The 68,495-nt window shown below is 59.5% G+C and overlaps 1 protein-coding gene and 2 long non-coding RNA genes across 14 annotated transcripts; all 3 read right to left on the bottom strand.

The window, feature by feature from the left end:
* Nucleotides 1-22,284: 22,284 nt before the first annotated feature.
* On the bottom strand, nucleotides 22,285-28,568 carry LOC144366854 (uncharacterized). Its single transcript, XR_013425997.1, has 2 exons — nucleotides 28,077-28,568; nucleotides 22,285-25,076 (listed from the first exon to the last, which is right to left on the bottom strand). It is a non-coding gene; the product is annotated as an uncharacterized LOC144366854 (long non-coding RNA).
* A 13,311-nt stretch (nucleotides 28,569-41,879) lies between these two features.
* LOC144366853 (uncharacterized) lies at nucleotides 41,880-48,797 on the bottom strand. Its single transcript, XR_013425996.1, has 2 exons — nucleotides 45,865-48,797; nucleotides 41,880-43,144 (listed from the first exon to the last, which is right to left on the bottom strand). It is a non-coding gene; the product is annotated as an uncharacterized LOC144366853 (long non-coding RNA).
* A 2,299-nt stretch (nucleotides 48,798-51,096) lies between these two features.
* Nucleotides 51,097-62,287, bottom strand: LOC144366852 (uncharacterized). 12 transcript variants are annotated; one of them, XM_078021709.1, is made up of 8 exons: nucleotides 57,583-62,287; nucleotides 55,253-57,394; nucleotides 55,047-55,160; nucleotides 54,009-54,626; nucleotides 53,504-53,898; nucleotides 53,243-53,372; nucleotides 52,938-53,151; nucleotides 51,097-52,836 (listed from the first exon to the last, which is right to left on the bottom strand). In XM_078021709.1, exons 1-2 carry the CDS (start codon nucleotides 57,872-57,874, stop codon nucleotides 56,115-56,117), a joined length of 1,572 nt encoding a protein of 523 aa, XP_077877835.1. In that variant the 5' UTR covers nucleotides 57,875-62,287; the 3' UTR covers nucleotides 51,097-52,836; nucleotides 52,938-53,151; nucleotides 53,243-53,372; nucleotides 53,504-53,898; nucleotides 54,009-54,626; nucleotides 55,047-55,160; nucleotides 55,253-56,114. The 12 variants fall into 12 exon arrangements, with proteins under 12 accessions (XP_077877835.1, XP_077877836.1, XP_077877838.1 ...); XM_078021710.1 differs by having other exon boundaries at nucleotides 52,938-53,898; nucleotides 57,583-59,798; nucleotides 60,607-60,691; nucleotides 60,791-62,287; XM_078021712.1 differs by having other exon boundaries at nucleotides 52,938-53,898; nucleotides 57,583-59,798; nucleotides 60,607-60,691; nucleotides 61,002-62,287.
* Nucleotides 62,288-68,495: the final 6,208 nt, after the last annotated feature.

The raw sequence follows: 68,495 nt of genomic DNA, 5'->3' as shown, positions 1-68,495 counted from the left end.
TGGGCGGAGGCTGCTGGACATGTATGGGCAGCCCTGCGCAGGGTGGGCCCTGAGCTGGGGGGGGTCCCCTCGCTGCAGAGCCCCTGTGGCCCCTGTGTGAGTCACAGGCCACACACTTCAGCCCACCAAGAATGGCTGAGCATGAGGCGACTGTCCTCAGATCTCCCCTCTGGGGACAGAGCTCACCTGTCCTAGGTGTGGCCTGGGCTTCTTGGTGCAGTGTTGACTGATGTTCATGTTTCCCCCCGAAACAGGCCACTAAAATCCCGAACGTCAGTGGACTCTTACCCCTTGGACCAAGCCCCGCTGATGCCCGCCTAGGTCATGGGCGCACTCACTGGAAGGTGCTTTGTGTGTGTGAGATTGAGGCGGGCACGGCCGGGTGAGGGGTGGGCGCACTTCCACCCCAAGGGCCTCACTCTCTGTTTTCACACAGTCAAGTGGCTCCAGCAGCTCAAATGAGGACGACACCAAATCCTCGACGTTTGTTTAGAAACAGAAAGTGGCCTCAAGACCAAGCCGTTGGAGAAGCACTGTGCAGACACGCCACGTGGGGGTCACAGCCCGCAGCCCCCCGGCCCTGCTCAGCACTCCCCTGCGGGGGGTGGAGGGGCCCTGATGTTCTTGCCTGGGACTCTCCGGAGCACTCAGGAAACCTTTTCCACTCTGCAGAAATGACTGCCAGCGCTAAACCGCAGCATTCCAGCCTGCGCGGGGCACACACCAGGAGATGGACTCTGCTCTCGCCACCTTTCTTTGGCAAGGACTCAGACAGAGCTCTGCTCCTGAGTCCCGAACAGAGGGGGTTCTGGGGAGACCAGCACTTTTGGAGCAAAGGTCATGGTGACCTGAGAACTGAGGGGCCTCGTCAGTCCTGGTTGACCTTGAGGGAGGTCACAGCCCCTTGGTGACTCCTGTACCTGGGGAGGCTGTGAGGAATCTGTGGCTGTTCTACCCATGGCCTTTGAAGGTAGGACTCCATGCCCGACCAACCTCCTCAGTTTGCCTCTTGAAGCACCCAGCGTCAGAGCTGGACGGAGCCTTGGTTTGAGCTTTGTCCAAACCCTCATCTCGCTGGGCCATAATCAGGTCCCCACTGCCTACTGTTCACATGAACATGCAGGACCATGGGTTCCCAGCTGGCTTCGCGGGGCCCTGCAGGTGCAGGCCACCTGGCAGGAGGGTCTGGTGAGGTCCCTGAAAGGCCAGTTCTCTGCGCTCTCACACATACCCTGCGCCTAGTCACTGCCCCCCCAGCTGACCCTGAGTCCCCAGGTCTCTTCCTGGCCTGGGACTCCTCTGGTTTGGCTTCCCCACACCTGGTGTGATCTGCTGAGCACACTGTCACTCCTCGTTCCCTGAGTGACGGAGAGAAGGATTGTAGCAGCACTAACCGGGTGGAGGTGGGGGTGTTAGTGCGGCAGCACAGGATGGGGTCATCGAACCCTCTGGTCCTCTTAATGAGCTCCGAAATGACTTCTGGTCTGTCCTGAGACATGTCCCTCCATAGCAGACCACACGCCTTGGAGTCCATCCATTTTTGTTGGAACTGTGGACCGGAGTGGATTCCACCCGACTGAAGCACCCAGAGGCACCCGAAGGCTCTCCGAGTCATGAGTCCAGGACTCTGTGTCTTGAATCCACTTCATTCAGTCGTATTTACCGGTATCCCCAGCATGCCAGACCCCGTGCTAGATGCCACGTCCCCAACTCAGGGCTCAGTGTCCTGTTGGGACAGCTGGATGGCACCAGAGATTAAGGAGACCAAGGGCGGACCCAGCCCACCCAGCCTCGGGAAGCTGCTGCTACGGAGGGGCTGCCAGCAGGACCCGAGGCTGGGTCCCAGGGAGCAGGGACGGGCACAGGGCGGGCGGGGGAGCAGACTGCTCTGCAGCCAGGGCACTCGAGGAGAGCCACGACTCTCCACGTTCAAGGACGCTCTGTGTCCACTCTGGCAGGCGGCCACCTCTGTGTCGTCACCTCTCTGAATGGTGCAGCGTGACGGGGAAGGGTGGGCAGAGGAGAATTTAAACCCTCCCACCTCCACGTTTCCTGACCAACACCCCCAGGGCCAAGCGTCTTCCCACCCATCTCCTCCTGACCCCCCCCCGAAATTATAGAAAAGAGCTGAGCTGGACACACTGTGACCGCAGGCGTGGACCGAGGTGGACACCTAACTTCCCGGCCTGGCTGATTGGCAGCCTATCCCCGCTGCACTCACAGCCGGCCTGGCAGTTACAGCTCCGTGCAGGAGACCGGTTTATCAGGGACAGGACAGTCCTGATGGTTATAAGAATCTCTGAGGGTGCTGTCTGGATGATATTAAGTGGAGCAAAGTAGGTCAATATTGTGTGGAATAATGAACTCCAGTTTAATCAACACATCATAAGCAAAATTATGTGGAGAAGCCTCGCATGTTATTGTTGCTGTTTGGTTATTTGACTACTTAATCTTCTAATATATGCACATAATAATAAAATAATTTTACATGTAGATAGAAATCATTTTTCGACAATCATGCGGTGTACTTAACAATATGTTAATAATGCATCTTGCTGTATTTGTGGGGAAATGTCTTTGTACCGTTGGGAGACATTGGGGGCACACCCGTGGACAGCATGGTGTTCCACATGCACACAGTAGGAGCTTAATAACTTGGGCAGAGTGGAGTTCAGGTGTGTGGCTGTGCCCCGGGTCGCCAGCTGGACCTGCCCCAGGGAAGGACTTCCTGTTGTTCTGTGACACAGGGATCCTGGGAAGACTAGTTCTGTCCACTCAAGAGGCCAAATGTGACCCTTGTGCTTTAGAGGGGCCTCCTGGCTGGCGACTCCCGAGGCTGCTGCCCCCCTGAGCCCAGCCCCTCCCTGGGAAGTGAGCCGGCTGCAGTGAGCCCCGGAGTCAGGACAGGCCCGGTCAGCACCTGCCATGGATACTGCTCCTGCCAGCTAAAGGAGGTGTCCCCATGTCCAGGGGCATTTGACCCGCTGAAGCTACACCATGCCCTGGCTGACCCACCAGCACCCTGGCTGAGGGCGGCGCGGTGCGTTCTGGAGGGCGGCCTCCCTCTGAGCCTGCTCTCTCTCCCTGGCCTCTCCAGTGCCCGCCGTCTGTGAGACAGCAGAGGAGGGAGCACGCCCCTCTCCAGGGAGTCGGCATTGGCTCTGGCCCGGGGATGGATCCTGTGCACCTAGGAGGCCAGAGCCTGGCCGTGTGGTCAGCGGCCCTCATCATCCCACCCGGCTGCTCTGCTCCCCTCTGAAAGTGACCTTCAGAGCTGGTCCGCGGGCTGCAGGAAGCCAGATTGCTTTCTAGTAAAGCACAGTTTAGGCTCAGTTTCAGGGATTTTCTGGGTGTTTTTATCTTCGCAGAGAAGCCATAAAGACTCGGTGGCAGCTGGGCCAGCCGCGGAGCTGACGCTGGCTGTGCTCACCACGGGGTAATGGCCTTGCTGAGCCGCACTCAGCTCAGGCAGCGGCAGACGCAGGTGGGCAGCTTGATGGATGCGCTTCATCAGCGCCTGCACCAGGCGGGCGGCTCTGGGGTTTCGGGGGGCCGAGGTCCCGCTCCAGGGGAGGGGCGGGTGGTTTCCAGGGGTCAGGTGCAGAGGGCCAGGCCAAGGGCACCAGTGGGCCTGGGGGCAGTTGAGGGAGCCCAGGGCGCTGGTGGGGAGCGGGGTGAAGCCCTTTCTCCAGCTGAGCGGACGGTCAGTTCTGACGCTGCCCTGGCCGTTGGGTTGATGGGATTCGTTGGGGGAGGCCGTCTTGGAAGCCGGGCAAATCCCAGTTTCAGTCTCAACTTCCTCGTGATCTCCAGGCCTCAGCGAAGTCCACGTTTTGAGCCTCATTTTCTCTGTTCGTCCAACCAGGACCCACAGGCTTCTCGTCACCCTTTGCCCTGTCACGAGCCACCCCAGACTTAGAGGCTGACCAGGAATTTCATACTGTCCTGCAGGTGGGTGGACTGACCGCTCAGCAGAGGGGGGTGGTGTGGCTTCTCTCGTGGGTGTACTCAGGTGGTGGCTGTACCCAGCCTCTCCACTCAGCCTCTTCACTCACTGATGGCCAGGGCGGGGTCACCTCTCCCTCCCTGGCGCCTACCCTCCCGGCCTGGCTGTCCGTCTCCTGGTGGTCGGTTGCTTACATGGTGAGCGCTTTCCCCAAGACTGTGCAAAGAGGATGCAGACAGAGGCCACAAACAGACCCCAGGGCTCCTGCCACAGCCTCCTCCCCAGCTGGATGGACAGCCCACCTCCACCTGGCTGTGGGAGGAGTGGCTGAGCACGACTGTGGCCATCTTTCCCCATTCTCCAAGGACCCCTGAGCGCAGTAATGAGGGAAAGAGGCCAGGCGCCCTCCAGCCCTGACACCGGCTCCCAGGAACTGGCCGCTTCTGTCCCTTCTGCCCGTGTCCTTCCCTAGGCCTCTAGAAACAAGAGCTGTGTCAGCATCACCAGAGGCCCGTGTCCAGCCTGTCCTCCAGCTGGCCACGCAGTGGGGAACCTGGACACCGAGGCTTTGAGTGAAGATGGCTGGTCTCCACCCTGGCTGCACAGGGGGACCCCAGGGGGCCAGCACACAGGCCAGCTCCTGTCCCAGTGCCGTTCTCATTTGGTGGTTATGCACGGTTCCCAGATCTACTTCAACGCCAGCCGCGAAAAGGCAGCCCTTGGGCTCCCCAGGGAGTGCACTGCTGAGCTAGGACCCAGGGGGAGAATGCCGAGGGAGACCCCAGACGACGGGTCCCAGGTCGCAACATCCCATGGGCACCTGTCACCTGCGCTCTGGCTCTCAAGTTCGGCCGGAGGGCATAGACGGCCATGCCGCATCACCCCGCCTGCCCGTCTCCTCTGGTGAGTGCAGAAGGCGCTTTTCTTCTCTGGAGACTCAATGCCACAGTCATAAAAGCAGCGTGGTCACAGAGACCCCACTAGGGAGGACGCGGGCATGTTCGTTTCCGCCAGGCCCGCCACGGGTGATGGATATAAATAGCCGGCGTTTCAGAGGGGAGCGCTGAGCAGGTGCAAATATCACCACATCTGAAGGAAGGTGCTGCGAGCATATTTTTCCTGGGTAATTGGGGTTATGAGCAGCTGCCCCGAGAGCGGGCAGGGTCTGCTTCTGCAGCCAGCGCCTCCAGGCTGAGTTAGTGCCGCCCCTTGCTGCCGCCAATGTCCACCAGCCAGTTAACCCTTTCTAGCTGCTGGGCGAGTCTCCCCCACCTGCACCTGCCCAGCTTCCTTCGCCCACGAGAACTCCTTCCCTGCCCACGGTCACTGTCTGAGGGTGAGGACGCAGGAGGCTGCAGGAGTCAGGGTGGGAGGTGAGGTGACTCTGCCGCAGGAAGGAGAAGGCAGGCGAGCCTGATGGCCGTTTCTACACAGAGGCACAGGTGGCCCACTCCACCCTCCCGCCTGCCCACCCCTCAGGCTGGAACAGGCTCTGGAGGGACCCTCCACCTAAGCAGGCTGCCCAGTTTTCCGCTGGCATTGGGCGAGCTCAGGAGTGGCCTGCTGTTCCAGAGCAGGAGCGGGCAGCAGAGCCCAGCTGGGGCAGTGTCTCTGGGCTCCCGGTGTGTGCGTGACCCTCCGCTGCCTCTGCTCTGGACGCTGATGCAGTGGGGAGGCCTGGCTGGGTCCTGGAGCAGGGAGGCCACTTTCCAGCAATCTTTGAAGGTCCCAGCAGGTTTCACCAAGTCCTGGGTCACCGCAGGGCTTGCCAACGCCCGACCCTTTCCTGAAGAGTTGGTATTTGGAGAAACTAGGTTCTGTCCATTCTGATGCGGCGAGCAGCCGATTGGCAGCTCCCGGGTCACCTCCCAGGGACCTCGGCAGCCTGGACAGGGGATGTGGGTTTATGGGAAACCTCTCTAGCAGGGCTGGGGCCTGGACAGGACCCTCCACCCTGGGCTGAACAGGGTCAGGGTCAAGTCCAAGATCCAGGTGGGGCAGGGCGGTGACCCCTGAAGCCTCTCCTTGGTTTGCAGAGAGTGTCTTCTCCCTGTGTCCTTGATGGCTGTCCCTCTGTGTGCAGAGTGTCCCGTGGCCATCCCTCTGTCTGTCCTGATCCCTTCCTAGGAGTACTGCAGTGATGTTGGGTCAGGGCCACCCCAATGGCCTCCTTCTAGCTTCATCAGGTAAGGGATGCCGGCCCTCCTGACAGCGCAGTCCAATCTGAGATCCTGGCCTGGACTTCAGCCTGGGAGTTTAGGGGGACACTGTCAGCACCCAGTCTGTATGGTCACTCAGCCCGGCCACATGACGACGAGGGGCCAGGGCTGCCAGTGCAGGAAAGGGATGCACCTCCAGGTAGCGACCTTCCCTGGCTAGCCACAGCCAGTCCCCACGGCAGCGGTCCCTTCTACCCCTTCTACCTTCTATTTATCTGCAGCCTAACGAAGACGGATTGCTCCTCTCACGTCTAAAGGCTCTTGAACAGAGAGCAGAATCGATTTCATATATGGAGGCGGGAGCGTCCCCTGCCAGGCCAGCACGGGGTGCGCTTGATGACAGAGCGCCACCCTCAGCAGATGCTGCTATCCGGGAGGCCGGGTGTGCGCCTGCCCCCTAGCAGAGGGCAGCGCGCTGGCCTCGTGCCCCATCACCGCCCCAACGGGTCTGAGTCAAAATTTTTTTCCCTCATCATTTTCCACGGATCTGCTGCCCCTCAGTGAAACCGTTTGCAGGTCATGAAATAGGACCCATCAGCACTTTCAGAACTCATTGCCTCCACGGCGTCTCCGAGCTGGGAGTCTCAGCCTCGTCAAGCACTTTTCTTGCTCAAGAACCTTCGGAGGCTCCCCACTGCCTGCCCTCCTGCAGAAGCCGTGCTTCCTCCCCTGTCTGCAAATGGGACTTACATCTCTGAACAGCTCAGCTACTCCCCACCGCACCCCCACTTCCTGGGGGTGCAGTGTCTCACCTTCTGCCCCAGCTCCCTCCAGCTCCCTGCCTCTCTGGGTTCCTACTGCTCCTGCAGCCTGAGCCAGTCAGAAGGTGGCTACTCCGGGATTGGTCTCACAGGCCGGAGCTCCATGACGCCATTCTTCTCTGGAGCTGCAACAGGCAGGCAGTGAGGAAAGGGCTCCCACATTCTCCAGGAAGTCACTAGGGCTTGGGCTCTGGCTGGACAGGGGTCTTTTCAGGCCACAGGATTATTTTCTACAGTACCAATCATGGCTTTGAAATCAAGGCATTACTTATTTATCTAAAGCCCCAAATACTTTAATCTGTAGGCTTTCTGCCTCTGTGACTCAGCTGTTTCCTTAAACAAGGGTGCTCTAGGACAGTTGTGTCCTTTCTCTGCTGTGACCTTTGGGGCCGGGAGTCTTACGTTGGTGTAGAAAGGACAGATGCCTGCCACCCGATCCCGGAGCAATGCCCACACCGTCACCAATGGACTGCTGGCTTTGTGAACTTTCTCTGCAGAGTTCCTCAGCTTCGGTTTTTCAGGGACACTGTGTTTGGTTTTGCAAACTGCAGCGTAACATAGGGGTCAGCGTAGGAACCCTGGAGCCAGCATCCTGGTTCGAGTCTTGGCTCTGATGCTTGCTAGCTGTGCGGCTTAGGGCAAGTCACCTCACGTCTCTGTGCCCTGCTTTCTTCAGCCGTGAGGTGGAGGCTAATCAAAGCACCTGGCGGAGACAATTGCTGCAGGGGCTGAGAACAGGGTCCTGTGGCTCCCTGACACAGCCCTGGGAGCAGAACCCTGGATTCAACCCAACTTCCCAACTTGACTTTACCACTCGTCCCAAGAAATTCTGGCCCCAGAGAGAGGCTGTCAATGAGTGAATTACTGGTTGTCACCTTCAGCCACGTCCCCAACGTCCCACTCTCCTGCTGCCTGCTGCACCTAAACCCCATCCCTGAGCTCCCGATCAGATCCACGTGTGGAAAGTCCCCGCCCGAGACTCCCCTCGCCCACCTCAGGCTGCTCTGGGGGCTTGGGAAGGGGCCGTTGGAGCCTCTGTGTGGTTTGTGACGTCCAAGGGGCTCACACCCTGCTCAGCCACCACGGACCTTCCTGGGGCTCCTGTGTTGATGATTGTGCGTGTGTAAAAGTGGGTAGTTTGCATTTTACGTCCTGCTGATGTTGGACAGGGTGTCTCAGTGCCCCAGTGGGACCAAAGAGGTTGTCTCCCTGGTGGAGAGAAGAGAAGCCTCAGCAGAGCTGCAGGAGGCCAGCTGCAGGACAGAGCCTAGCAGCGGCCATGCCGCCACCTCGCTCCTCCCCCCTCCTGGAGCAGAAGGGTCCTGGCCACGAGGGACAGAGCGGGACCAGGCAGGGCTCAGACCCACGTGCCCCTCCCTCTGGCCCTCTTACATGACTTCCCCTTGCACCCCTGTGTCCTCCGGAAGCCTGGCCCTGCCCTCCTGGACAGGAGGTGAGCTCAGAGGAGACCACTGGGTAAGGCAGACAGGCAACATTTCCAGAATGTTCTCTCCCGCCACCCTTTCTAATATCTCATAATTGGATATCAATGCTTTCTGGTGAAGGGCATCTCAAGGACGCTTCCTGAGGAGTGACAGGTTTGGGGGGACACACCCCCACCCCGTGACTTCCTGCTCCGCGTGGTTTGGCCAACCACAGTGATTGGTGGGTGCTGCCGTGTGATGGTCTCGGGTCTGACCTGGGGCTGGAGAAGGCTGGGGGGCACAGGAGGGGGGCCCTGCGATGGAAGCAAGCCAGCTGCGAGGTGACAGGAGAGGCCCAGCCACACTTTGCCCCGGCTGCCCCAGAGACGGAGCTCAGGGGACTTGGGAGGCAGCCACCTCCTCCCAGGGGCAGCCCAGCTCCTCTTGGAGCAGGATTTCCACCCCCTCTGCTGGGCTGGGCTGAGCCCCTTCCTTCACTTTCTTCCTTCTTTGGTGTTTAGCATACAACAAAGCCACCCCTTTTGTCCCCGGAGCAGATCTCCTTACAGGATGTGATGACCTCTTGGCCCTGCGAGTTCTTCCATAGTGCATGCCCTTGGACTCCCGCTGAGGCTGTTCTGAAAGTGGGCACCCAGCCTCGAAGGCAAGCCGGAGCCAGAGCGGGCGCTGCAGGGGCGCGGGACGCTGCCTCCGGGCCACCTGAACCTCAGTCCTCACATCACAGAGGCAGGGTCCTCCTTTCCCGTTCTGGGGCCATGGCGGGGGCCAGGTGGCCCTGAGACTCAAAGCCCCCCAGACTCGCTGGGCCAGGAAGTGCTAAGACTCGTTTATATCCACGCCGTGAATCTGAAATTCAGGCAAGTTCAGAGAGGGCGGGCAGCCGGGAGAGGAGGGTTCAGGGAACAGATCCCTAATGCAAGTGGGCAGGCGGGAGGGCAGTGCTCCCGTGGGCAGCCTGCGCCTGGACAGAGGTGCCCCCCATTCACATCCCCATAATCGATTTGCCAGTTACCAGCCTGCCCTATCTGGGTCCACTGTACTGGGCAGCAGGGGCCTCACATGGCCAGGACAGCGAGGTGCTTACAGCTCAAGAGTTATTTGCTGATTGAAGAAATGAATGTTTCTTTTCTTTCTTTTTTTTTTTTTTATCTAAATAAGCCCTGAAGGGGAAACACTTGATTCTGGTGATCAACTCGCTGCTGACTGGCTCATCTCCATTTCTTTTAAAACCCGCACAGCCTTGGACTCTTTCCTAATCCACATTAGTGGTTCCCAGCGGGAGTTGTCTGGCCTCGGGAGACATGTGGCAGGTCTTGAGAGGCTTCTGCTTGTCATAGGTTGGGGGTCATTACTGGTGTCCAGAGGGGAGGACCAGGTGCTGCCAGCACTCCACAGCTGCTGGACGTCTGGCCCCACGGGGATGGCCCCCGCCCCCCGTGGAGTGGGGAGCCCTGAGGCTGTGGTCTGAGGTTTTCACTGTGGCTCTTGATGCCCCTGGACATTCCTGTCCATCTCCTCAGACTTAAGTGGGTCCAGGTCAGGAGCTCCAGAGGAAGCTGATTCTTCATGGTCACAGGTGGATGGATGACCAAGAGGGGCAGGGCAAGTGCAGCCTCCCCCAGGTGGATCCATGTCCAGGCAGCATCTCCTGCGTGCCTGGAGTGGGAAGTACCAGAGGACAGTAGGGGTTTCCAGAAACTGCAGCTCTAGACGGACCCTGGGGTGCAGCACAGGCTGGACAAGTGCTGGTGTGGTGCAGGGATTAAGGCCTGAGCAAGAGAAGGTTCTGGAATGGCTCCTGCTCAGTGGCAAGAAGTGGACTCCTGGGCCATCTCCTGGCTTAACAGATGGCCCCTGGGGTGGACGGCAGCTCACTGCAGTTTGCCGTGCTCCGTCTGCCTGGCCAGCCGTTCCATGAGAGGCAATTTGGTGGCTAAGAAACTGCTTGGAAGCGTGTCCCATGCCGTGACGTGGAGCACATGGCAGGACACAGAATTTCAGAAGGTCGAGGGTTGGCCTTCTCCAGAATGCTGGGCAGCCAGCCTCCTCCACAGTCCACGTCTGTCCCCCCTTCAGGGTCATGTGGGGTGACCTGGGGAGGGGGTATCCACGGTGTGGGCACTTCTCTGATCGTGGACCTGGAGTGAGGGGAGGTGGCCACAGGCCGCCCCTTCACAGCCGTCTCCACCTCGCGGACGCCGCCTGCACTGGTGAGCCTCGGCTCCCCCCGCTAACCTGGGCCCAGGGAGCCTGCCCTCCTGGCCCGCAGTGAGAGGGATGGCCCCGCAGAGCAGGGAAGAAGGGAACAGGCGAGGGACGCACCCTGCAGAGAACGCTGGCCCCCAGGACAAGGCAGGTCTCCAAGCAGACCTGGGCCAGGGCTCTGTGACGAGGAATCCCAGGCAGCAGGAACGCGGCCATCGCTGAGGATGTGTGTGACATCCTCAAGGGACAGACAGCGCGGGACACCATCCAGGCTGAGGGAGGATGTCTCCAGCTGCCCTGGGGCAGGCAGAACTGGGGCCACACCTGGTGGGAAGTGGCAGAGCTGGGGACAGGGACGGTGGAGGTGATAGCAGGTCCCTTTGTAGACGCAGGTCTCTGCTATTTGGAGCGAATGGTCTCACGCTGGTTCACATGGCACCGTCACCCACAAGGACACAGCTTGAGGACCTCCTGCGACTGAGCATATCCGTTTGCATCCCAGGGCCTCCAGCGCCCCAGCCCACCATCCTCCTGCCCAGGGCGGCCGCTGTCCTGAGTTCTGAAGCCGTGGGCAGGTGGCCTGCTTGTGCGTTCACAGGGAAAACGTGGGATGAGCTGCTCCTCACCCGCCCGTGCGCTGCCCCTAGGGAAGGGTCACCCTCTGCCCCCAGCAGCCGCCCACACGTGGCTGCATAGAGCCGCGTGGTCTGACCTCCTGTGTGCACGCGCTCTGCAGTCTTCTGGTGGTCACTGTGAGTCGCACTGCAGCTGTTTGCCGGCCCACGGTGGCCACAGGGCTTGTGCCTGTCCAAGGTCAGGGGCTGTCGTCACTGCTCCACGGTGGCTGTGGCCTCTCCCGCCACCAGGCATGGCTGTGGCTTCTCCCTGTTCAGCCCGAGGCCTGATCTTGCCCTCTCTGGTCAGTCTCCGCTGGTGATCCTCGTTTCCTTCCGTGGTGATCGATGAGGGTGAGCGTCTCATGGCCCATTGGAAGGTCCTTGTCTGCCAAGTGCTTGTTTGGAGCCCTTGGCCCTTTTCCACGGCGCTCCTGTCATTTTTAAGTGCTGAATTTGTGGGTGTTTATTTTTAAGTTCTAGAGTTTGTTTGATCAATTTCTACAGTTTCCAGTTCTCTGCCAAAACTCCGTTTCTTGCTCTTAAATCTCCTGAACGTATTAATCAGTTACTCACGAGGCGACGTCTGAACTCCCAGCACCTCAGGGTCACTGTGGGTGGCCTACTTCCTCTGCTTTTCTCTTATTTCTGGCATTTTTAAAAGGCAGCCCGCAGGACATGGACAGCACATGGACAGGACATGGACAGCACATGGACAGGACATGGACAGCCGTGTTTCCCAGGGCTCTCTGTGGTGGGGGTCCTGAGCTCTGGTCGCCTCCCCACGGTAGCCTCCTGCCTCAGTTTCTCCCTGGTCCTCTGATCCCTGGACTCCTGGTGGGGACCGAGTACCTGCCTGGACAACAGCCCTCACCGGTCCCCACCTGCTCCTGTCCTCTCTGGAGCCGAGCGGGTGGCCTGAGCCGTCTGCGCGGGCGCGGCTGGAAGCCGAGGTTCACATTGTCTTTCTTTCTGTTGCTCCTACTCCCCTCGGTTCCCCTTTCTGAGGCTCGGCAGGACGGCCACCTCCAGCTGCTCAGTCCTCGACCCCAGCCTTTCCCGGGTCCTCGGTGGCCTCCAGCCTGTTGGCTGTGACAGCTCAGTCCAGGGCCTCCTGAGCCCGCCTGCCCCGGGTCCTGCAGAAGCTCTGCGCAGCCGCACGGCCTGCCTGAGTCCCCTCTGTGTGTGGCCCCCGCCCCGCGTCCCTGCTGCCCTGCTTGGACTCATGTACCTTCAAACAGGGCTTGCTTCCCCCCAGAATTTTCTGTTCCATAGATTTTGTTTACGACCTTTTCTATCTGAAGGCTCTTCTGTCCAAAAGGGATCATTCACAACAAATTTGTCTCTGGTGCCGGGACGTGGACGTCTGGGGAGCCAGCCAGGCCCCGGAGAGGGCCTGTGGGACGTGGTGGACAGCAGTGGGGGACCTGAAGGCTTCTCTAACTGAGAGATGCAGTCTGACCTCTGCCGCTCTCACATCTAGGGTCAGCCTGTGGCTGGCCCGAGGGTCTGCCCTTGTCTGGTGTGTCCCTTCCAATTAGAGAAGCACTTGGGACCAGAGGGTGCGAGGTTCCCTGGGCACCCCTGAGCAGGAGCTGGTGTCACCTGCCCCGATCCCCAGGGTCCTCCTGTCCGTGAGTCGGAGGTGCTGGGGCAGGGCCCGTCCCGGCAGTGCAGAGCCAACACCCCCAGAGGCTGCTGGTTGCTTTTGGAGAAAACTAGGATGAAAGTTCAGAGTCTTTTCCTTGTGAGCTCATTCCCGATCCGTCCTCAAGTGGGTGTGCCCAGCTCCCAATTCAGAGACCCCTGGTCCGCGAGGCTCCCAGGTCTGGGATCTGGAGAGGGGCTGGGGGTCTCAGGGTTAAGGCGTGGGTCAGGCTCCCTTGCCCAGGGCCACACCAGTCCCGCAGGACCTTAAGAGCTGCTGACCGTTCTGCTTCTAGGTTTCCAACAACAGTGACCTCCCCTGCGCCTCACACAGAGCTCCCACATTGCCTCGTGGGACAGACCCTCATCCCGGGAGGCAGTGACCTCTGTCCCTGGGCCCCAGGCAGCTGCCAGGGCTGTGCTGTTAGGGTCAGGCCACCTGCTTAGCACACCTCCGGATGCGTGCTGTGTGAGCCCTCTGCCTCTCCTGTGCAACACCGCTTGGGCAGGCCGGGCGCGTGATGAGTGTGCCGTGCGCAGAGGTCGTCCTCCGGGCCTCTTTCCTCTGCAGCCATTGGAAGGCGGCCGGCATCCCGGCTTCATTAGCGGGCCTCTGATGGACTGTTGGGTCCAGGTCCTATTCAACCGACTCAGCAAATAATCAGAGCGATTTCTAATGCTTGACCTGGCACTGCACAGTCTCTGGAACAACAGCCACATCGGGAAAAGTAACCAGCCTGTCTGACACCGTTCTCCTCCGCTCAGACGAGCACCTCCTCCCCAGGCAGAATCTCTGTCCTTAATTGGTGATTATCAATGGGGCTTACTCTTCTTCCAATTTTTACTCTGTTTCGAGATCACTAAGCCAAACACAGCCAGTCCTTCCTATCTGCAGAGTCCCCATCCATGGGCTCCACCAACCTCAGACTGAACATACTGGAAGGAAAGTTATATTTGTACTGAACATGTGCAAACGATTTTCTCTTATTGTTTTCTCTGAATGATACATAGGGACTATTTGCATAGCTTTTACATCCTACTCCGTAGTAAAAGTAATCCCATTAGGCCTTCAGCTGATGGGATGAGGCCCACCCACATTACGGAAGGCCTCCTGCCTCACTCAGGTTCGCCTATGTTAATGTTTATATCCAAACGTGGCCTCACAGGAACCTGCAGAATAAGGTTCCACTGTGTCTGAGCGCTGTGGCCCAGCCAAGCTGACACATGGTATGAGCCAGTCTGCCTGGGGAATCCTAACCGTCAACACCTCTGAGGTGTCCTGGCAAGTTCCTCACCCGCTGTTGGGGCCTCTGTGCAGATATGTGGCTGCCACTCGTGAGCCATTTCCAGGAATTGGGGAGAAACCCTCTGCATCCCCACAAGATAACCTGGAAGCTCCTTCCTACCAGCACAGGCTCCGCTGGGCCTGCAGCGGGTGGCCTGGGTGCGAGGCATCTAGTCCCCAGGGGCTTCCCTAGGAGACACGGCCCACCTGCACCCCTGTCTCCAGTGTGGGCCCCCGTGGCTCGTAGGGAGACAGCAGCTATCCTCCGGAGATCTCTCCTTGCTCAGGGCTCGGGGGACACAGGCCCGGCGTCTCTGCCGAGTCCATTCCAATAATCTAATTTGAAATCCTGTTTCTGGAACACCGGGCTTCCTGCGCCCGGGCAGAACAAAAGAGAATGGAACAGGGGCCGTAACGGGAAGCATTTCGGGTGTTTGCCGACTTGGAAGTCAACAATCTGTTCTCTCACGGGGGCTCTGACCTCTCGTTTTGAAGGGAAACAGGAAACACAAGCCGGGTACAGACAGTAAATATTTTGCTCTCACCAATCCTCCCATCTGGGCTGACACACGCCTCCCCTGGACCCTGCACCCTCCCCAGCCTTCCGAACGCGACTTTGGAGATCAGCGTGAAGGTGGATGATGGAAACGAGTTGGAAACGCGATTTATCACCTTTGAAGAAACGTCAGCTGCAGACGCCTGGTTCCTGGCAGGGGAGGAAGGGCGCGCTCCAGGGCTTTCAGGGAACCCTGGGAGGGAGGACGTCACCTCCTCCCCTTGGGAGCCTCGGTGGGTGGAAGGATGACATCATGGGGGTGCAGATCGGCCCTGCACCTCCACTTTAGGATCCTCAGTGACCCCTGAAGGGTCAGGGTATGCACAGAGCGCCTGGTCTCCGGCCCCCAGAGGCGCCTCCTCCTTGGGCATCGGAGGCCCCCTGGGCAGCGCCCCACCACGGCCCGCGCCCCACCACGGCCCGCGCCCCACCACGGCCCACGACACCTGTGCCTCCAGACCATGGGCTTCTCCTTCCCCCACAGCCCTGGGGAGCCCCAGGAGGCCTGGGGCGCAGGGGACACGGGCAGAGACAGTGGCGAGCAGGCTGGGCTGAGTGGCCGGGCCATGGTGAGGGTTGCTGTCTGTGAGTAGCTTAAAGACATTCAACAAGAGCTTCTTCTTCTGGGGAAAACCTGAGACAAACTGTCCATTAGGGCATAACTACCAGGAGAGGTTTCTAAAGTTAGAAAGTGAAGGGTCCACTGATGGCCCGGGGGGCTGCTGCCCCCGGGGCCAGTCACCTAACCACAGCCCACTTCCCGCTCCCTCCCCACCCTGGGGCAGGAGAGGGCTTCTGTCCCCCAGCCTTTCCCCTCTACCTGCTCCTCAAGGGGTCACTCTCCAGGAAGCCCAGCTCTTCAACAAGGCCAGCAGGAGTCTGGGCGTCTCCCAGGAGGCAGGGTAATGGAGGTGCATGACAAAGGAATCCGCCTGTGGGGACAAGCATGTCCCCTGCTCCAGGAGAACACGGTTTGCAAAGAAAGTAGAAATACCTTGCACTATGGCGAGGCCACCGAGACAGGATACAGGCTGAGAGGGCAGGGCCAGCAGCCCTCAGGGGGCGCTGAGGACGCCCCACCGGAGGTCAGGGTGAGCATGGGGGGGGACGTGTGGCAGGGCCAGGGCAGGAGGAGGAGCCCTGGTGCCCCAAGGAAGGAGGTGAAGGGGACCCCAGGGGAGCAGGCACAAAATTGGCAGGGAAGTAAGGCAAGACCGTGAATGGCACTCAGGCCTCTGAAGTAGGGGCAGAGACACAGAGATGCAGAGACACAGGGACGCAGAGACACAGAGACGCAGAGACTTAGAAACAGAGACACAGAGACGCAGAGACTTAGAGATGTAGAGACAGATGCAGACACAGAGATGCAGAGGCACAGAGACACAGAGACTTAGAGACGCAGAGACACAGAGACTTAGAGACGCAGAGATGCAGAGACACAGAGACACAGTGACTTAGAGATGTAGAGACACAGAGACTTAGAGATGCAGAGACACAGAGACACAGTGACTTAGAGATGTAGAGACACAGAGACTTAGAGATGCAGAGACACAGAGATTTAGAGACACAGGGATGCAGAGACACAGAGACTTAGAGACACAAAGAATTAGAGATGTAGGAACACAGAGACACAGAGACGCAGGCTACTCCAAGTGAGTGGGGGGGCAGAGAGCAGCCCCGCCCACCGTCCATGGCGGCCCAAGGCCCATCAGGGATGCCCTGGCTGCAGCCCCCACACTGCTCGCTCCAGCAGCTCCCATCCTGCGGGGCAGAGTGGCGGGAGATGCTCTCCAGGCCTCCAGGGTCCCTGGTCCCTGCGTCCAGAACCCCGAGGACACTCCAGCCACTTTGTGCCACACTGACCTGCCTGGACTGCTGTGTGAGTGCTCGAGGTTCCAGGGTGATCTCGACCTCTGCACGTCTCTCAGGCCAGCTCGGGGTCCACCCAGGAGAGAAGGGTCCACGTCGCCCTGTGGAGGAGCCAGCACTGGGGAGGAAGGACAGGTGTGCGGGCCACCAACTCAGGCCCCAAACCTGCCACAGGCCACCATCCATGCCCACCAGGTGATGCCAGTCAGGGGCAGCTCCTGGCCCTGCAGCTGGAAAGGAGGTGACCAACCATGGCCTTTCCTTTCCTCCTTCCTCATCCTCCAGGGACCAACAGAGACCCCTGGACCGGCCGCGTGGCCCCGCCAGATGGGAAGAGTAGAAATGGGGTGGCTTCAGACTGAGTTTGGCGCTGTTTTTCAGAAGTGTCCCAATGCCACATCAAGCTGGGGTCACCTTCATCCCTGCCCTCAGCAGCGTAGCTGAGCCCAGAAGAGCATCACTATCAAACCCAGACTGGGCCTAGTGGGTCAGAACCAAGCTGCAGACCAAGGAGGGCCCTGGGACGAGGACAGACGCTTTTCCCTTTAAGCCCCAAAGCTTGCCAGTGTGGCCCCAGAAGGACACCAGAGGGTCATCTAGGACAGAGCGGGGTGCGACAGGTGCCTGGCCTCAGCAGAGTTGTGTGGGAGCCAGGCGGGGGCCCCGCTGGCCTCTCTGCAGGCCTGGCCTGGCTCCCAGGTGCTGGGGGAGCTGTCCTGGGCTGCAGCCCTCGGAACACTCCTGCGTCCTGGCTGACCCAGCTCAGTGGCCCTGCCGCCGTGGGCACCAAGTGGCTCAGCGGGAATCCTCGGGCTCCCGGAAGTCAGCCTCACCATGGAAAGCTCTCTGGTTTGGAGTTGGGCTTGTGTCCATCTGCAACACCGTGACGCCACGGGCCCTGCGTGGACTGCTGAGATCTGAGCCTGGTGACCTCCGCTGGCCGGGGCTGCTCCCTGCAAGCCGCTCCCCCTACTCAGTCCACTGGGCCGGGGAAGCTGCCCCAGCCAGCTGGTCTTCATGACAGCTCGGGGCTGTCACCTGCCAATCTCACCATGGCCCCAGCAGGGCCAGCTCTGCCACCCAAGCTCCACTTCTCCCTTTGCCCCGGCCTCTGGGTGTTCCTTGAGCACTCAGTCTCTCTCCAGAGGGCCTTTGCACCGGCTGATTCCTGTGCCCAGTGCCCTCTCACCCAGAGAGCCCTATTGTCCTCGGCAGCTTCTCCTCCCCTCCTTGTGGAAAGGGGGCTCCCGGCCCGTCCTCCCTCCAGTCTGTCCGTCTCTCCCGGGTCACTTTTCCACTGGTGCTTTTCCATCTGACTTGCTCTTTGTGGACCTGGGTTCTACTTCCTGTCCCTAGAACGTGAGCTCCCTGGGCAGGGTTCCACTGTCCTCCCAGGGCAGAGCCTGCACATGGCCCGTGGCCGAGGCTCAGTGAAGGTCTGCTGAGGGGCTGAGAGGGTTCAGGCCCTGTGGGTGGACCGACCGCCTCTGCTGGATTCCCGCTTCCTGCCCCCTCGCCCACACGTCCACCTCCACCTGATTCTAGAACCCTGCAGAGCCTGGCCTCTCCTTGCCAGCTCCGCTGTCCTGGAAGAACCACGGCTAAGGAGTCTGAGCCTTTCTCCTAAAAGCAGAGAGCGGAGGGGACAGCTACTCCGGGGGCCATTGGTGGCCCTTCAGCAGCCCGGCTTCCCCACTTCCTGGAACCCCGCACTGCCAGGAAGCAGAGGGACACCTGCTTCCAAGAACTAATTCCCAGTGGATTATCCCCTCAGCCCCGCCCGCCCCCCGCACACGGCCACCCTCCCAAGGACAGTGCTGCACAGCCTCCAGGCAGCTCCAGAGATCACACGCAGCCTCCAACGTCTGAAGGGGGTGGAAAGGAGCCCAAATGATGAGCTGGGGCCACAGAAGGAGAGCCTCTGAGGTGGCCTGGCCCTTTGGAAATAGGCTTAGGCTCTGCGGGCCCCGAGGAGGCTCTGGGCCAGGACCCTGGCTCAGTCGAGCTGGGCTGGCCAGGGGACCCGGCCCTCCTGCCAGCACTGGGCACTGCCTGAGCCCTCTAGTGGAAACTGTGGCCATGGGAGTCCGGAGCACATGTCCCTCCCTGGCCATCTGCACGCCCTGCTCTCTGGGGCTGGCCCCTGTGCCTGGGCTCCTCCGTGTGCCCAGACTGGGCAGGGAGGAGAACCTAGGAGAACCTAGCAGACCTGTCCTTGCGTTTGGAGGAGCCAAGGGTTCATGACCTCCGAATCCCGGAGCCCGAACTCAGCACCAGTCCATGTGTTGATGTCAGCTCCGGGGGCACCTCCTGGCAGGGGCAGGGTCCCCGCTCACCCAGGAACAGCAGGGCCCAGGCAGCTTTGCCCTTGCATAGACCCTGCAGCATGCTTGGGACCCCTGAGGACACACATCCTCCATGGGTGGCATTTAGTAAAATAAAGTGGGAGAAAGTAAAAGCAGAGAAGCCCAACGCACTGCCCATAGCGATCACCTGTGCATCTCAGACTGGGAATAATAGGCCAAGTGTCCAAATCGAACTTCAAAAACCATGTCCCACGTCACGCGAATGTGCCCATGAACCTTGGTCAAAAGAAGGGCAGTTCCACCTGGGCCCAGGCCACAGGGGCCAGAGAGTTGGCATGAGTGATCCCCGCTGCCACCCCGGCCCGAGAAGCAGGCCTGTCACACGACAGATGCCCAACATGTGCCCCCGGCATGAACATCCCCCGTGTTGTGTGCTGGAGAAGCTGCGGCACCTGTGTCCAGGGCCAGGCCTGAGGAGTTGGCCACGTGTCCCCAGCACCCACCGGCCAGGCCCCTTGCCTGGGTCTTCTCTGGGCCTCTGCTCCCTGCTGCAACATGGAGCTTGCTCAGGTTCATGAAGCGTCCCCGAGGGGTTAAGAAGCTCTGGGAGCCACGTCGTGCCTGGCCCCAGAGACTGCCCAGTACCGTGTGCCTCAGCGGCCAGGGACAGCAGCAGTGGCTGCAGAGGGAAGTAAGGAACAGCGGGCCACAGTAGGTCCAGGAGAGGAGGCTGGACGTCCGGGAGACACTCTGGTCCCCAGCTCTCTGGGCACGGATGTTGTTGCTTGGGCTGTGTTAACCCGGGGGGGCCTGCAGCTGCCACTGCCAGATAGGGCTCCCCACTCCCTGGAGGAGGCCCCCGACTTCCTGCCATCTCGGCGCACGTGGTGAGTATCACCCTGGGACTGGGGACGTCAAGGTCACCTGCTACAGGCTGAGCATGCCACGCCAGCCACAGGGTCAGCACCCCGGCCTCCAAGGACCAGAGGCGGAGGCCACAGGAAGCCTTGAATGTAAATTACAGAGTAAATTGGTTCCAGATTCCAAATTTAGGTCCTGGTGGGACTGCCCTCCCTTTGAACCAAGATTTATGGTGACATTGCAACGACGTGGGACGCAGTTCTTGGAATTTGATTTGAAAACATCCCTGTTATTCTTCAAATTCCAGAATACGTAGGCGACCTTGTATGCTCCAGTGGGTTGGGCTGCTCTATTTTTATTTGACACTATCGTATTTTATAGCCCGAACTGATATCACAAAACCACATTTGAAAGCCCCTGAGTCGTTGGTGAAGACCCTGCTGTCATCAGGCCCACTGGGAGGGGGCCAGGGCCTGCAGCAGGAGAGACTAGTGCTGTGTGGGCAGACGTTCTCCTAGCGCAAGCGGAGCCAGGGGCTGGAGCCCTCCTGCTGGCCAGCGATGGTGTCCATCCTCCTGGTCACTGGGCTGGATGTCCTGACCTCACAACCTGCCCTCCGTCCAGCGAGGGCGAGCCGCCCTCCCACAGCACGAGGCCGGTCCTGGCGTTCCCCGCCCTTGCGTGTGGGCTCTGACCAGGACAGGAGGCAGGGGGTGCTTTGGGGCTCCGCTCCTCTCTACAGGGACCCACAGCGGACAGTCCCCTGTGCAGATCTCACCACAGGAGGTGCTGCAGGCGCCCGAGGAGCGTGGGAAGGCAGGTCACCCTCCTCTGCCAGCTGCCCCCACGTGGCCCAGCCCCCTCCCTGCAGACGCAGCTGGCCTCCTTGCTCGTGGCCCCTGGAGGAAACCTCAGGCTCAGGGTCGTCTAGTGTGAAAGTGTGCACAGTGCTGGGGACCCCTACACCCCAAATGCATGAACCAGGGAGGCCTATCTCAGCGTCCTCCTCCTCTTGAGTCAGGTGGGCGTCCAGCGGTGCCTATGAGAAGTGGGCCACTCCTGGGAGAGTTAGAGGCCAGGAGGATGGGCCCCAAAGCACACAGAGAACCCTCTCTGGGGAAGAGAGTGCTTGGACTGAAGGCGCACAGGACGCTGTCAGAGGCCGCGGTCAGCCAGCGCTCGTCCCCGACAAGGCATCCAAGCAGCGTTTCTAGAGGGTTCTATTGATTCTGGATAAATGTCTCTGCTCTGGGCAGCCCTGTCTTCAAAGGTTCCATGGTCCAGTGGGGGAGTGGGGACACGTCCACCCACGCACACCCCCCTGGGGTTGACATCTTGGAGGATGCGCCTCCCAGTCCCACCTGCCATGTGCAGACATTGGCATCCTGTAGAGTTAGTTTCCCAAAGAGGTAAAGTTCTAATCATGGTGTCAGTTTCCTGTTAATGCCTGGTAAATGACGAGGTATTTATTTATTTGTCAAGTGCTAGGTATTTGGTACCTGCTATTTAAACACGGGCTGTGCACCACATTTAAGCTTATTAAGCGCTAGGCATCTGAATACCTGCTACTTAAACACAGGTGTTGTATTCAGATCCTGAGTGTTTCAGTATCCAGTACCTGGTGTTTAGTGCCTACCTCCCATCCCCCAGTGAGTGCACATGGCCCAGCAAGGTGCCAGCCAGGAGGTAATGAGGACGAGCAGCGGGCGGGGTGCCAGGCGGCTGCTGAGCCCCCACCTCAGCTGCCAGGCGCACTGTCCCAGCCGCCGCTTCCTCATCCACAACTTAGGCCCAAGCCCCAGCAGGATTCCAGGGATGGCCAAGCCCGAGTTGCCCGAGGCCTTTCCTCAGCTGTATCTGCCCTGACGCTGCCAGCTGCACACTGGGGAGGCCCAGGAGGTGTCCCTGCAGGGCTGCCGTGGACGGCTCCAGGACTGGAGGGGAGCTTGGGGGAGCCAGGTGGCAGCCTTCCAGAGGGCGCAGAGTGTCCTGAGGGAGAGGCTTCATGGCCTGACTGCAGGGCAGGAGAGGAGAGTGGGCAGACAGCAGGTGGGGACACCACAGTCCTTCCCTGGAGGCCTCTGGGGAGGTGGGAGGACGCCTCGTCTGGGCTCTGGGAGCGAGGTGCAGCTGGCTTGGCTGAGGTGTAACTGGGACGGGAGGAGCGCGGGAGGAAACTAGGGTTCAGAGAGGGCGAGTTCTGAGGACCACACAGCAAGCACATCAGGTCTGGGGCCTTCTGATCCAGGGCCCCAAACCCTCTGCTGGGCAGGGATGGAGGCTCTGCCTTCCAGGCCCTCCTGCTGGGGAGCGTCCTCTCTGACCTCTGGGCAGCTCTGGGCACCTCCTCGCTTTCAACAGCCACAGGCCCCCTTCCCCCTCCACAGCCCGACACACGAAGAACCGCCAGGTGCCGGTGCGGGGTGCTGGGTGCTCAGTGCTCACGGTGCTCAGTGGGTGAGTCCCTGATAATGGTCCTTCATGGCTTTCCCAGAGAGGGTGGGGGCACGCCACTCTTGACCCAGCCATGTCACGACCCCCTTGCCCGCAAGGAAGACGCGACTCAGGAATCTTCTTTCAGCAGTTTATTCAGGCCCTTGATATTCTTCTAATGATTCTTCTACTACCCGGAATAATAATTGGATGCCCCTCCCAGCCTTAATAAAGCACCTCGAACCCCAATGCAAAGCTGCCACGTGTACCCTTCTCACAGGGTGCTAGAAAATGACACGCCAACTTTCTCTGATAAGGAGCTGGGAACACGCCAACTCTCTTTGATATGGAGTTGTCCTTCACAGACCACAACGGAGCCAGCGCCATCATGTAATGGCGACCACAGTCCGCAGGAACGGCTCACCACAGCTCCCCCTTTTTGTTTCACTAAGACAATACAGGCGAGAGTAGAGGTCCTATCCCACTGTGCAAAAGTGGCTGCATAGTATGGGCCAGCCCCAGGGGGCGCCTTCCCCAGACCTGACACCATATCAGCCGACGCCTTTTTTCGTGGGGCGGGGCGGAGACACGTCAAACCCGCATGCAATAGGACATGCTCCCCTTGAGGTCCCTCTTCTCAATGGATCACTCAAGTGCAGTGCCTTGCCTCGCATCCTGTATCGTGACGATGGTGAATAAGAGGGAATAGCTGAGGTTGAACTGTGGCCGTGCAGAAGTACAACTACAAACAAGTTGGCAGCACCCTGAAAGAAAGGCACGGACTTTAAAGTGATAGATAAATACCAGTGTGGAAACCCTTCTGCGTGCAATGGCAACAAGACCCGCAGAGTGCAAGGGCTTTCCAGCACTAAGAGAAAGACAAAAGAAGGACATGTCGTACCCAGTGCAATGTTATAATAACTTGGGGTGCAACGACCATGTCAAAGGCACTAGTGTAGAAACCCATCTGCGTGCAATGGTAGCAAGACCGGCAGAGTGCAAGGGCTTTCTGACACTAAGAGAATAACGAGGAAAGACATGTCAATCCCAGTGCAATGTTATAATAACTTGGGGTGCAATGACCATGTCAAAAGTTTAGTGCTTAAGATGCGCAAGCCAGACCTGTGGCGAGTTGCCAGTTTCTAAAGCAGCAAGAGCTTGTATGATCATAGCCTTATCTTGAGCACTACGAGCCTTAAGGCGACAGAGAAACCACAAACAGAGGAACATACCAAAGCAACACAGTGCACCAAAAATGCCTACTCCCACCCACTCTTTAAAAAAGGAAAAAGCAGAAGATATCCAATTGGTGAATTGACCCAGAGTCACGGGATCGACACGGGTACTATTCAAGACAGCTATCTGGGTTAGTTGAGACTGGATCATGTCTTCCGCTTCCATGGACCAATTTCCGGCCAGATATCCACCAATGATGTGGGAAGCATTCCTGGAATCATTAAATCTGACAGAGGTTATACATAAATGTGCACGTTGGTCAATGCAGCCTAAAAGTACTAGGTCAGCCAATTCTTCTACCTGAGCTTGAAGAAAATCTATTCTTTGGTTGGTAGCTAAGATCCCTGACAAAATATGTTGATTAATCGCATTTTGCGATTCAAGTATAGTGGACGTTTGTTGAACAACTTGATTAATAGTGGCAGCAGTTTGTACTTGACTGGCCATGGCTACTCCGGCCGTAACTGCTGCAGCAGCAGATGCCGCCACGGCTGTCACTATAGCTGCTGTGATTCCAAAATCTCTGCGGACTCTAAGTAGCTCTACAATAGGAAATTTATCTGGATCCGCAGTGACTGGGATTGGGACAAAAGTTGGAATTTTCATAATTACTGCTACAGTCCAAGAACCATTCCAACACTCAGATAAGAAACAGGTAGTATGAGAACAATCCAGCATCCCCGACGAGGTGTGATTAGCTAAAAGGAACAGGAACGGGGATTGTATACAGACCATTGCAGGAGGCAATGTGGCATAACGTAACAGAGAGTTGAACGAAACAGATGTAAGCCTATTACCTCGTCCACTCTCCTTAGTAGTGCCAGAAACGTTAGCCAGCCAACTTTTGGCTCCTAGTAATTGAGCCAATGCGGAAATATCCGCTGAAGCCCCCTTCGCATTGGAAATGAGCCATTGAAACCAGGACCAACCTGTTCCTGTAGAGGAGTTGGCATTGTTGTTAAAGTTATAAACATATCTCTTAAGAGGGGGGGAAAAGGAGAAACCTTTAGCAACTTGATGTTTCTCCCAAGAATGATCCTGACAAGGTGTAAATGTCGGGGGAAAACCAAAATTAGGGGTACAGTAAGGAGAGGCCTTGAAATGAGTGGCATAGCAAGTACTATTAGAAGAAGGAGGCATTAGGATTAGTACCTCAGAGATAATAGCTAAAGTAGTTATGTTTAAAACAGAGCTAGTTGCGGGGGTCCCTGAGCCTGATTGCTTCCCTGAAACTACTTGGCTCAATACAGCACTGAGAATACTCCCTGAGAGTCGACTGGACCGCAATGGGTCCTCCCAGTTAGTCAAATTTTTGGTCTTAAGGCTAATACAATTAGTGTTCCCAAGGCTGAAACAAAAAACTCCTGTGAGATTAACTTGAGACTGATTAAAAATATTTTCTATGTCCCCTCTAGGAGAGGTACAAGGAGCAGACATCTCACATGAGGTAGAAAAAAGAGTGGGGAGGACACTAGAATTACTATGAACTGGCATTGGCATTGGCCATGCCCGTGCCACTGCCCACCACTGCATTGGTGCCATCTGTACCGTTGGCACCAGCATCAGAGCCAGAGCACTCATCAGAATGAAGCTCCTCATCATGGGACTGTTGTGGCACCTCCTGCTGCTGGTTAGTAGATCTCGAGACTCTTCTTGTCAGGCGTTCAGGGATCCACAGCGGCTCCGTGCGATCCTGGGGAAAAACACATACAGATCCTCGTGCCCATGTCAGCACGGGGTCAGGGCCGTTCCATTGGCCCGTAAGAACATCCTTCCACTTAACATAGCCAGTCACAGAGGGCTGAGGGGACACATGTCTATCGGCCGCAGAGCGGCCATGAATATCCAAATTCAAAAAATTAATGGTAAAAAGAGCTAAGGACAGGCGTTCTTTAGGAGTGTGGTCAACTCCTATTCCCCCTTTTTGTTTTTCTAAGGTTTCTTTTAAGGTGCGGTGGGCACGTTCAACAATGCCTTGCCCTTGAGGATTGTAAGGCAACCCATGAGCAAGTTGTACTCCCATAGTAGAACAAAAAGATGTAAACTGTCTGCCAGTATAAGCAGGTCCATTATCAGTCTTAAGGGATGCAGGTGCACCCCATGCTGCCCATGCCTCTAAGCAATGAGTAATAACATTACGTGCCTTTTCTCCCGATAAAGCAGAAGCATGAATAATTCCAGAGTATGTGTCAATAGAAACATGTACATATTTGAGGTTACCAAAGTCAGGCACGTGAGTTACGTCCATTTGCCAGACGACCAATGGCTTCAATCCTCGTGGGTTTACACCATAAGTAGGAGGATGAAGAAATGTGACACAATGGGGACATTGTAATACTATCTGACGAGCATCTGCTCTGGAGATGGAAAAACGTCTACGCAGTGTCATAGCATTGACATGAAAGTTGTGGTGAAACAATTTAGCTTCTTCTAAGGAGGAGGCCAAGCATACCAACTGGCTTCTAGTTGCCGAGTCAGCACAGGCATTACCCTGTGATAACGGGCCAGGAAGAGAGGTGTGAGCCCGAATGTGCATTGGATAGAAAGGGGCAGTACGGCTACGGATAAGCTGTTGAAGCTGATTAAAGTAAGCAGACACAGCATGGGTGTCACTAATAGCTCCTACAGCCTCCAGAATTTTGAGCGCCTGCACCACATAGATGGAGTCCGAAATGAGATTGAAAGGAAAAGAACACTGTTTAAAAACTTCAATGACAATTTGCAGTTCTACCCATTGTGGATTTCCAGGAGCAAATTGATGCTGGACAGGGGGAGAGTCATTAATCACATAAGCTCCCATTCCAGACTTAGAGCCATCAGTAAAAATATTAACAGCCCCTGGAATTGGAGTGGGTGAAGTTACTTTAGGGAAAATGATAGGATGCTCTTTAACAAAATGGAGTAATGGATGAGAAGGGTAATGATTATCAATATCCCCTTGAAACGAGCAACATAGAATAGCCCAGTTGTCTAGAGTAGCACACAAAACATTAAGTTGAACTTTAGAATAGGGTATGATAAGAGAAGAAGGTGCTTGTCCAAAAAATTGAATGCTCTGTTGAATCCCTCTAAGTGCTAACGCTGCAACAGCATCAGGATAGTATTCTAAAGATTTTCCTGGGGATACATGTGGGTGGATCCATAGTAAAGGCCCATCTTGCCACAGTACTCCAGTAGGCTGCCGCATAGTGGCAAGCACACATAACTGGAAAGGTTTATCACTCTGGAGCCTGCATAGAGTAGCATGTTGTATAGCTTCTTCTACTTTTATAAGGGCCACTCTGGCCTCTTTAGTGAGGGTACGAGGGGAAGTAAGATCTGGATCACCCTTAAGAATAGCATACAAAGGCTGGAGCACGATATTAGGAATATGTAAATAACCTCTTATCCAATTAATATCTCCCAACAGTTTTTGAAAATCATTTAGAGTTTGGAGATCTTGAGTTCTTATAGTAACTTTTTGTGGTTTTAATATGTCATATCCAATCGTCGCTCCCAAATACTGAATAGAATCCCCTGTTTGAACCTTTTCAGGTGCAATATGTAATCCATACTGAGCTAACAACTTCACCAGGTCTTTATAGGCCTCATTAACTGACTGTTCTAATTTGGCTGCCAATAATACATCATCCATATAATGAATAATCTTAATGGAAGGATATTGTTGTCTGAGAGGTGCGAGTGCCTTCCCTACATACATCTGGCAAATCGTAGGACTGTTAGACATTCCCTGTGGTAAAACAACCCACTCAAACCTTTGATCTGGTTCCTCGTGATTACACGAGGGAAGGGTGAAGGCAAAACGCTGTGAGTCTTTAGGATGCAAAGGAATAGAAAAGAAACAGTCTTTAATGTCAATAGCAATGATATGCCAGCCCCGAGGAACAGAGGAAAGCAGCGGCAGCCTGAAACACCCCCGCCATACGGAGGCGGATCGGGAGGCTGTCTGTTCTTGAGCCCTTGCTTATCTCTGTTCCCTGTACCTAAACTCCCTAGCTGCCGGGACAGCGTTCTTATCTCCTCCTCCTCAGCGTCTTCTGCCTCTGACCCACTTTCGCATGGGGGCGTGCGCAGCACACTGAGATTTGGATACAGTCTCCTCCCGTTCTCCACGCCCCGCACACTCCCCTCTTCCTGAGACACTTCACTCTCTGTTGTTTCTGATTTTTCTTCATGCAATTGTTCTAAAACCTCCTGCCCTTTAACAAGCGCTTCTTGGCATCGGCCATCCGTAAGGCAACTACGGACCATCTTCCAGAGGGGTATCACCCCGCCCTCTAGCATGCCCTGCTCACGAGCAAAGTCAAGGTCTTTGCCTAATTTATCCCAGCTGGGTGTAGTGAGGCTGCCTGAAAATGCAAACCACGGTGCAGCTGTATCTACCCTCTGTAAAAATTTCTCTAAGGTACTGCGTTTCACCTCCAGTCCCTTGGAACGTAAAAGGCCATCGAGGGCTAGAAGGAGTGGACTTGAAGTCACAGCACCCATAACGCAACACAAGAAAACACAGAAATCGAAAGTGAAAGTACACAAAACAAAACGAACATACACAGAAAACAAAAACGAAAATACAGAGTGCAATTGCTATGAGATGTAACGCCCTCTCTTTATTTACAGAGGAGCAGGTACCTTTTAATGCTCCCTCTTTATGTATAGAGGAGCCTCCGCTTTTTAACAGCGGGTCCCACCTTACCTGGGACTTACCGGCGCGCCTCCCTGACTGCTGAAAGTTCTGGTTCCTGGGTGTTTCTTTGTTTCTTTTCTCCCGGGTCTCGGCACCACTTGTCACGACCCCCTTGCCCGCAAGGAAGACGCGACTCAGGAATCTTCTTTCAGCAGTTTATTCAGGCCCTTGATATTCTTCTAATGATTCTTCTACTACCCGGAATAATAATTGGATGCCCCTCCCAGCCTTAATAAAGCACCTCGAACCCCAATGCAAAGCTGCCACGTGTACCCTTCTCACAGGGTGCTAGAAAATGACACGCCAACTTTCTCTGATAAGGAGCTGGGAACACGCCAACTCTCTTTGATATGGAGTTGTCCTTCACAGACCACAACGGAGCCAGCGCCATCATGTAATGGCGACCACAGTCCGCAGGAACGGCTCACCACACAGCCACACTGAGAGGACAGCCAGACAGACAAAATCCAGCACCACTCCACCCTCACCGTGGCCCAGGGGGCCAATTTGCCCCTCTGCAGGGCAGCGGTGGGGCTCCCAGCTGCTTCTCAACTGTGAAGAGGAGGAAGCAGAGAGAAGGCTGCGGGAGTGGGGAGGGTGCGTCCCCAGGGCCAGCGTCTCCTCAAGCTCCCGGATTCAGCTGTCCTGTGGGTCCCTCACCCCGCGGCCTCCCATACTGTCTGCTCTACCTGCTCCCCACCACTCACGGAGGGAGGTCTGTTGGGTTCCCATGTGTCCCTGGTGGCTAATGAAGCAGGCATGGGTTGTCACCAGCCATGTCCCAACCAGGGCAGTTCTTTCAGGATGTGACCAGTTGCAGGACAAGGGTGGCAGTGTCTGTGGGGGCTCCCTTACTGGCCACCACACCTGGCAGTCCCAGGGGCTCATGAGGGCCCCTGCTCTAAAGCTGGGAGAGCACGGGGCAGGGCCCCTCCTGGATTCCCCGGGGCTGCCTGTGCCTTGGGCTCATGTTGCAACCTGCCCCGAGGACAGGACACTGGCTGCTGACCCTCCTCGGGCTGGGTGCACTCCGAGCCCCCAGCCCCGGAGGAGCAAGCCTGCCCCCCAGGGAGCCCCAGAGCCTGAGGTGCTGCCCCTCACTGGGAGGCCAGGGCTCTGGAGAGCCCCTGTCCCCAGCACCAGGGCTGGCATCTCAGGCCCGACCTTCTTTCCCCCAGCACTGGGGTTTCCTTGGGACAAAGTCTCTACAGATGGGCCACGAAGCCTTGGCGTACCCAGCAGCTCCCAGGCCACCTTCCCTCCAGCGCTCAGGACTGCGTGAAGGAACTCTCTGGAGAGTCCCACGTCCCTCCCCTGGGAGGGGCCAGGCCCACGCGAGCCTCCCCAGCCCTGCACAGACCTGTCCCAGTGGATGCCTTATCCTCCCGCTGACCGAGACCGCCCGCCTGTCTGCGTGGTTTGCTCCTCGCCTGTCGGCCTTGGGTTCCGCTGTTTCTGCAGCGGTCTCCTGTCTAGAGGGCAGGTCGGCACCACTGGCCTCGTAACCCAGCACGCGCAGCAGGAGGTCTCCTCCTGGAACCCAGGACTGGGCTTCTCTGGGTGGCTCAGGGGAGGGCCGAAGCAGACAGAAACAGGCAGCAGGAACAGCAGGAGAGAGGGGTCGGGGCAGCGACGGACGCTGTGACCGGACGCGGCCAGCGAAGGCGGGAGAGAACCTGAGCCCCCCGGCCCCGGGCCAGCCAGGGAAGTGCGCGGGGTTCCCCCGGCGCCTGCGATGACAACTGGCCAGATCGGCTTCTTTGGCACATTTCAACCATTGAGTCATCTAAGGGTGATTTGCCAAGGGCCTCTTGCCTGGACTCTCGGAACAAAGCCCAGGCCAGGACAGCGGAAGCCAGGAGCCTGCCCTCCAGAGCACCACTGTGGAGAAGCTTGTCACCCTCCCACCAGGGCAAAGGGGAACCGTGGCAGGGGACCCGGTGTGTGCGAGCGGGGGCCTGAGGACACCATCGCGGCTCCACAGGAGGAGGCCCCGGGCGGGTGCACTGGGCCAGGGCAGGGCCTGGGGACGGCAGGTGTCTCGTCCCTGGGGAGGCAGGACAGCAGGGCTCACTGCCCGTGGGCAGGGTCAGAGGAATCTGTTTCCTGGACGAGGCTGGCCAGCCCACCTCCTGCTAGGTGCAGTGAGGGTTCTAGAGGGGGGACATTCCCAGCCTGGCCAGAGCCAGCTGTGGGCACGAGGCCTGAGAGCAAGGATGTCCCCAGGGACAGCAATGGCTGTAGGCTGGGGCCAGCCACCCCCCAAGCACCCGCTCAGGACCCATCAGCACCACCTGGTGCAGGACTCGCCTTCAGTGTTAAAAGTCCAGCCCTCGGCGGTAAATGGGAAAACGCCGGAATCTACTGTTCATGTCCAGCTCTACTTGAGAGTGTCCCCTCAGTGGGTGTCCAGCGAAGTTCCCCAGCTAGTCTTCCCTTGGGGCAGAGTGGGGCAGCTTCGGCTTTGAAATTGGTGACTACGTGTGGATACGATTTAAAGTCCCTGAATCAATATGCTCACCATGACAGTGACATAAAATACACAGATTTAATAATTGTGTCCATGAAAGAGGTGAAGGAGCCTTTGAGCCGGCTGATCTACCTGGGGACTTTACCGACCTCAGGTGCCCTACGAGGGGACTCGGGAACTCGGCTGCAACTCGCAGAGGTGGTCTGGAGTGTGCAACACAGCAAACTGTGTTTAGCACCCCCCCCCCCGCCACATGAGACTCTGAGCTTGGAAAATGGTGACCTCAGGTTATCAGAGTTCTTAAGGAGCCTGCACTGGGGGCCATCGGGAATAGCAAGTTAATTATGTGGCTCCCACGTCACCCGGAGAATTTGCTGATGGAATTTGCAGCTGGGGATCTGTACCCTCGGGGGAAGATGTTCCTCACCTGTCACGTAGGCTGGTACTTAGGACAGACCTCAAGGCTGACCGTGTCAAGCGTGACCCGATCATCACTTGCTCTCAGGAAGCTTGGCGGTGTGACGGATGCTGCGGGAGCCCTGCCGAGCTGCGGGTTAAGTGGATTCCAGGAATTGTTTCGGATTCTCAGCAGCAGCGACCTGGCTGGCATGTGGTCAAGTCCACCCTCACTGCTAAACACCAGCCTTCTCAAGGTCGCCCAGGACATCCACGCGACTGGACCTGAGACGCACCTGGTCTCCCCGTGCCCTGGCTTTCAGCCCGGGGGGACCCTCAACTCCCTCCATGTTTCCCGCCGTCCCCTGGGTCACTTCCTACTGCAAGGTCCACGCCTGCCCACCTCCTGAGCTGTCTCTGCTTCCTCAGCCCAGGAGGTGGGGAAGGGAGCACTCAGTCCCCCTGGGGGTGATTCACAGTGTGGGCTCCTCCAGGGCTCTGGGCTCACACCGCCTCCTGCTCTCTCCAGTCCACACGAAAATGCACCAAGATCTCAAGGTGCACCGTCAAAAGGGAGAATCCCAGGTTGTCCCTCCCTGACCTCCCTCATCTCAGGGAGTCTGACCCAAACTCAGGACCGATTCCAATTCTTCCGTCCCCTCCCTTCCTCCGTCGCCATCACCCAGTTCTCTGGTTCTCTCTTCTCACGTTCTCTCTCTGAGCTCACAGCGTCCCAGGCCCACCCCTGCTGACCGGGCCAGCCCCATCAGTGTCCTGCACAGCCCCCGCCCATCTCCTGCTGTCCTTGGGCCTAGTCTCCACTTCACAAGCAGTAGGATGACCGCTCTTGGGCTTGTTACTCCGAACCACGTCCATGGCTCCTTAAGACCTTGCAAGGGTGCCCGAGTCCTCAGGATGAAGCCCAAGCCCTGAGTGTGGCCAGGAGACCCTGGGGCCTGGCTCTGCTCCTGCCCCAGGCAAAGGATCCACGGGGAGGGGTTGTCATTGTCATCTCCCTTGCCAGGAGGTTCCACCGGCCCTAGGCAGAGCCCTCCCCCCCAGCTGGCCCTTGGGGAAGCTCTCCTGCCGGCCCCACCTCCATGAGGGGGCGCCTCTCCTGTGCCCAGAGGGTCCGCCACACTCCCTCTGTCCCTCCAGCTGCACATCCTGTCCTCTGTGTCTGTCCCAGCACCCCATGTGCCCCTCTTATCAAGCTGTGCTCGTGTCGTCGGGTGCCAGCTGTTCCGTCCAGGCTGAGAGCCTCGTGCTCGACCGTGTCCGTCCCTGTAAGGAAAGGCCGGCCACACGGGAGCCCCGAGGAGGGAGGTCCACCTGGCTCACGGTCTTGGAGGGTCAATCCATGGTCGTGGGTCCACTGCCTTGGGGCCCGTGATGAGGCACAGGAGCAGGGTGGAACAGGTGGCAGGAGCCAGTCACTTCCTGGTGGCCAGGAAGCAGAGAGTCAGGAAGGGCAGGCCCCACCTCCCCTTCAAAGACACACCCCCAGGGACCCCACTTCCTTCCATGGGGCACACCTCCTGAGCTTCCACCAGCTCCCAGAACACCAGGGCCGGGACCAGGCCTTTGGAGGACACTTCCCCAAGCCACAGCAGCCCTCCGTCCAGGTCCTCGGCTTGATGGAATCCGTGTGTCCAGGGTGACCTCCACTTTGCTGTCCCAAAAGTCAGCATTCATGTTTCCAAGCACCGGGGTGTGGTCTGCTTTGGGGCCACCTTCAGGCCCCTGCACACTGTTTCGTAAGCTTTTTAAAGAGACGCTGTTTCCCGCGGGGGCTGGGGGGGGGGCTGCTGTCTTAGGCGCTGGTCAAACCACTGGGATTAGCCAAGGGACATTGGGTGGCTTTTCTGTTTGCTCTAGGAGTATTCTCAACAGGGAACCACAAGCCTGGGGTTGTGCAGACCACAGAGCTCCATCTTCAGGACAAGAGGGTGGCCCTCTGTGCTCAGGAGGGGAGGGCCAGGCCTTGGGAGACTTGCTTCCTACACAGTGGTCCTCCCCTGGACCAGCGTGAGTGGGCATCTGGGCAGGCAAGAGTGACGAGGACCTCAGCACACAAGCCAGGACCTGCCCATACAGCAGGCGGTGTTTCTTGGACAAACCCAGAGGAGGTCCTCTTGTTTCAGTACTCAGAGTGGGGTGCAGCAGCCAGCTTGTCCTCCCCACCCACGTGTGACCAATGCCCTCCCGTTCCTCCTCGAGCTCCCGGGCAGCCTCCGGTGGCTGGGGGAAGATGCTGGCAATGGCTCCCTGCTGCTCCCTCTCCACCCTAGGTGTCCTCCGTGGGAGGCTCAGCCTTTCCACCCCGGGGGGCCCAGATGCCCCCTTCTCCCTCCTCTCGTTCTCTTTGAAGGCCCAGCACGGTGCCTGGATTGTCCACAGGACAAAAGCTCAAATTAGGAGCATTAAGAAATCACGATCAATCTCCCCCCAGGAGTGGGAAGGACGGACCCCCAGCAGCTCAAACCCATTTCCCTTCATTTCTCTCCTGATGCTGCTCCCCTCCCCGAGGAGGAGTGAAGTGAGACTCATTTCATTTTTGGTGTGAGAAAAACAAAAGGCAGACGAGCCCCGGGGGCCCTCTCGGCTTTAGTCTGGGAGAACAGGGCTGCGCAGTCCTTGCCCCCGGGCCTTCTCTGTGGCCTCGGAAGGGCTGTGACCACGTCCGGGCTCCTTCCCTTTAAAGCCTGCAGAGGAGAGGCAAGGGTTGGCCAGACAGAGCCAAGGGTGAGTTTTAGAACCAACAACTGCGTTCAGACCCCACCCAGACCTGCGATCTGAGCTCTTCTCCACCTGGCTCCTGAGCTGAACTAGACCATGACGCCAGGCTTACTGGGTCTGCTAAGAGAATCCAACTGGAAATGCACATGCCGACTCCGGCCCTGTGGCACCCAGAACCCCCCAGCTCTCCTTTTCTCCCAAATGAAACCAAGGACTGAATGATGAAGTGATAGGTCCAGCCCAGGCCACCCTTGGAGAAGCGACCCTGAGCAGCAGGAAGCCGAACAGCTCCTTCTCCATCCATGGGAACACAAGGTTAATACACTTTAGGAAGTTGAATGGAAGGACAATGTCAGTATGTTAGAATGTTGCTCAGAAATCATGCATTTCCCCCAATCGGCTAAGAGAAAAGATGGAAACGTCTTCTTTGAAGCCTTGATCTCTAAGTGCCTCCCAATGGTCTGACCAGCCAGAGAGGGTCGAACCACCTCTGAATCCCACGAGATGTTCTGTAGTGAGCTGCCTTTTGCTTACCTGGCCTGGGCCTGGCCTCTCCCTGCCGATGGTGAGACTTCACGAGGAACCCGAGGGACTCTGGAGGGGGCTGGGCTTGCTCGTGGAGAGGGAGGGGTGCATGTGCTTGCTCCCGCCCAGCCAAGTGTGCCCTGCCTTTATTTTGGAGATGTGTCAGGTAGGACTCTGCTGGTCATAAGTCACCAAGACCACTTCACAGTGGCAGGAGAAAGGCCAGGCATCTGGGAACCCACCGGCTCAATGGTCTGGCCAAAGAGGGAGAAGCCCCCCCAATATCCACTCATATTTGATGAGCTCCCTCGGGCGTTGCAAGCAGGTGGGTGGCTGGAGACGCCAGGTGCGACTGTGACAGCTCTGGAGCTGGACTGGAGCCCCCAGACGGGGTGTGCACATTGGTGGGGCACAGTCCCTCGAGGGCACCAGGGAGGGTCCTTTCCAGGCTCCTCTCCAGCTTCTCGGGGATCCTGGCATTGGGGGGCCCTTGTTATGTGGCCACCCCACTCCCTGCCTCTGTCTTCACATGGCCTTCTCCTCCATGGACAGAGTCAGCCAGGTGTGGTGTGCACAACCGTGATCCCAGGGGTTGGGGAAGCTGAGGCCAGGCTCAGCGCCTCAGCAAGGCCCTGTCTCAAAATAGAAAAATAAATAGGGCTGGGGAGTGTGGCTCAGTGGTTACGTAGCCCCGGCTGATGCCGAGACTCAAACCCAAAACAAGGGCCGGCCGCATCCGGTCAGCACCCACGCTGCCCCTCATCTTAACCACCCACATCTGCAGTGGCCCCGCATCCTGGGTTCCGGGATGCATGAGTTTGTGGGGACGTGACAACCCAGGCCCCCAAATCTGACTTCACTGGCCACGTCTCCCTGCCGCCAGGTCTTGGCCAAGGCTGGTTCTCCCACGTCCTTGTTGAAGATGGTCAGCACACTGGTCACCAGCTGGGCCCTTCCTGGACCTGATCTGACCCACCTGTCCCAGAAGATGCAGAAGCTCACTCAGACAGGTGTCCCTGAACATCTGCCCACTGCGAAGGGGCCCTGTGGCCGGGATGGTGCCCTTCCCCAGGAGGAAGGGGACAGTGCTCACTGCTGCACAGAGGGACAGCTCCACGGTGAGACAGTGATGAGCAGTGGCAGGGGGCACCTGGCTGCGCCATCAGGGTGGGAGGGGATGCGCCTCCCTGGCCGCTGCAGCTGACCAGCCCTGAGTCAGATGGCTCCAACGCTCCGAGTGATTAATGGCCCCTTGGAGGAGCCCTGCTGAAGGAGTGAACCGGACTGCAGACCCCACCCACAGCCCCTCTCAGCCCTGCCAAGGAGGCTGGTCCAGCCCTGCCCACAGAGGCTGGTCTTGCGGCTCTGTCCTCCGCTGGAGGTGGCTGCCAGGTCGCTGCTCTGCTTTGCTCCTCACCACAGCTGAGTGTTTTCCTTCATTTCCAGATAGATGAACCGGAGGAGACAGAAAGTCCTTTCTCCAGCCTTCGGGGAGGGGCGGGGGGGGAGGGCGGCCACCTGGCAGGACCAGGGAGCAGCCTCGCAGTCAGCACCCCCAGCTCCTTGGATCCAAGGGGTTCTCCAGGGAGAAGAGAGTGAGAGAAACCAGAGAGGCCCCGGGTGGGCCTGGCACTGAACTTCTAGGGTAGATGAGAGGACGAGGGGTCCTGTGGAGGGGTCTGTCTTCTGCGAGCCCCATGAACCTGCAGGATGGCATCTCCCCGGCCTCCGCCCTGGCCTCCGCCCCGGCCTCCGCCCCGGCCTCCGCCCCGGCCTCTGCCCCAGCACCCTCACTGATCTGTCTGCAGGATCAGCACATCAGGACAGCTGCCTTGACAAGAAGGTCGAAATCCTCGGCGCTCCGGGCTGCTGGGTGGGTGTGCTTTGCACAGGGACAGTCAGAAGGGCCCAGCAGCCCACCCTGGAAGGCCACCCCTGAGAACGGGAGGCTCCTGAGTGGACTTCTGGAGATTCCAGTGTGCACTGAGCCTGGGCCCAGGTGCTGCGCCCCGGGGCACCACGCAGGGCCACTCTGCAGAGGCCCTGTCCCTCAGACCCCCACCCAGGACCTCCAGAAGACACCACCATTGGAGGCTCTGCTTCCTCCTCCACAGCAGCTGGGTCTCAGGAAATCCTCACTCAGATGGATAGAAAGACAATGTTGATCCAGCCCTGGAGGAGGGCGGCTGAGCGGGGACACACACACACACACACACACACACACACACACACACACACATTGGTGCCAAGTGCAGGCTGTGAATCACAATTCACTGTAAATCAGGTTATGCTTTGCACTTTACATGTAATTGTTAAATTGCTCTAAAAATAAGTCACCGATGAAATGGATAATGATCCAATTTGCCTCATCCGTGACTCGGTCTGAACCTAGAGCTGACACGGGCCCGGCACGTTCACGGGCCACTTGGCGGCAGCATGGAAAAGGCTCTGGATTCACTGACATGGCGGGAGGGTTTCCATTCAGTCGGCCAGGCCTCGGAGTGCAGGCCTGTCCCTGCCCTGAGCCATCGGATCTGCACAGGTCTGCAGCCTTGAAAGGCCTCGGTGAGCGGAGCTCTGCCCTTGGGCAGCTGGTCCCCCAGTGTCTGGAGTAACAAGGTTTCCTGGGCTGATCTTTCCGTGGGGTGCGCCCAGGCCTGCTTTGCTCCGTGTGTGTGTGTGTGTGTGTGTGTGTGTGTGTGTGTGTGTGTGTGTGTTGGGGGGATCCTGGTACAGTCACCCTGCTGCCTGGACTTGGGAGAAGAGCCCCAGACCTAACATCTGATTGACAGGCTTTGAAACCCCAAGTCCCCCAGCCCACAGGAGGGTGGCTCAGGTCCTGTCTGCCCCAGGCCTCTCTCTAGCTGAGCGGCCCCTGGTGTCCTCAGGGGGCCTTCGGGACATAGAGTGGCAGGGTGGGGCCCGGAACCACTAGACCTAGTCCCCAACACACTGTCACACTAGTCTCCAACACCCACGTCACACGACCCTTCTGCAGGAAGAGGATGACAAATAGCCTGCCCAGTGTCGGGCTGAGCCCGTGAAGGCCACGAGATCGTGGGCAGGCGGCCCCACGGAGGACCACAGAGCCACACAGAGGCACCAAGAGAGCCACGGGAGGCCTGTGCATGTCCACCTGGATCACACGTGGCAGGAAGCAGGCGGGAGGTGAGATGGGCACCAGGAGACAGCCCAGCACTGGGCATTCCAGACTGACCAGGCCCTAGTGCAGGCCTAGCGCTGCCCTGTGTGAGAGAAGCCTCAGGCCAGAAGCCATGTCATGGTTTGGATCTTCAGTGTCCCTAAAGGCCATGTGTCAGAGGTTTGTCCCCAGCTGAAGGTGGCATTGGGGGGTGATGTGCCGCAGTCTGGCTGCAGCAAAATAACCGGGGGGTGACGAGCCACTTGTGAAGGTTGATGCAGCAGGAGTGGGAGCCGTTTATTGTAGGACAGGAGGGGTCTATATACACTCCACACAGCTTATCTTAATTAACATAAACTAGATACAGCAGTCAGCCAATCAGGAATCTCCACACTTAATGGCTCGCTGGCGCCACTTCACAAACCACTCCCCCTGGCATTTGCCAGGCGCCATCCTGACTTGTTTACAGACTCTAACGGTGATGGACCTTCAGGAGGGGACCCAGTGGAGAACATGAGCTCGCTGCCCTGAAGCAGGAATCGGGACCCGGCCCCTTCCTCTTTCCTTCTTTCTGGTCACCGTGAGTTGAGCAGCCCTCCTCCGCCACATCCTCCCACCATGACGGTCTGTCCTGCCACAGGCCCACAGCCATGGCCCAGGGGGCCACAGACTGAAAACTCTCAAACCAAGAGCCCCAAGAAACCTTTTCTCTTTGTCAGTCGCTTATCTCAGGTACTGCGTGCCAGCAGCAGAAAGGCAGCAGGACCCTGGTTCCAGTGAGGTCGTCACTGTAACTGCCTGACGCTGAGGTTCGGAAGCCTTGGGGTCGGCTTGCAGGGGGGATGTGGAAGAGTTTGGAGAAGGAGGACCCCAGCTCCTTCCATTCTATCTCTGCTTCCTGGCCATGAGGAGGTGAACATATGTCCACCACACACCCCGCCATGGTGTGCTGTGCTGCCACGGCTCTGTTGATCTGGGGTTTGAGACGTTTCAGCCCGTGGCCACTGGACTCTCCAACTCTGAGCCTAAACCTTTCCTCCTCGTGTGCTGTTTATCTCAGGCCTTCTGTCACAGCGGTGGCAGCTGGCTGGCACACTGTGTGATGCACAGCCAGGGGGCTGGGTGCCATGGAGGAGGGGGCCTCCATTATCAGGTGCCGGGGGACACAGGGAAGCCAGAGAGAAGCCGCAGGGAGAGAGTAGGCAGGAGCCCTGAGCCCTGGAGGGAGGCCGAGGGGTGGAGACGAGATGGGGACAGGAGACACAAATGACAAGGCTCAAGGGAGACATCGGCAGAGCAGTCTTGGGACCAGGCTGGGGGGAGGGGGAGGCGCCAGGTCCCAGGCTGCAGGGCAAGCTCAGGCTTGGCGGGCCCATGTTCAATGTCCTGCAGTTGGGACCTGAGAAACGAAGCTGTGTCCCCAGAGCCCCCCACGACCCCGCTCCCGCAGGGGGACAGACAGCAGACACTACCCACAGTCCCACGGGCTGGGTGCAGCCAGCGTGTTCGGTCAGGGGCAGGAGTGTCTACCTGTCCAAGGGGCCACTGTTTGGGGACAGTCGAGGGGAAGAGGGGATAAGGGATGTCCCGGAGGAGGGAGTGAAGCACGAGGCCTCCCGATGGAGGAGGAGCGCGGATGGCAACAGCTAGGCCAAGAACCAGGGAGACGGGCAACCACAGGGCAGGGGCCTCCGGGAGGGCTGGCCTCTGGGGCTGCCGTGGCTGCTGCCGACGTGGCCGTGGGTCCTTCTTCAGGCCAGGGCGCAGGCTCTCTGGACCCCCGCTGGGCCACTGGGTCGTATCCAGGCTCCCCTGACTTGGTGCTGGGAAAGGCGGAGGGGCTGAAGAAGAGCCATCTGCCTCGAGAAATGGAGCAGTCCCCAAGGCCCTGGTCACCCGGATCCAGCATCAGAAACCAGAGCCCAAAGCGGCCAGGCAGCCTGCTCCCCGAGAGAGGCCCCCAGCCCGCCACACCTGCGAGTGGCGCAGGAAGCCATTAGCAGGCTGTTTTGATTGGCTCTTGTCTGGGGGCTCATTATTTTCACAGGGACAATTTCTAACCATTTTGCTTGTCACTCAGGCCCCTTGCTCCTCGCTGAGCTGCTTAGGCCATTATGAGTAAAAGATCACACGCGGTCGACGGCCTTCGCAGGTAAAAATGATTCCTGTGGCGCGGACTCGGCAAAGCACGGGCGCGGGCCAGGTTTCTGGGGAGTCACTCTGGGCTTCCTGGAGGGCGGGTGGGAGGGAGCAGCGAGGCCCCCAGGGCGGGCTCCAGGAGAGAGGGTCTCAGAAAGCCCCCGTCCCTGAGCCAGGAACACGAGCCCCCTCCCCCTCCCCTGGGTGGCAGCAGGGGTTGGAAACGCTGAGGGGAGACTTGGAGGTACCAGGGCTGCCAAAGACAGGGGTGTGACAAGCTGGTGGCCCCTGCTCCCCCTGCCAATGGGGCCTCTGAGGTTAGGGCCAGGTGATCCTGAAGCCCAGTCAAGAGTGGGATCCTGGCAAGGGGTGCGGACAGCCTCCTGGACAGTGGGGGAGGAGACAGAGAGAGACTCCAGTCCAGTTCCAGAAGCTTCTAGCTGGGGGGTGTAGGAGCCCAGCTTCTGAGCCTGGTTTTCTCATCATGGACACAATTAGACTGGCCACGGAGGGCTGCTTAACGTTGAGCCTGTAGGGCAGCCCTCCCTGGGCACTGGGGACTGCCTAGAGGGCAGCAGCCACGCGGCCGACATCTCCACGACTCCACGCTGGCCGACCACATGGCCGACATCTCCACGACTCCATGCTGGCCGACTTTCTGGGTCTGAGTTTGGGTCAGGTGCTAAGGTGAAAGCCCAGCACTTCTGGGACTGTCAGTTCCTTGGTACAGAGAAGGTCAGAGCTAAGGCCAGAGACAAGTGAAGCCCGGAGGGGCAGGGGACACGGGGGAGACACAGAGCCCCTTGGGGTCCCAGGAGAGGACAGGATTCCTGAGGTGTAGGTCCCTGGTGTGTCTGAAGAAGGACAGCGAAGGCAGCAGGAGGGGCAGGGCAGCCATGGGCTAGGGTGGCCAGTGAGGCAGAGCAGGACAGATCTGTGCGAGGTGGTGGCAGACCCCCACGCGGGTGGGCACCTCTCCTCCGGAGCCCCTTCTCCTTCATCTCCCACATGCTCTTTTTACTGAGCGCCAGCCGTGGGCCACCTGGGCCAGCCCCACTAGCTCAGGGATCTCCCCCCAGCCTGGGCTCACCTGGCCTTCAGGGGTCAGTAAGGGAGTGACCACCTACAGGTGGCCTGTGGCCAGCTGGGCTCTCCACCCAGCGGTCTCCACCCGGCTCCTGCAGCCGATGTGCTACCACGGCTTCCCTCACCTTCGACTTACCGCGAGGGGCTCCCCAGCTCCCCCATGAGACCCCACCATGAAGGGCAGAGCTCGTCACAGGGATGGCACCACGTGGGACAATGACTAACTTCAGCAGGGCCTGTCCTGCTGGAGAGCTGTCTTCCTAGGGTCACGGTCTCCTTCTTTGCACTTGGCGACCACTGGTGTGACAGTCCTGAATTTCCCATCCAAGCCTCAGCTCACTGGCCAAACCCCCAGAATCCCCAAGTGCCCCCTGGGACTCCACGTAGCAGGGCAGAGCACCCACACGGGGGCTGGCAGCTTCTCCTGGGCCAGGATGGAGAGCCCAGATGTGGCTGACGGGGGCTCCGGCTCTCTGAGAACCCGAGCCTCTCTTCCTGTAAAGACCCCCCAACACTGGTCACTCGCCCGGCGGCTTCGCTCATCCCAGCTGGTCTTGCCGGGTGCCCGTGTCAGAAGCCACACGTTTGAGGCAAAGATTCCCCAGAACCTTCAGGGATAGGAGAGGCCAGGAGACCGGGCAGCAGGGGCAGAGGCCTGGGCAGGAAGTCATGGTGGAGAGGCCCAGGCTGAAGATCAATCAGGACAGGCCTGGAGAGGACGGTGTCAGCCCAGGGAGGAGGAGCCCCTAGGGCGCCCTCTACGCCCTCCCTGCCCACGCATGCCCCTGTGAACCGGCAGCCCCTCTGCTGTACCGTCCAGAAGTGGCCGCCAGGACTCTGGGGCCCCAACCAGGGCCCAGGCTCAGGTGCACGTCGGGTCCCTACAGTGAACAGGGCAGAGGGGAGCACAGACCAAGAGGGCACCCCATGGCATGTGCAGGTCCTCAAACAGAGACCTCGTGGGGACCAGGATCTGCAGTGGCAGAAACCAGAAGAGTGGCCACAGAGGGGCGGGACAGCGCTCTCCTGGGAGAAGGACGGGCTGCTTTCGTGGCTCGGTGCTGGAGACCAGGGTGGATCGGCACGGGGACGCTGATGGGGTCCCCAGCCTGAGTCCTGGGCTCAGCTGTGCTGCCACCAGGTCCAGCCTAGTCAGCAGCCTGGGGCATCTGCCTCGGAGGGAACAGGCCGCCCTGGGAATGGCCCTCCTAGACCCATGGGGACGACGGCTGAGACAGTCAGTCATTCACCCTGTCACTAGAGGAAGACCCCAGAGCCAAGGGGAACTGAAAACACTAAATACACAAAACATGTATTTACACACTAACACACGCAAATGTCTCTATTACACCTTCATCGTATCATGCTTAACATTAAACACGTTATGTGAATAAGAGAGAAAAATAATTAAAGTCATTTATCTTTGGACACATAAGTTGGTTTCCGTAAAATGGCTAACCCGTTGGAATTTTATTTTTCCCCATAAAATTGCTGAGGCCTTCTTCAAAGTTATATTTTTTGGGGCAATAAATTTGAAATCGTTGACACCTTACAGCAGGTCCTCTCTGTTGGACCGTGACATTTGTAATTGAGACAGTGTGCTCTCTGCAGGTGCCGAGGTGCCTGGTGCGAGCGAGGCAGGTAAACTCTGCTCTGCTGAATACCTTCCATCCCATTAGAATGTGCAACTATTTCACCCAAAGGTGTCCACAGGCAGGCGTCCTGCCTGCTGCCCGTGGCCTTCAGAGGAGCGTGAGGGGGCCACAGGACTCCGTGAGCGATGGCCGCTAGCTACGGTCTATTTTGGAGTCGTTCTGTATGTTTCCTGTGAACGCTTCTCAGATCTTAGATCCCGCAGACTCGTAGATCTCGCCGCATGCTGGTACAGTCTATAAATTTGTTTAATTAAAAATAGGGCTTTATTAAAAGATGCTTTCCATGCATCAGAATCCTCCAGGGCACAGTCCTGTCACTTGAGATTGCATCCCGCCTGCGAGGGGACCTGGCTGCCTCTGGCTGCCTCCACCTGCCTCCACCTGCCTCCACCTGCCTCCACCTGCCTCCCTGTTGGAGGCGGGGCTCATTGGCTTCCTGTTCCCCAGCCCTGGATTCAATAATGACCATTTTCTAGAAGCTTTGAAAGATGAAGCTGCTGGTCCTTGTTGCTCTAGTCATCGAGTCGGTTCAGTAATCGGATGCCACCAACCTTGAGGTTTGTTTGGAAGGGGGTTCGTGCCATTCTGGGCCCCTTGGTCTGGCACCCAGGGCCCTGGATTCAGCCCCGTGAGGCCTCCTGCAGGTTCTCAGAGGCTCCACACCAGCTTTGCTCCAAAGTGTTGCAACTCAGTGATCAGGACTTCAGCCACCTGGGCAGCCAGGACTCGCACTGCGGGACGGTCAGGTCGTCCCGACTGGGCAGGGCTTTCAGTGGTCATGCAGGTCACTTCCTGTGTGGCAATGTCACTTTCCCCCTGAGATGTCGGTTGAACACGCGCCACGTTGCCACCAAGTGAAGCAAAGGGCGCCATCCTCTGTGCGGGGACTTGCAGAGCTGTCACGGGAGAGAGTCCCGCCGTTTCCCTGTGCAGAATGGAAGGCTGAAGCTGCACTTTCCTGGGAGGGCTCGATTCCAGGTCAGCATGTGGCACCCACGAGGAGGCCCCATGATCTGGGGCTTGCTGAGGGGACAGGAGCCGCCGTGGGGCTCCAGCCTGCTTCCCCACTTGGGGCAGATCCATGTGGGTGCGGCTTCTCCTGGAGCCCCCCCCCCATGCTGGATGGGTCCTCGGGCTTCCTCAAGGCCAGTGTCCCCAAGCCAGCAGCACTCTGCCTGGGGGCCCACTGCAGCCTCATCGGCTGAGGGAAAGTTCAGCACCGGCTTCTGCATTATAAAATTTAAACATCATCAGGAGACAGTAGAATGACTTGCTGTGGCTTGACCTTGTGGCAGGAAGGCGCACTCCCGGCCTGTGGGGTGGCTGCTCAGCCCTGAACTTCACCTGTCAGTGTCCTGCCACTGCATCTGGAGACTGGGACATCTCAGGCGTGTGCTGAGAGCCATAGCTGAGTAGGAATGAGCTTAACATTTTTGGTTGAGATGATAATGGTTCAGATGTGCATTCAATTGGATATTAGACCCCTGCTGTCCGCCTCCACCTGCTACTTCGGAGTTCTCGAGGGGATTCCCGGAGAGTTCCCATTGGTTGGGGAAGTGTGGGAGGAGGGAATTCCAGAGGAGGGATTTCTGGATGGTGTGGTGTGTCCCGGGAGAAGGCCACATGCATGGTGTTTGTGGGAGTTTTGGAAATAAAGTTTGTTCCTCCTTGAGTGGCTCGTGATTTTGTGCCCAGCCACACTGTGGCATTTGGTGGCCCATATGGGGAACGCCTGAATCTTGGGGTAAGTGAAATTGCTTGCCCCTGAGGGAGAGCAAGAGCTCCAAAGTAGCAGGCTGAGGTGGACAGCAGGGGTCTAATCTCCAATTGAATGCACATCTTAACATAACCATGATCATCTCAATGGCTTGCTGGAGTCACCTCTCAACCAAAAATGCCCTTCATCCTCAGCAGGCTCTCAGCAGGCGTGGCTCTGAAAGGGCCAGGGAGGGCTTCTCCAGACACGGCTGGAGGTCTCCCGCTGCAGGTTCCTCTAAAGCCACCCTCAGCACATGGCCCAAGGTTGGCACCTCAGGCATGCACGGGCAGGGCACTGCCAAAGCCGGGTCGAGGTGGAGGCCAGCAGGCCCGAGCTGCTCGCCCTCACCCAGGTGACCACAATGTCACTCAGTTCACATGTGAGGAACTGGCCTAAGAGCAAAACCCACCAGGGGCGGGCAGCAGGCACTGACGGCACTGAGGGCCACCTGCTGAGGGCGGCTGCCATCTTCCCTGAGGTCCTGGAGCAGAGGGCCGTCCTCAATGGGCCACGAGCTGGGACAGCTGTCCCAGCCCCAGCAGAGGAGGAGCACCTGCTGTGGTGGAGCCAGGCTGGACGCTGTGACAGGGTGTCCCTCTACACTCGTGGGGCAGGGAGGCCAGAGCCTGCCTCTGTGTCTAATGCCAACCACAGAGGCCCGTCCTGGGAAAGCAGAGTGACCGTCTGTGAGAGCCGACTGCGCGGCAGAAGCCAGTGTCCTTCCAGTGGCACCTCGTGTCTCGTCCTCCGGGAGTCACCATCCTGGGAGTTTCAGGGGCTTGTCCACGGAGCAGACTCCTTCAGTGTACGGCGCTTCCATTTTCAGCATGCTGTCCCCAAGGCCACCTCCATCCCAGCCAGCAGGTCAGAAGCCCCCTCCCACCTCGTGAGGTGGTGCTCCGCCAGGCCCGGGGTGGAGTCCTCACTCTGCCCATCTTGGGGCACCCACAGCCACCCCCAGAAAGGGCTGCAGGAAGTGAGGAGGAAGGAAGGTCCTGGAGGGTCCAGGGCAGCGCCCACCCGGCCTGCGTGCCCCCTCGGGCAGGGCTGCTGGGAAGCCGTCACCCGCTGCTCACCAGCCAGCCTGGTCCAGGAGCCAGAGCACCCATCAGCTGCTTGGCAGGAGCCTGGCCTCAAGGCTCGGCCAGCTGCAGGGCAGGGGCGTGCTGTCCCACGAGCCTCACAGGAGAGGGCACTGGGGAGCAGCCTGCGCAGGGTGTAGCCCTCAGGCCAAGGGGCTCACTGGGCCAAGGCATGGAAGAGCACCTGTGTATGGCACTGGTGGAGCAGGGCCTGGCTTGGCCCCACGTGGTCTCCAGGTCCCACGAGCAGGAGGGAAGGAGGCCAGGGCCATCCATGGACTGTCCTGCAACAGCCAGGGTGCGAAGGGCAGCTAACTGGCCTGCTCATCAAGACCCACCAGGGAGGCCGTGCCACACCACACCCTGCCAGGCTGAGCAGGTGACGTCGCCTGCTCCCCTCCCGGCTTCCTGGAGCTGGGCAAATGGAAAGCTGGACATCTCGATGACTTGGTCAAGGCCACCGGCTACCAAGTTCAGGCGGCGCCTGCTGGTGGTGCTGCGGTAGCCCAGGCCCGGGCTGAGGCAGAGACCAGGGCCTGGCACAGCTGACACGGCTGTTGCAGCCTTGGTCCCCGACACTGACCCGATCCTCCACGTATGTTTCTCTCCCGAGCCCTGCCTGCTGCTTTTGGGAGGCAGGACACGAGGCGGGTCTGGGCTGGGACGCCCTCCAGGCTCTGCCCCCACAGGTGTGAGTGACGAGCACCCCGTCCAGTTTGGAGACCGAGCCGCTGCCCCAGGAGAAGAAGGCCACGTCCCCACCCCCACACGACTGGCCACCGAGGAGGGGCCAGTGTCACTTACCACTGAGGCCCGTCACTCACAGACTGGCACCGCGAGGGCAGCAGGGCAATCCGTCCAGACTCCCAGCAGGAGGGCTTGCCAGGGCATCCGCGGCGATCACTGTCCACGCTCTAATTCCAGCAGCTTCCGGCAGGAGACGTGGCGGCCCAGAGCCGACCTGCAGCTCCCTCCACCGCAGCTGCCAGGCCTCTAAGTGAGTCCGTAAACACGACCTTCTGGTGGGAGTCTACCTTCATTCACTGCTGTGCTTTTATTGAGCGCCTACTAGGTGCCCCGCAGAGTGAACTGTGCAGGGAGTATCTCCTGGGTCTGCCCACGTGGTCCGGGAGGGAGCGGGAGACTCAGCCTGCTTCCTGTTCCCCTCACAGGACACTGGCAGGGCCAGCTGAGGAAGCAGGTCTCCTCTGGCTCCGGGGTTCAGAGGCTCCAGTGCATATGGTCCCCTTTGCTTTGGGACAGTGGCAGCCTGGTTCATCATGGCAGGAGTGGGGTGGAGGCCTGTCCACCTCAGGGCCGCCTGGAGGAAAAAGAAAGGAAGAGCTGGGGTCTCAATGTCCCCTCCAAGGTCACCCCAATGACCTGACTTCTCCCAGCAGACCCCTGGCCTAAAGCTTCCACCACCTCCAACAGAGCCACAGGCTGGGGACTGAGTCACATGGGTTTCGGGGGACCTTCCGGACCCCAGGAGCTGCTGAGGGTCCCTAGCCTGGTCCTGAGAGCTGGTCAGGGAGGGCTCCCGAGGGGACAGCCCTGTGCTGCAGGGTCTGGGAGCGGAGCCCAGGGTGTGACCGTGAGAGCCAGGCTGCAGGAGCAGGGATGGGAGGCAGGCGGGCAAGCGAGGGTGCGGTGCCCAGCACGCGGCGCCAAGGTGGGCAGTGTTGGCTGAGCATGGGGTCCCTGCCTGTGGGTCAGGGGAGGACACAAGGCTTGCCCCCCAGAAGGCAGAGCCCGGTCGAGAGAAAGTGAAGGCGAGCAGCGGTCTGGCTGCTGGTGGGGACGGCCGCGGTGCCGACGGCCAGGGCTCTTGGAGGCTTCCAGGGGTGGGCAGGCAGGGGGCAGGCAGCGGGCAGGCAGGGCTTCCCGAGCTGTGCTCCAGGGGCGGCAGGAACCGCCTGATGCAGCATTTACACCACGGGCATCGGCAGAGTTTCCTCATCTCTGAATGGGAGCCATGTCCACCCAGGGAGGAGGCTGACCCCTGGCTAGCGCTGACAGAGGCACAGCATGGGACCCCAACCCTTGCACTGAGTGGCAGCCAGGAGGGGCCTTCCTGGTTTCCCCAGATGCAGAAGATCATCTGGAGTGGGCTGTCCAGGAGCAGGGGCAGGATGGAGAGGGGAGGTGACCGCTAATGCTGACCAGGGCAGCTTCAGAAGAACTTGGCCTCTGGAGGAGAGGCCTGGCTCAAGGAGGGTTCAAGTGGGAGTGCAGGGCAGAGGCACAGAAGGTAGCCATGCGGGTGGAGTTCAGAGGAGGTCGCGCCAGCCAGGCCAGGGTGGGAGGGTCCGGCAGGCAGCTGGCAGGGTGAGCAGGCTGGAGGGGCCAGGCTGCCCAGGGCTGGGGACAGAGCGGGGCCTGGGGATGGTGACAGGACTGTTTTTGAAAGGGGCAGAGGAAGGGCCAGGCCAGAACCTCTGGCTCTCAAGGAGGGGCCCACACAGGGAAGGACAAGCCCAGGTCATGGAAGCAAGGGTGGACAGCTAAGGGCAGTCTGCGGGCTCCCCTTGGTTCATGGTGGTGACCGTGGGAGCTGAGAACCTGGGGTTGTCAGCAGAGAGCTTCTCTCCTCTCCAGACCAGCTGGCCATGGCTGCGACCCCCAACACGAAGGTCACAAGAAAGCCCGAGCCTTGGGACCATCCCTGATAACAGATCCCAAGCGCCCGCTAGGGCTGGAGCGCCAAGGGAACTGGCTGAACTTACCCACAGTCCTCTGCACATTTGCACAAGACAGGTTATCAGGAGGGCCAGTGCAAGGCATCTTCCTGACCCCATGAGGACCTTGTGTTGAGCAATGAAGAAATGACCAGGTTGCAAATTGGTAGGGCCCCGTTGAAACCCAGCAGAGTGATTACACCCAGATGCTGTGTGGCCTCAGGCTAGTGTGTCTGCTTCTCTGTGCCTTGAGGCCTCAACTTAATATTTACTAACTTGGAAACTGTGGGCAGAATTAAGTGGTCCCCGGAGGACGGTTCGGCCCTGGACGTGGGTCATCTCACAGCTTCCCATGAGCTGCTGCTTGTCTTTCTTACATCGGGGAAGGTCCCAGCAGAGCTGCCGCCCAATGACTCTAGTAAATAAACCAATTACTACGTCCAGGGACAGGCCAGGCGAGGGGGACCCGGGCACCATGCTGCAGGTCTGGGAAACACATGTCCGTGGGCAGCCCTGGGCGTCCCTCTGGTGTGACCACCCTGCTCTCAGCCAGGAAGCCCAGCAGAGCCAGGGGCCTTCGTGACCCCAAGGTTCTGGTGAAGGACTTGACCACAAGGAAGGCACCGTGTAGGCCCTGGGCTCGCCCAGAGGGGCCCAGCCCTGGTCAGGGTTTCAGGGTGTTACTGGCCAGTGAATCCACCAGGTGGCCCTGGGGACTTACCTGCAGGACAAAGGGGGGCTGTAGCCTTGGTGGGAACGAGCCAGGCTGCCCGCTGCCCGCTGCCCGAGCACCGTCCATCTCCCCCTCGCCCACTGTCCATTCTGTGGACAGCTGCTCAGGCATCCCGATGCTGGGCCTGCAGTGACCTCTGAAGCACCTCAGCACTGCCCATGATGCCTAGCCACATCTTCAGGCTGGTCATCCCCCAGGGCCAGGGGGCGGTCCCCAGGAAGGTGCCTGGGCATCAGCAAGGACCTGACGCCAGAGGACAGTTGCAAGTCCTGCCCTGGAGGAAATGGTGGCCCAGGGGGACGAGGAAGAAAGAAGAAAGAGGAAGAGCAGGGGGAGGGGGAGCAAGGTGTGGGAGGGGGATGGAGAGCAGGGGGCAGGGGAGGGGGCAGGGGGCGGGGGAGGAAGGGGGAGGGAGGAGGAGGAGGGGGAGGAGGGGGGTGGGGGAGACCCAGCCAGGGCAGCAGGGAAGGCGAGACTTCTGGGCGGGGGGGGGGTGTGGGCAGGAGACCCAGAGGACCAGGCCACTCTGGCCAAGGACGTGAGAGCAAGGAGGGAGAGCTCCCGAGAGGGACCTGGCCAGCTCAGGGGGACATGGCCAGCACAGGGCCCAGAGCGAGTGAGGGCAGGGACCCTGGGCCGTGTAGGACCCATGACAAGTGTGCAGGGCAATGGCAGAGTTGGGGACGAGGTGCACCGAGTGCAGGTCCATGAGGAGGGGATGAGGGCGGCAGAGAAGGGCCAGGCCAGGTCAGATTTTCACCAAGGAATGACATCACCACACTGTGCCTGGCTGTCGTCAGTTATCAAGTGACCGCTGTGTGCCAACGCTGTTCCAGGGCAGGGCTGTGACAATCCGCATGGTAGAGCACACAAGAGCTGAAAACTTTAGTAACTCCCTTTTATGGAAGGGAAATTGAGGCTCAGAAAGGTTAAGTAATTTGCCCAAGGACACACAGCTGCAATCTCAGGAGCAAGCAAGGTCTGGGCCCAGCAGTCTGGCAAAGCTTGTTTCAGCAGAGCCACTTTGCCTGGGACTTTCGACTGATCCTGCTGCCCTGTGCAGAGGGCGGGCATGAGGGGGGCAGAGTGGCCCCAGGATCTCAGAAGTGTGGACACCCACGGTCCCCCTCCTGCTGAGGCTCTGGCCTCAGGGTCTGGCCCCCACTTAATGACACATCCCTTCTCCAGGGAGTCCAGGGCCCATTAACCACTGGGCAGAACGCAGTCTCTTCCACGCGGAGTCTGCGAGCTCCATTTCAAAGGTGGCGCCTTGGTCCCAGGGAGCAGTGTGTCCCCCCCGGAGAAGCCCTCTTGAAACCCTGGGGGGCAGGGCCGCTGCTCACGAGGGCGCTGAAGGCAAGAATGACGGCAGTGACCGTGACCTCGGGGGACCTGGGGCCTGGTGCGGAGGAGCCTTCTCCTGCCTCTCACCTCCCACCGGGTGAGGCCTGGCCGGAGCTCTGCAGGGTCCCAGCAGCAGTGGCCCTGGGACCCAGGACGCCCAGGACCATCTTGGGGCTGGGCCGCGTGTCCATTCCACGCTGCTCTTCTTGGGAGGCGGTCACCCTGTCTGCCCCACTGCGGGAGCCCCTCCTTGGAGGGCAAGTGGTAAGTGTGGAAAGAGCCGTGAGCTCCCGCCACCAGGCCCAGCCCCAGGCTGCGTCCTCCTCCCGCTGCTGAAGGTCAGCTTCCACTTCTCGCTGGGCGCGTGGGAAGCTGCTGGGCAGGCTGGCCGGGAGGGGATCGCCAGATGCCCACCTCAGAGGACCGTCCTGGCCGAGCTGCGGGAAATAAGGGGGAACCCAGAGCAAGGAAAGGCCGGGAGGAGCGGGTGGGATGGGCTGTGCTCTCAGTCCTCCTGTGCGCTCACCAGGGAGAGCCGCCGCGGAGGGACCCTCAATCCCCCGCCTCCGCCCCTTCCCGTCTGGGGCAGGCTCAGGGTGGCAGTGTCCCAGGGGCCCTGAGAGAATGACCTGGGGTTTCCCAGGAGTCTGGGTGCTGAACAAAGGGGAAAAGACGGGCCTGCAGGAAGCTCTGCGAATCCCTGACCGGGTGCCATGGCAGCGTGGGCAGCTGTCTGCTGGCCTCCTTGCCCTGGGGAAGCCCCTTCCTGAGCAGGCCTCGGCTGCCGGAGGGCCTGGCTTGGGCTCTGGTTAGCGAGGGGTGCACTGCAGCACACCGGGGTTCCTGAGCTTCAGAAAACCCTCACACGGAGTCTCTACATGGGAGGACAGCGTGACCTTTACCTGCAGCCGGGGGCTCTCTACACGGTGCTGCCTCGGCTCAGGGCGCGGACGGAATGCAGATGAGGGGACCGCGACCCGGCAGCCCCGTGCGCCCTGCAGCCCCGCACCCCTCCTTCAGAGTTCCTCCTTCTGCCAACCTTGGTTGCTCAGTGTCATTAACCTTTCCTCTGGTTGGGGGACCTACCACCCATGCCTGTCCCTCTTCGTAACTGCCGTCACTGCTGCTGTGAGGCACGGGGCCCTCCCAGGAGTCCGGGCACTCCACGCCCAGAGCGGCCACTTGCAGGCCCCTCCACACTTCCCGGGATTCTGTGCTTCTCTCTCCTTCCTTAAAAGTGGTGGCCTGGTGTCCCTGGGATGCCCAAGCACACGCAGGATCTTGTTTCCTGTGCAGCTTTTATTAGGTAAGGAATCTCGTGCTGCAGGCCGTCTGTCTCGGTGCCTGCGATCCGGCTGTGCTCCACTCCACCTGATTACATGCGGGCCTGGGGTCCCCCGTGCAGTGCCTGCTCCTGAGCTTCGGTGGGCTGCTCCTTGGGGGTCTCCTGGCCCTCGGGGCCGCTGCTCCTCCATTCTGTGTTGGGGCCACCTCCCGAGCTGTGGCCTGTCTTCCCTCTCTGGAAGGGACTCTGACATCAATCTTACTGCGGCCGACATATCGGCTTTCCTCTTCTGTCAGTGCCCAGTGTGGTTAGTTCAGGACCTGTCCCCCCCGGCAGGGCCTGCGGTCTGAGGGCGCTCCGCAGCTGCCAGCGGTGCGAGGCGGGGTCCCACTTCACACTCTCCTCCGGGGATCACTGTCTTTCCAGCTTTGCTGATTGGTCACCCTGTCCTCCCCTCGGTCCCCAGCACTGGGTCAGCTGTGACTGCGATGAGCTTCAGCCCTCAGTGTTCAGGTGTTGGCAGGTGAACCCCTGGTCACAGCCTCCCCAGCATGGTGCGCTCCCAGTGCTGGGGACCCTCAGTCCCTCGGGGCCCCACCCCGTGGCCATACAGGGTTCAGAGGCCCCCACGGGGCAACCCTGGCCTCCTCCTGCGCAGCAGGGCATGGAGGCCGCTGTGGGGGCTGTAACTCCCACTCCACGGGGATGCGTCCTGCCCGAACTGGGTCAGAAGAGGAGGCGTCCAGATCCGACCCCACTGGCTGGGCCCTGCCGCGCCTCTGGCCACCCTCAGAGGTGCTCCAGGTGTCCCCGGGAGGGGCATTCGCATCCCTAACCAGTCCCCGAGACCTGCGCCTCAGCTCTGGGCGCCCACCGGGAAGCATGAGAACGGGGCGGATGTCCCCTCCACAGTCACCGTGAAGCCTTGGCACCAGCTCCACATCCTGCCCAGGACCTGCCCCCGAGGAGGACACAGGCCAGAGCCGTGGAGGCAAGAGGCTGTGCCTCCTGCCCGGGGCCTCTCAAGGGCAGAGTCTGGACAGCAGTGGCCGACTCTGGATCCCAGGATGGTGATATTCCTGCTTCACCGGGTGCCGGGGGGTTGGTGGCCCCATACAGTGGCTAGTTTGATGGGATCAGCTTGTGCTAACACCATCGCCGTCACCGTCACAAGTGCTCGCCCGCCTTTTGCAGCTGGCCCAGGACCCGAGGCCTGCCCGCTTCACCCCAGCCCGTGCCCAGCCTGGGAGGCTCCGCTTGTTCCTTGTTCTTCTGTTTTTTATCCATGTTCTCAAATGACAGTTTTTATTGAAAATAACATTTCCAAATTGGAAAGAGGCCATGCGGGGCTCTGGGTTCCTCTATGCTGTTTCCTTCAACCTTCTGCCATGTGTCATCTGGGTGGAAGGACGTGGAGAACACTCGGCCTCCCTCGTGCACGTAGCTGGGAGCGGCTGAGTGGCGTGGTGGCTTTGGGACGATGGCCGTGCCCCGCCTGGCTCTGCATCACAGGACCGCGTGGCCCTCCTCCAGGTCGGCCACAGTGGAGCGGTGCTGCTGGAATCCGGGCTCGTCTCCAGAGGCGTGGGGGTCTCCACACCTGCGTGATTCCCTGCAGCCTCATGGAGTCTGACCCACTCTCTGAGATTCCCCGTTAGACACGCCATTCAACACATGGAGCAGACTTTCCATCCACAGTTAGGTGTGGCCGGCACCAAAGCCAACCATGGAAATCACTGCCAAGAGAAGCTGTACCTACTAACCCCCGCTGTCCCCCAGCCACCTCCCCCATCCCTGCCAACCCCCTGGGATCAGGTGGCCTCGACCATGTCATCACCTGCAGCTTCTGTCTGGTTTCGGTCGCTCAGTAAGTCTTCAAGTCTATCCACGCCGCAGCCTGGGTCGGATAACACTCCACCACAGGCAGGGACCACGTGCGGCCCACCCGGCCACCCACCTCCTGGCTCTGGTCAACAGGAGTGCAAGTCTCCTGTGGCTCTCACTCGGCTTCAGACCCCTGTGGCTGGAATCTCTGTGGTGCTGAGGCTTCGCTGCAGGAGAGCGTGGTGGACGGGTCAGGGCTCTGGACCATACTCACGCTCCCTGACTTCCGTCTGTGAAGCCCTGGGCTGTGGACTGCACCTGGAGACAGGGTCCCTGAGGAGATGACCCAGGCTGAAGGAAGGGCAGGGCCCTCATGGGCAGGGCGTGGCCTCGTCACCAGAGGAGGACACACTGGGGTCCCCTGCAGAGGCCAGACCACCGAGGACCCCTGAGAAGAGACCATTTGGATGCCAAGGTCAGGGCTGCGGAGGAGCCCACCTGCCAGGCCTGCTCCTGGGCCCCCAGGTCTGGGAGAAGATAAGCAGCTGCTGGCCGAGCCGCCCCAGGGGATTGAGTTACAGTGGCCTCAGAGAGCCAAGGTGGCCCGTGTCCGTCTGTTCTGCATCTCCACGTGCCACGCCCGAGGCCCGGTATTGTGGGGAAGAGAGGTTTACGCTGCTCCAGGTTCAGAGGCCAAACGTCCAAACAGCAGGGGGCCAGCTCCAGCGAGGGCCACCTTGACCCCATCCATCTGCAGTGGACAGTGTCATGGATGGAACTTGTGTGTGGGGACAGCACAGGGTGAGACAGGAAGCCAGAGAACGGGGGGCCCGCCAGAGCTCCTGACCCCTCCAAGCCGGCCTCCCCGGTAACCTCTCACCAGACTCTGCTTCTTGGGTTCCAGGGGCCACAGAGCCACCCCAGGACCAAGCTCCCAACACGGACCACCTCCAAAACACAGGGTCACTGCAGACCTACGGGCCATGGAGGGATGTTCTGAGAAGTCAAGGGAGGCAGCAGCCCCAGGCAGCATGTCCAGGGTGACCGGAGCCTCCCCCGGGGTCCGTCCCAGACGGGCCATCACCTGAGGCACTGTGTGGCTGAAGCTGCGTGACCCTGGCCTGCTCCAGCAGCGGTCAGACCTGGCGTCCAGGCACAGGATGCCAAGCACTGTCCCATCTGGGTGTGTCCCTGGGTGCTGCCTGTCAGCCATGGTGACAGGAGAGGGCCACAGTTCCTTGACGGGGGCCTTCCCCACCAAGGCCGGTCCCTCTCAGACTCGCCCAGCTGTGGACTGAGCACGTGCCGAGGCCTTTCCTGACAGCATGGCTGCCAGCTCCTTAGGAGACCTGGACCGTGCGTGAGGCATCGGAGTCACCTGGAGAGGATCTCAAGTCTGCAGAGACGTGGCGGGTTCTAGGCGGGGACTCGGGCTTCCCTGGGTCAGGCGACCCAGAGTGTCCTGGACCCTTCCCGGGGGCGACGAGGGGCAGCAGTGATTTCCTCCCGCTTCCCGGAGGGAATCGTGGCCCGTGAGGTGACCCTCTGAGATGGCAGCTGGTAAGCAGTGGGACAGGACGGGGGACTCACTTCGTTCCCCACCCCCAACACGCAAGTGGCACCAACTCTCCCGATGCTGTGAGCTGCTTTTGCTGGGGACAAACCCCTGTGCTGACCTCTCCTGTCCTTCAGCTGGGCTGCCCTGGGGGAGGGGAGGGGAGGCAGAGGGGAGTGTCCCAATCGCTCTCCTTGCTTCATGTCCCCTGAATAAGGGGACCCGCCACTCCTTCGGGAGCTCTGGCCTGAGTGAGTTTCTACAATCTGCTCAGACCTGGGGGCTCCCTGCCCTCTCCAGGGCCTCCTCAGGTGCCCCCAGGCCAGGTGCCACAGTCCCGCGGGACTCAGCATTGACCTCCTCCTTCAGTGAAGTTTCCCTGAAGATGAGGGTGGGGGGGTGGGGGGGGACCTGGAATTCCTGCCCGATGCGGAAACTGCCAGGAGTGGGCGTGGGGCTCGGAGAGGCAGGCAGGGGACCACAGGGACCTCGGGGACAGCACAGCACTGAGGGGCATCTCCCCGTTCAGACTTTTGATCCCAACCCACGATGTCACAGGGCCCTGACCTTCCTGTCCTGCAGCTCAGGCTCTCGACACACCACTTCCCTCGCAGACCTGCCACCTCATGGTGATGGTCTCGTTGCTCCATCTCCTGCCTCCCCTCTGCATCCCAGGTAGGGCTTGGGAAGGTAAAGAAGGTAAAAGTGTGAACCAGAGGTTCAGCCCCTCCTTCAGAGTTTGCCAGATGTCCCTCCAAGCCACTTCAGCTTACCACCATTGGCCATAGCTGCTCCTGAAAAGCAGAGCCTTCCATGGGTCCCATTTACCACGCGGTGTCCCTACCAATCTTGTTGGCAAGGAGGAGGTGTCGCACTGCGGTGGCAGTGTGTGCCAGGAGGGGTGAATGAGCCCACGTCCAAGGTGAACCTGGGCCAGCTGAACAGAGCACCGGGGAGCCCCCACCCAGCAGCTGGCAGAGTGGCTGGCCCTGCCCTGGGCACACACTGCCATCAGGGTCCCGCTCTGTGACAGACTCAGGGAGCAGGGTGTGAGTGGGGTGGGAGGTGCTTGTCCCTGGGGTGTCCTCCACAGTGCACCTAAAGAGGCCATGACCCCAGCCAGGCCACAGCTGACCCCACCACAGTCTCTTTCCCGCCAAGAGACCTGGACAGCCCTCTTGCACATCAGCAGGCGGTCCCTCAGTTGGCAGACAGCCAGGCCCCGCCTAGCTCCACCCACCCCAACACACGGTTCCACTCTGACCCCTGGGATGGCTCTCAGTCCAGGAAAAGCGACTGTTGCTGGCCCTGTGGGCATGGCCACCCTCCGCTCCAGAGCCCGCTGTATTGGTGACAAACATTTGGAACATTAGACCCAGCGGGGATGTCACTGCAAAGCCCTCTGGCCTTGCGGAGGCTGAGCAAGACCACACAGGCACACCTCGCCCCGAAGACTGACTCAGGGACTGGGCCGAACCGCAGACCTCACCAGGCACTGGGAGATGTCTGTCCCGCATCAGGCTGCTCAGTAAGTGACATATCCCCCTCCTCCTCAGCATGTTCCTGAAGCCTCTTCCAGCCTGAGGATAGAGGCGCAGACAAGGCATCGTTAGAGGAAGTGGCTTTTCCACTCCATTATTCTCTAGATTGGCAGCAAACAGCCCGGATGCCACCAGTGCCCCTGCTTGGGAAGATGGGGTTTGAGAATTGCCGGCCCAGAAGGGGCTGTGGAGGGGCAGCTGCTTGCTGGTGCGTGGACAACAGTCCTCTCCACATGGTCTGGGCTCCAGTGGAAGGTGAGAAAATGATGATGGTGATGATAATGATGATGTGGGTAAGGATGATGGGGGTGGTGACGGAGGTGAGGATGTGGTGATGGTGGTGGTGATGGAAGTGAGGATGTGGTGGTAGTGATGGAGGTGAGGATGTGGTGGTAGTGATGGAGGTGAGGATGTGGTGGTATTGATGGAGGTGAGAATGTGGTGGTGGTGACGGAGGTGAGGATGTGGTGGTAGTGATGGAGGTGAGGATGTAGTGGTAGTGATGGAGGTGATAGAGGTGAGGATGGTGGTGTTGGTGGAGGTGAGAGTAATGGGGGTGATAGTGGTGGTGATAGTGGTGGTGGTGATAGTGATGGATAGTGGTAGTGATGAAAGTGGTGATGGAGGTGAGGATGGTGATGGTAACGGAGATGAGGGTGGTGAGGATAATTGATAGTGCTGGTGATGAAGGTGAAAGTGATAATGGAGGTGAGGGTGATGGTGGTGGTGATGGAGGTAAGGGTAGTGGTGATGGTGATAATGGAGCTGATGGAGGTGAGGATGTGGTGGTAGTGATGGACATGATAGAGGTGAGGATGGTAGTGTTGATGGAAGTGAGGGTAATGGGGATGTTGGTGGTGGTGATGGACACTGGTAGTGATGGAGATGAGGACGATAATGGTGATGGGCATGAGGGTAATGGAGGTGATGGTGGTGGTGATGATGGTGATGATATTAATGATGGATGGTGGTAGTGATGGAGGTGGTGATGAAGGTGAGAATAGTGATGGTGATGGAGATTGGGGGTGAGGATAATTGATAGTGGTGGTGATGGAGGTGAGAGTATTAATGGAGGTGAGGATGATGGTGGTGGTGATGGTGGTGATGGAGGTGATGGTGGTGGTGATGATGGAGGAGACAGGACAATGGTGGTGGAGATGAGGATGGTGATGGTCTTTTCCTGACTGGTCTCAGCTTCCTCCCTAGATAGAAGCACAGTGCTGGCCATCTCGGAGCTAGAGGTGGACCACTCACCCCACGCCCACTGCCCTGACCGTCTGTCTCTGCTCTCCTGCATGGCAGGCAGGCACCTGGGCAGAGGTGAGCTCTGCTCTGGAATCCCCCAGCTTTGGGTTCTCAGGGTCTCTGTCGGGGCTGCAGGCAGAAGAAGGTCTCAGCTTAGCCCCTGAGGAGAACCTCCCTCCCACAGATCCCATGCTGAGCGGCTCCGGGAGAAGACAGAGATTCTGCTGCGAGTTGCTGGCGTTGGGGAGCATGAAGCCAGCACGGCTGTCCCCAGAGCTGCCTGTCCCACCTGGGGCAAGGTTTCCTTCCTCACCCACCAGCACTGGTTGGCCAAGTGACTTGCTTTGGCCACCGAGATGTGCAGCAGTGGCACACCCCTCCCAGCAGGGCCATCTCCTGACGCCTGTCCTTGGCTGTGTGAGTGACCCAGTGTTCAGCGAGGAAGCTCCTCCAGGTCTGGCTCAGACGAAGACACCAAGGGCAAGGCCGATGGGCTGTCGATGGCTGTTTCCATGCCCACGCCACGGGCCTGGCTGAGCGACGCCGCCCGGCTCTGGGCGTGTTTGTTGATACAACATAATGCGGTCCTTGCTGACCTGTGTGGTTCATGAGCTGATCCAGGAGAGATCGATAGTGTAGACTCTGGGCACACTCTGCCTTTTCTGCCTGCAGCCGAGGGTCTCCGGACCCTGTGGGCCTCCCTCACCCTCTGCTGAGAGCCAGCCACGGCCCCTTGGCCTCCTCTCCGCCCTCCTCTGACAGGTCACGCCTGTTCCCAGGGGTCCTCTTAGGGGTCTTTCCTCCAGGCCCTCATCTGGGTCAGTGCCAGAGTGCCTATGCCCCCCTCCACTCCCAGTGGACGTCACAGTGGAATGAAGGCCATGGATGCTCACCGCCACTTATAGCCTAATATTCTGCCCAGAGCCCAACCGAGAACGGTGTGCAGTCCACCTCCCTGCTGTCCCCAGCTCCAGGGGGCCCTTCCCCCCTCGGCCTTCCTGCCTGGTCACATATCCTAGTCCCTCTTGGAGCCTTCTACCACTGCTGTTGTCCCCTGCTGCTGTCCACGGCCAAGGCCCCGCCCCCCTGCTGTAGCACAGGAAAGTTGAAGTCCTGGAAGACTGTGAAGTGGACAGACCCGTAACTCCAGCAGGAGCCCTAGATCTGGGTCCTTGTCACAGGTATGAGAAAGTCCCTGTGGCCCCTCCTTGGGATTCCTCAGCCTCCAACTAGGCTTCCCTGTCTTCCTCTGCCCGGCCTCTGCTGGGACGTCCCCTCTCCCTCCAGCTTCCTGCCCAGCACCTCTCCAGCAGGCCACCTGGGGCCAGAGAACCACTTTCAAATTGTGCCCCCAACTTCGCCAGGCGGATGGGTCCTCCTCCTCTTCGCCCCTCAACCCAGACCTGGGAAAGCCTGGAAAGGAGAACCTACCTGCGGCCAGGGCCAGACGGAGTCCTCGGGCAGCCCTCCTACCTGCTGCGTGGGAGTCCACTGCCACCGAGAGCCAGCAGCGGCCCCTGGGCCTCCCTCTCCCCCAGGTGGACTCCGGCAGGTCGCAGGGCCTGGAGTGGGCCCCTCGGGTGGCCCTGGGCTGTGGGGTGGTTGTCCTGGTCGGCTGCTTTCTGCGGGGGCTCTCTCAGCTCCTGGCTCTCACCTGTGACCCAGCCAAGAGCAGGCCCCCAAGCCCCCAGCAGCAGCCTCCCCGGGAGGGAAAGCAAGCAGGAGAGGCCGGGGAGATGTCAGCGCGGAGGCTGTAAAGAAACTCGTAATAATTTTAATCAGCAATTCCCTCCCATTTAAAACCCCAAACTCTGCTACTTAATCAAACATCATGCTTAAGCCACATTTACCTCCTTGGGAGAAAAATGAACAATGGCAGCTCAATTTGGCTTTGGATGGGTTTTAAAAATAGTCGAGTCTGTGAAGGCCATTCGGTAAATGGCCTCGGAGAGCCTCGGGGAGGGCCTCCCGCGGGGCCGGCCAGCTCCTTTGTCGAGAAAATAGGAAGGCCAGAGATGAGGCGACCGGCCCACCCTGCCACGGTGGACGGTGGGCCTGGCGTGATGTCTCCCAGGTGGGCACGGCCAGCCAGACGGGCCAGCGGAGCTGCAGGCTGCCCGGCATGCCGGGTCCTCTGAGCAGCTGGCCTTTGTGCCCGCGGAAGCGGGTGGGTGTGATCAAGGGTGCATGCGTGCGTGTGAAGGCATGTGGTGTGCATGTGCGTCGAGAGGGAGCATGCGTGTGTGTGTGTGCATGGGGGACACATCTCCCCAGGTTGTGTTTTTCATTTCACAATATGTAAAACAAATGGCCATGTGGTCATCGAGTCGGTGGGCACTGCCTCGAGGACAGCTGGCCGAGAGCCGCCTCGGGAAGGTCCAGCCAGTCCTCCCCACCTGCCCAGCAGTGGAGGAGCCGCCAGCCACGGTGCGGTCCAGCCATCCCGTGGTGACTCCTGCTGCCACTTGTCCCTGTTGTTGGTCCCAGAAAAACACTTCATCTGTTATCTCCTTATTCCGGGGACCCCCAGGACCTGGGCGTGGAATTCAAGGGGCCTGTTTAAGCTTGTTTGGGGGATAACAGCATCTTTATTTTTGCTAACCTCAGAGAACTCGATCATGTCCTTCCCTAAGTGTGAGTGACAGATGACAGTGGCGGGACAGTACTCGTGACAGTCTGACCTCGAAACCACGGCCATCTCCACAAGATACTACAGGACCTGCAGGTATCTCCACTCATCTTGGCATCAAAACTGTGGTATTTTGGGATCTGCCAATTGCTTATTTAATGCATTAATAAAGAGGAAAGCTCACTGCCCTCCGCAAGTGTGTGCCCTTAATCTTCCTGGGCCCTGCTGGGGATGGAACCCAGGGCCTCTCTCGCATGCTGTGCACACACACCACCCCTGAGCTGCACCCCGCCCGCTAGGCTGATCTTTTGATAATTCATTTTGATGTCAGTGTCTATGATCTTGTGTGTTGTAATCTGTGCACTTAAAATGTTCTGAAACAGGCTAGCAGCTTCCATGAGGCTGTGGACGGGGTCCCCAGCACAGACCCAGTCAAGCCTGCCCTCCCCCAGCCCAGCTGGCCCCAGACTGTCAAGCCCCGCTCTTCCAGGACCATATTCCAGCTGCAGAAAAGGCCTGTCAGTGCAGCACCCGGCTTCTGCCACCGCTAGGTGGCAGCAGTGCGGGCACTGAGCCTCTGCTGGTGCCCCTGGGTCCAGCTTGTTCTTGGCAGGACTTCCTTGTCTCCCTGGCTGCTTAATAGAATCCCTTCAGATGAGGGTTCTGGGGGAAGAAGACCCGGGAGATCTGGGCACACAAAGTGCTGACTCACCGCTGTCTGTCTGGGGTGACTGGCACACAGACCACAACAGTCACACTGTGTGGGAGGTCAACTCCTTCAGTCCTTGCAAAAATCCCTATGTCGAAGGAAATAGGAAACCATCTTACAGACGGGGAGACTGAGGGTCTGGGAGGTGAAGATAATGGACCCAGGACTCCAGTCAGTAAATGTGCACCTGGTCTACCCATGTCCAGGCTCCTCCCAGCATGCTTCAATGTCACCCGCCACTTCCTAGAAATCTTGGTAGGGCAGCAGGTGGGTCCCTCCTTCCGGCTGGATGCAGGCTGGAAGCCTCTGGGTGAGAGGCCTCCTGGGATATGGCAAGTCCCAGCCCAGCTGGCCTGGCTCTGCCTGCCCACTGGCTGCCCCTCCCAGGGAGGCCTCACCTGCAAAGCAGGCTGTGCTGACTGATCCCTCCAGGGTGCGGGAGCGCAGGGGGAGGCCCTAGCTAGACTCTCCTTGTGGTCCTGGTCTGGCTTCTCCTCTACTGCATGTTTCGGTGCTCAGCCTTGATTTCTGAGACTCCTGATTTTGTATTTCCCCCAGCAACATGGAGAGTTGGAAGTAGGCTCTGTCCAAACAGTTCGAGGAGCTGGCAGATCCGGCCTTCCATGGACGGTTATCTCTGACAGAAGGGACCCTCAGAAGCTGTCAGCCTCTACTCACACTCTTGCAGATACAGCTCCCTGGGGTAGACACCAAGGAAGCCCTGGGGTGGGGAAGGAACTGGTGGAGAGTCAAGGAGGCCCAGGTTCCCTGGAACTCTTGGTGGCTCCAGAGTTGGGGCCTGGCCAGGCAGCAGCTGCTGGAGAGCCAGGAGGGCTGCCCAGGGACTGTTGGATAATCGGGTCAGAAACATTAAAGCTCCAACCAGGAACTCAGCGAGTCGGCGGCACAGGCAGCCCTAGAACGAATCGCTAGCAGGACCCAACCCAGCCTCCTCAGCAGCCTTCTGCGCAGCGCTCGCTCGGTCAGCTCCCGCGGGAGGAAACTTTTCGCACAGCCCCCGCTCCCCGCTCCACGCGTCAGTCCTCCCTCGAGGACGCCCCCTCCCCAAATCAGCGCTCTGAGTCCACTGGGCGTACTCGTAACCGGGTCGGAACCTCTAACTGCTTCGCATGCCATCCGGTTACCGTGGCAACACCATCCGGCGGCGCCAGGCGGTCCAATCGGAGCCTGCGGCCTCTCTCGAGCCTTTCCAAGGTGGGGACCGGGACAAGGCCGGGGATGGGAAAGGGGGAGACCCAGGCCCCCCGGCAGAGTCGCCCAGGCTGGGCACAGACCCCCACGGCGAGCAGCGCTACAGCGAGGCGTGGTGGTGAACTAGAGCCAGGGCCGGCCAGGGGCTCGGGCTCCCGTTCGAGGGGCGGGGAAGGCGGGTGACGTGAGCCCGGCCGGGCGGGCGGAGTTGGGACCCGCTCGAGGAGGCGGGGGCGAGCACGCGGAGAGGCAGACGCGCGAGGGAGGCGGCCGAGCGGCGCTGGCGGCTCTGCGGAGGGCGCGGTGGGCGCGGGCGGCGGGGCCCCGGGATCCCCGCGCGCCTCCTCCGCGCGGCGCCGCCGCCGCGCGTCCCCACGCCCCGCGCTCCACGGCGGCCCTCGCTCCGCGCGCCTCCCTTGCCCGCCTCTTGGCAGCCTCCGGGCCGCGGCCGTCTGCAGAGCGAGCGCTCAGACGGAGCTCCCGGGCAACTTGAGCAGCGCCGGTCGGCGGCGGAGCCCTGGACCGAGCCCCCTGACCCTGAGGCGAGTGAGCGGACTCTCGTCAGCCGGAGTGACAGTCGTCCAAATCAGCGGTCAACGCCGACTCTTCGGCGCCGGGCTCCGGCTGGAGGCAAAGCCGCGCACCGCGAGACTCGTACCGCTCGCGGCGGGGCCGCCGGCCTCTTCCCCGCCGCCCGGGAGGGCGAAGCCGCGCCTTTTCAGACTCTCGCTTCGCAGCTACAGCACCGGAACGCGCCCCGCCTCGCCGCCACCTTCGCTGTGTCGCCCCTGGAGGGGGCCACAGCCCTGCGCCCCGGCCAGAGGATGTGCGTCCCCGCGGGCCGGCCCGCTTGAGCCATGCGCCCCAATGGCGGCGGCGCGCCGGCCGGCATGGAGCCCCGCGCGGCCGCGCTCTGACTCGCTGTGCGCCCCGCGGCCGGCGGGCGGCGGGCGGCGGCGGACCGAGAGCCGGAGACCGGCGCCACGGGACCGCGACTGAAGCGAGCCGGGCTGGGCTGAAGCGGCGCTTTCCTCAATGTTGCAAATAAAGAGACCCCCCCACCCCCGCGCGCTTCCCGAAAGCGGCCAGCTGGGCTCACCAGGGCGGTAGGGCGGCCGCTTGGAGACCAGAGCCCGGCGGCCCCGCAGGGAGCGGCCGGTTTTCCTAGGTCCCTTGTGTCCCGGGGTCGGGGCAGCGGCGTTCGCCCCAACAACCTGGGCAGCGGAGCTGGCCGGGCGCGCCCGCAGTTGCCGGCGCCAGCAGCGCAGTGTCCTGGCCGGCCGCCCCAGCGCGCCTCCTCTCCGGAGCCCAGGGCGAGGCATGGGCTGCTGGGCGCGGCGGCGGGCGCAGAAATCTGGGCTTCTAGGGAAAGCCAGCGCTCCTGGCTCCCGGGGAGAGCGCTGCAGGTGGAGTGGGAGGAAAGCTGAACCAGCCACTCCACCTGCCCTTCTCTCTTCCTCTGGGCCCGGGACTGAACCGGAGCCTCCTAGGATCCCAGCTGACGACCCAGCTGTGTTTGGGTGACCTCCGGGCGGACTGTCGCACACAGCTGGCGGGCAACTGAGACTGGAGAGCCCCGGGCTCTGGGGGAGCAACAGCAGGCAGCCTTCCGAACCACTCACATGCACACACTCCGCGTGGGTGAGCCAGGGTGCTGGTCTGTGTCCCCGACTCCAGGGCCCGCTCAAACAGGGTTCTAGCCCAGACACTGTGGCGGGAGCTTTCAGAAGGACCCTTCTCAGCAAACTTTGCCCACCCACCCGGGTACTCTGACTCCATCGGCCCCTGCTTTGGGGGCCCCAGGGCCAACCAGAACGCACTTGTCCCCTTTAGAGCTACCTTCTACCCCTCTCGCTCCAGCCAGGGTCTCCTGCAGAGCTGGTGCTTTGGGGTCTGGGATGGAGCCCAGAGCCAAGAGGACTTAAGGTGGAGGCGGAGAAAACCTGCTTGCGGTTCTCGAGTTTGTCCACTGGGATGCACTGCGCTCCCGCGATGGGGCTGAAGGGGGTCAGCAGTTGCTAGAACAGGCTGCCTCTGCCGCCCCCACCTGGCGTGAAGCTGGGGGGAGTGGGGCAAAGGGAGGGAGGACGAGTGCGCGTCCTGATTTTGAGAAATGGAAAGGGGACTAGCCTGCCAAGGGTTTTCTAGCTACCCTTGATTTATGAGTCGATTTGGCACGCAGGGGTAAATGCTGTTTAACACATCTCATGAAAATTGTCAAATGTTCTCATTGGCATCCCTTTGCCTGTCCACGGGACTTGATTGTGGCTGTGGGATTTAAGAGGTTAATCATGAAGCTGATCCTGTGGGGTGTTGGTTGTTGCTGGGCCTGGATCAACTGATTGGTGTGCTTGGGCTAGATAAGGTTTGGGCTTGGGGTGTCGGCAAAAGGGAGCAAGGACAGCTTTGCCCAGATGACCCGGATCCAGGTGCCCTGCCAGCCTGCAGTATGCGCTTCAGCTCTGGATTGTCCCTGGTCTCTGCCAGACCCCATGGGCCTGGTGAATGACCAAACAATTCTCCACCCTGCCCGGCAGTCGCCTTTAGCTCCTGAATGCTTCCGGAGCTGCCTCCTGCCACTAGGTTGCTGATGGCAACTTACTTGAACAGGCTCAGGCTTTTTTTTTTTATTATTGCTAAGTTACTAGATTGAAAGATGAATACATTTTGATAAGGGAAGAGGAGAACAAATATTATGCACAGAAACCTCTCTTTTGATTCAAAATTCTCTAAAACAATTCCTTTACAGCATCCCCACCTAAGAGCTTCCTGAGGTTTTGCTTTCAGAAATAGTTCTGTTGGTGATTTTGAAGTATGACCTTTAGTTTTTCCCCATCGATGTGAGCACGGGAGATATTCTGTAAATGTGCCTCTACGGATGAGCCGTCACCTCTCCGCGATCTTGATGGCAGAGCTCTCGGTCATATTTGCTAGTGCCGACTCCTGGCCAGGGTGAGAGGCCTGAGCCAGGGGGTCTGGTGGCTGCACATCTCTCTGGAGGCACAGGGGCTGGGAACAAGGGTTTCTTGCTCACGATCTGGAGGTGCACTTTTCCTTTCCAGAAAGCCCTGGGCCTCTGCTTGCAGGTTTGCTGCCTGGCTCTCCAGGTGAGCACTGGGCATCTTGCTACCGAGCTTGGAGGCTGGTTCGGACAGGTAGAGGCTGAACCTCCCGTGGAGGCCACAGAAGACAGTGCAAGCTCTGCCTGGAAGAGTCTCCTTTAACCTGGGGGAGGGGCTTCTCAGCTCCAAGGCGAAGTCTGGGCTTGGTTATTTCCTTTTGTGTTGGAGCTGAGCTGTACTTGGAGCCTTGACTTTTTAGGAGAGAGAAGCAGATGGAGTCTAATCGATCTACTTTTCTGGTTGTTTTTTTTTTTTTTTTTTTTTTTTGGGGTGGTGGTGGTGGTGCTAATTGCATCCAAATGCAAAGCTACTTCCTAGCACAGGGAAGGGCAGCCCTTGAAGGAGACTCTGGAGCAGCAGCCCAGAGGGTGTGCTTACTCAGCAGGCTGCCCCGAGTTCTGAGTTTGGCTGCCTGGTGGCAAGTGGAGCTTCCCACGTCCATCCCAGCCTGCTCAGGACTGCGACCCCTTGCAGAGGGCCCGTGCTCACTCCCAGGCTGTGTGCCTCAGGGTTACTCATCTCTTCTCACCTTCAAGGCTCCACTGCCTCTTTCTCTCTGGGCCCCGGGCATGTCTAACCATATCATTCAGTTCCTCAAGTCCTCAGTGTGCCTGCTGTCATGTGCCCGGGCCTCCCGCAGGGACCCGCGGAGCTGGCTCACACTGTCCCTGACTAAAGTCCCCCAGCAGCTGGAGCTGAACAGCCCGACGGATGGAGTCCAACGCTCTGTCCACAGCGCCGCGCCCCCAGTGAATCCTGGCTGGTGCCGACTTCCATCTGCTGCTACTAAATTGATTGCCACTGGAATCTGTGTAGTGTCAGCCTCTGTGACACCCATCAGGGACAATAATGCTCGAATAAATCACAAATTTAGGAGGCAGCTCAAATCTTCAGCAACATGAGTCCGTCCTCCTTAAGCTCGGCCCTTGTTGGGGATCTGCGGTCCTGCTGGGGAGCGGGGGGGGGGGGTGGACCCCTCCCAGCCGTCTCTGGTCTCTGTTGTCTATTTATTTTAATCACCTCGTCCTTTGCCTCTGTGCATTGGAGAGCGAAGCAGGCCAGGCAGCACAGGAGCTGAGCTGAGACAGCTCTGAGCCTCCCTGGGGCGTCTGTCTGTGGGTCCCTGGAGAGGGATCAGCTTGCTTTCCCCTCTGTGTGCCTCAGCCTTCTGGCAGGGGTGGCTCTGGGGATGGCCGTGCCCCACCCCAGACACATCACTCTGGTCCCAACCTCTGTCTCTGACACAAACAAGGCATGTGGAAGATGTGGCTCTGTGCCCCCTGCGCCCTGTGCCCCTGAGCCTGGGTGGGAGCCCACCGGACGCCTGGAGGGTGTAGAAGAAGGCTGCTCCCTGGGTCCCCATGAGGTGGGTGGGCCCAGAGCTCAGCTGCAGTCTGCACGGAGCCCGGAGAGCCAGGGCTCCTCCCTGGGGTGGCGTTGGAGTCATCTGCTTTAAATACGGAGCTGCCAAGTTTTCTTCAAAGGGTTACAAGTCAGTAGAGACCAAATTGATGTAAAGATTAGCTTGGAAAGCCAAATATATCCTTGATCTAGATTTCCACGTTTGAAGTCTGGCTTGAGAGGGCTGCTCCTGCCCAGTGCCAGTCAGACAGGAGGGGGAGGCGGGAGCAGGGGCTCGCTGGGGCCAGAGCAGACAAACAGGGTGCGCCTGACCCTGCTCTTTGTTTCTGGGAGACCCCTTCCAGGAATTCAAAGGGGCTGGTGACTCATGAGGCCACCGAGTGGGGAACGGTGGTTACATAACTCAGATTAACTCTCAGTTAATCTGCTGCGAGCAGCAAGTCGGGCTGGAGTGTGCCCATGGCAGAGTCAGGCCTTCAGGGTGCCCTGGGCCCTCTGGATTCCATCCCTGTCGGGGCTGGGGCCAGACCCAGGTGGAGGAGGGCAGCTGCTACCCCTCGTCAGGGCCACGACCTGAACCCCACCATAACCAACCAGGGGTGGTGGGTGCTGCTTCAGTGCCAGATCGCCAAAGCCCCTCCAGGACTCAGGCGAAGACGGGGCCTGTCCTGCTGCTGGGGAGCTTGGCACCTGCCTGATTGTGGATGGCCCGAGTTAACTAGGACAGGCAGGCACAGAGAAGTGGCCTGAGCGCTGTGCCACCCCTCCCCCACCTGCTGGCCAAGAGCTCCTCCGATGACAGATTACAGGACCAGGATCCTACCATTGGTCCCTGAGATCTTAAAGTTGGTAAATATTCACAGTAAAACCAGAGGAGCCCCAGGGGAGCACAGTGTGCCCCAAGTAGTGTGTCTGCAGAGGACCTAGGAGTTCCAACAGCTGGACGGGAGGCCCAGAGAGAGGAATCAGGGCCGTCTGCATCTGTGTCCAGGGTGGGAGCTCTGGAAAAGGCCACACCTTCTTTTTTTCTTTTTTCCCCTGTGGTCTGGGGATGGATTCCGGGGCCTGGCACATTTGCAGAAAGCTCTCTACTACGAGCTGCATCTCCAGACCAACTTGGTTTCTTTATCATCCCCCAAAAGTCTGGTGGCTCAAAGCTGAATTCTCCTGTGCTTCACATCCTGTGGCCTGTGCCTTCTGAGCTCACCCTAGACTGCCCTTGTGTGGTCTGCTCCCTGGACTTCAACTATTCATGGTGCTTTCCCTTGGTACAGGCCCAGGAGGGGGGCCAGGCGGGACCCCACCTGTCTGCCTTCCCGTCTTTGCCAGCCCTGTGGGCAGTTCCCTGAGCCAATGGGCTCTGCTGCCCATTGTCCTAGGGAAGTCACGCTGCTCCCTGACTCTGCTGGCCTGTGACCTCTGGGGAAGCTCGAAGGGGTCGCCACTGCGGCAGCAGCAGCAGGAACGTGAACCTGGCTGTGAGGAGCAGGGGCTGTGTTGGTTGGGAACGCACAGGACCTCGGTGCAAGGCTCCTGTTCTGCCCTGGAGCAGAGTGCAGGGTCCCGGCCGAGCGTCCCTGTGGGCAGTGCCGTGGAGGGTCTGGCACTAGGAGACGCTGGGGTGTCTGTGGATGGAAAGTGTGTCGCCGTGGCACAGTGCCCCTGTTTCATCGAGTCACGGGTTGTGCCCGGCTGCGCACGGAGATCCAGGAACGCGCTCGCAGCCTCAGGCTTGGGTGCTCTCCTGCCCCAGATAGAGGCTGGCTCTTCAGCCTGGCTCCCTGCTCCGTGTTCTCAATCCTACCCACAGCGACGGCTCCTGGGGCTCAAGGATTTTGTCACGATGAGAGTACAGAGGTGCTCAGGAGAAACCATGCCACCAGCTCTGCCGTCATTGTCGGTTCAGGAGGAGTGACAGTGTCAGACCTTCAGCTGCCTGGAGGGAGGGGGTGCCGTGGGCGGGAACGGGGGGGGGGTGCGGTGCAGGCCTGGCTGTGGGTGAGGGAGCAGAGCTGCCTCTGGCCATGGCAGAGGGGGCGGAAGACCCTGCCTGCAGCCCTGGTGGGGACTGGAGCAGTCGCTGCCCTGGGGAAAGGGGTTGGAGGCAGGTCAGGTGCCTCTGAGAGAGAGAGAGGCCTCGGCCTCCATCCTGGGCAGGGAGCGCTGGGTGTGTGTGTCCGACCTGCTGGGGTTTTA

This window comes from Ictidomys tridecemlineatus, chromosome 9, assembly GCF_052094955.1.
Source record: "Ictidomys tridecemlineatus isolate mIctTri1 chromosome 9, mIctTri1.hap1, whole genome shotgun sequence".
Taxonomy (NCBI): domain Eukaryota; kingdom Metazoa; phylum Chordata; class Mammalia; order Rodentia; family Sciuridae; genus Ictidomys; species Ictidomys tridecemlineatus.
This window is presented reverse-complemented; position numbering and strand designations above follow the sequence as displayed.

Excerpts from the sequence above, each read along its gene's own strand:
- LOC144366852 (XM_078021702.1), bottom strand. The coding sequence starts at position 57,874 with ATGAACCACACAGGTCAGCAAGGACCGCATTATGTTGTATCAACAAAC. Across the intron at positions 57,395-57,582 it reads CACTTGGCCAACCAGTGCTG|CCCCGACAGAGACCCTGAGA; the intron begins GTGGGTGAGGAA and ends TTCTGCCTGCAG.